This window comes from Solanum lycopersicum, chromosome 1, assembly GCF_036512215.1.
Source record: "Solanum lycopersicum chromosome 1, SLM_r2.1".
NCBI classification, from domain to species: domain Eukaryota; kingdom Viridiplantae; phylum Streptophyta; class Magnoliopsida; order Solanales; family Solanaceae; genus Solanum; species Solanum lycopersicum.
In genome coordinates, this window is record NC_090800.1 from 18,893,188 (window position 1) to 18,965,276 (window position 72,089).

Here is a 72,089-nt window from a genome sequence, read left to right on the forward strand (position 1 = left end):
TGTAGATTATTTTAAATAGTTATGGATTGTGATTTTCCTTTGACTTTAATAAGACTGGTCAACGGATCGGAACCGGTTCACCGGACCGGAATGAACCGGTACCGGACCGGACCGGAACCCGTTGATCGGTATGTTGACCGGTACCGGGATGAACCGGATCGGAATCACCGGGATGATTCATCGGTTCCGTCTCGTTCCACTATATACCGGGATGGAATCGGAGTGAATCGGAACGGACCGGGATGGAACGGGACGGGACTAACGGGATGATATTTTTTGGAATTACGAAAATATAATTTTTTATTTTATTTTTTAAGTATAAATTAATAGTTTTTAAATATACTATAATTTTTTACTTAAGTTTATTTTAAAGATATTTTATTAATTTTTTTGTTGTTGTTAAGTTTGCAAGTAAAGTCTAATAAAATTTTCAAAATTTAAATCGTTTGAAGTTTATACTTTATAAGTTATTACTTATATTCATTAATATTTATTTTATAGAGTTCATGGGGAATCATAGGAGTATTCGAATTAATATTTATAGGACCGGGACGGGAAAAACTAGTTTCATTCACATGCGTAAATTCATCTGTATTCATTCTAACAAGAAGAATTCTAGATTTAGAAGAACTAGCACCTTTATTAGTTTTTTTAACTAATTTTTTTATTGATTCTACTAGACCTTTTTTACTTCCACTTTTTTAGAAGATTCCATGATATAAAATTATAAATTACAAAATACGTAACTTAACAAGAACAATAATATAACAAGAACAACTTACAAGTTACAAATAATATATACAAAAAATAAATATAAGATTAGAGAGTGGAACGAAGTTACCAAACGTTTGTGTAAGAACAAACGATTATAATGAAAATTAAAATATTGATGTCGAAACTTGAAATTTGAAGAAGATTCCTTCTCCGAAATACACCAAATGACCAAATGATATAAAGAATTTAGAACTGAATTGAATATTGAAAATTTGAAATTTTAGAATTTATAATCCGTAATTGCTAAATCCTATAAGTTATAAATATGAATGGAAATATATATTCTCTCAAATACTCAAACTTATGTTTGTAAGTTGTAAGTTGTAACTTTGTATATAAAATTTTTAGAAATCAACTCTAATTTAAAAAACAAAAAAACTAGCTGTTTTAAATTTTTTCGTTTGAAATGGCCGTTCGTCCGAGTCTCCAGGAAAAGGGTAGGGGGCGGGGGGCGGGGGGCCGGGCTGCAGCTGCAAACAGCACTGCAGCTTTTGATAAAGTTGCAAGAGTGCAGAGTGTAGACTGCAGAGTGCAGGGGCGGGTATTTTGAAATATAAAATATAATTTATAAAAAATATAAATATAAATTATATAAAATATAAAAAAAATAATATATATTAAATAAACCGGACCGAAATCAGAATGAACCAGGATAAATCGGTACCGATACACCGGTACGAAATCACGATTCCATCCCGTTCCGTGTACCGGTTCAGACTATCCCGACCCGTCCCGTAGGTAATCAAAACTGAACGAACTGAAACGAACCGAAACAGTACCGGAACGATACCGGTACGTCACGTTCAGTTGACAGTCTTAGACTTTATCAATGACTTTCTGTAGATGCTAACCCCTTTAGAGCCGCCTCTATATGTTTGTAATATTTTTACTAAATTATCAATAATTTTTATTAAAATATATATATATATATAATAAAATTATATAATTAATTAATTATTTTAATGCTCCGTTCGTATATTTTTACTTGTTATTTATTTTTAAAAATAAATTTTTATTTTACTTGTCAATTTTAGACATATAAAAAAATGATTATTTTTTTTTATGTTTAATTGTTATTATTAAGTACTATTCTCCCAAAAAAATCAATACTTAATACTAATTAAACATAATTAAAAAAAAAAAATTAAACATAATTTAAGTATAGTATGGTGAAATACATATATTAATAATTATTTTTTAATAAATATATCAAATTAAATATTAACAAATAAAATTAAACGGATAAAATATTTTATACATAGATAATACCCCCTCCCCCCCCCCCCCCCCGAAAGGGATGATATATACAAACTTAAGTTCTTGTTTATCTGACAATTTGTAAAAGATGTCCAGAGAAAATAGATACACCTGTTGATACGCATAAAAAATGAAAAAATTGATAGATGAACGTGTTGTATTGGATGATTTTGCTTTTTTTCTAATGAAAGATTTTGAATTTAAGCTTTGAATATGAATTTTTTTTATAAGGAGTGGATTTCCCCGAATGTAGCGCTACGCAGTATGAATTCAAAATAATTAAATTGTAATATGAGTAATAAATACGAGATAATTTTTATTTTTTAAAATGAAAGATTATGTACGTTTGTTCTATTTATTTTTGTCCAATATTGAAATAAATGGCCTTAGAATTTCTTTGTCAAGCGATCTTAATTTATATTTTTGTCCAACATTATTTCTTCTACTTATAATCACGTAATTAAAAACAAAACCATGTAACCATTTCAATTTCAAGTACATCATAAATTATGATCAATAAAATATCACTAATCCATAATATAATTACCCAAATAAACATGTGCATGTAAAGAAAGAAAAGAATACAAACTTTGTGTTATTAGTGTACTAAAGTTTCTGCATAATTTTAATGATATCAACGATGGAACCAAATTATTATTTTTCCAAAGTTAATAAAAATAATGATATTTATTGTAGATTTTCCTCAAAATTACATCTCAAATGATCTTTCAACTATCAAACAATATTGTTAACCTTTTTAAGAAATTAATTTCCAAGCTTCAAATGTTGTGGAACTTGATAAGATTGTTTTACTTAGGGGTTAAGGGAGGTCGGTTAGTTGATTAACCACATAAACCCCTAAAACTAAGTCATTAACTCATTCATCTAAGACCCCATATGACTCTCCAAATATTTTCTCTCTAGAGGAGGATGAGCCTTTAGGGATTTGAATCAAGGTATGTGTACTTTACTTATCCATGGGTTCTTCCATCCATAGAGCCCCTTCGTTTCCCCCAATTACCCCAATTATGAAGTCAAAAATCCAATTCTAGTTGGACTTGTTCTTACATCGTGGGTAAGTTTTGGGTATGATTCCAATCTAGTGGATTTCCTAATTATGATTGTATTAGCATTGAATTTATGATATTATGATGAATTTATGTGTTTTCTATGGTAAACCCTAGTCTAAGTTGATGAACATGATTGATGCCATTAGAGGTGAAATTGAAGGTTCATAAGTGATCTTCTTAAATCAATGACATGTGTAGTAATTGATCAAAGTTAGGATCATATAATCATGAATTAAACTAGACTCTATTGTATATGATTAATCTTGGCATGTAAAGTTGAATTTGAATTTTTATGATTAACTGTGACTAGAATCACTTAGTAATAAATATGTTATCAAAAACTGTGACTAGAATCACCTAGTAATACATATGTTATCAAAATACCTTGAAATCTAGGTATAAAGAAGAGATTAAGAAAGAAACCTTGAGAGTAAGACTTGTGATCATAATAGCTAGAGCTTCAGGGTGATGTTAATGTGATTAATTATTTATGTTAAGGCTTTGAAAGTAATGTCTAAATGAGAAGATAAGTCTAATAAGTAGAATTGTGGTGAAAGTTATATACTCACCTAAGCTACCCCATAAATACTTGATAGATGAAAGTGATACAATCACTTGAACATGAATTGATTGTCAAGGACATCCTTCTATGAGACATGAGTGTCAAGCAAGGTTTAACAAGTAAACCTTGGGGTGTATGCTTGACTCCAAGTGAATAGACAATGAGATGGAGTGTCACACCAGATAGGGTCTGGGCTCCAAGTAGAAAAAAGATTCACACCTAGTTGATGCGAGGAATATCCAAGTTAAAGAGGGAGATGTTACATAGTAGTGTGAGTTTTTCCAAAGTTAGGAACTAAGACTTACTTAATAAAGTAACTCATAGTGTTCAAGAGTGCAAAAGACTTAGACATGCTTAAGATAATATCTCATAGGGTCCATGTGAATAAGGAACTTAGACATACTCAAGGGAGTATCTCATAGTGTTCAAGTATAAATGGATTTAGACATGCATAAGTAAGTATCTCATAGGATCCATGTAAATAGTGAACTTAGATGTGCTTAAGAGAGTACCTCATTGTGAGACCCCGAAGATGACCTAGTTTAACTAGAGCCTAACATGTTGATATTATGTTCTAATGTCCTAAATATGTCTAAAATATAGTATATAGGCAGTAGCTAAAGTATTAGAGGTGTTGGAAGTCAAACGTCAAGGGACGACTAAGACATTTGACGACTAAGTCACCTAAATATCTAAAATATGTTTCTATGTGTTTATGTGTGTTTCATGGCGTTTTAAGGCTCTTAATAGAGTTTATATATCAAGTATAGGCAGTGGTTAAAGTTTCGTGAATTTTGGAGGTCAAACGACCAAGAACGTCCAAGGTGTTCGAAAGATATGTCTTGAGTTGACCTTGTACGTCTAGGCGAGTTTCGTCAAGTTTTACATCTTCGTTTTGGATGAAATTCATGTGAGAGGTGTTAAACTTATAGAAAATAATATTTGGATTGGAATCATCCGGGAAATTATCCCCAAGGACCACCAAAGGGTCCTTGAGGAAGGACCTAAAACTGTTGGCATGGCAGTCCCAGGAAGACCCCAAACAACAGAGCCTTCGACGACTCGTAGGCCTGTTGACGCCCCGTCAAAGGTTTTAGTCGATGGTAATTAATCATGGGAGGGAAAGGATCTTGTCCAGCCGCTGTAGCCAACACGGAGGGTTGTGACACCCCGTCGTAGTTGTGACACCCCGTCAAGGGCAGGTGTCGCACGCACCTGTGTTCCTGCGCAGGCTGTTGTCTACTACCAATTCACCCCGCTTATAAAGTAAGTCATGGAAGGTTATTAAAGGTTTAATTTGGGTATTTTAATTAAGTATATAAAGGGTAATCACATGGAAGACTTCATTCTTCAAAATCATAAACCCAAAACATTCAGAAAATATCCCAAAACCTCCATTGAAGTCCAACTTGAAGAGGCAGCATGGCGAGGGGTTTATGTGACGAAATTCTTCATAAAAGTGAAGAATTATCATCCTTGAGTTATGATTTTGATCCTTGAAACTCGTTTCATCAAGGAGCCCAACTCTCAACATGTTTTTCAAAGTTTTCTAAAGTGAATTGTCCAATTTCATGATTCTACCATGGGTTCTTGCATAAATGATTTCTAAACATTGAATTATGATCTAATTGATATTGTATTGATGATTTGAACATAACTTACCTATCAACACCATGTAAATTGATGAACCCTAGTTTTGACTACTCATTGGGTTACTTGATGAATTGTTATGTAGTTTCTTATGTGCTTTCTAATGATATAAGAATTGTATTCAATTGTTATATAATTGATCCTAGATTGTTAAACCTAGATTGAATTGATAGAGATTTCATTGGATATTATGATTATTGCTTGAATTGTTGGTTATGGCCTTGGGTAAGGGCCTTGTGATATTGAATTTGACGATTTAACATTGAATTGAAGTGTGAATATGGGAATGAAGGTATGCTGCCTGGATTTCTTTAGTTTGATATTAATTATAGTTCGATTCTATTGTGATTGGTATGGTCCACTTATGGTGGCAGTGTTACATGTTTTACTTGCAATTGACTTGGCCTTGTCGGCGTTACTTTATGAAATATTATGAGCATAGACTTATTGAAAACTACTTGAAGTTATGTGGCCATTTGTGTAGTTTGATTATGTGAAGCATGACATTATCTATCTACACGTGAAGTTATATAGCCGTATATGTATTCTTCTAGTTATGTTGCCTTAAGTGATCATGTTAGACTTTGACTTGACATTATGAGTATAGTGTTAGGTTAAGTCTTGGTTATTCTTAATTGACTTATGAATCTATGTGGATTATATTAATAATGTTATGATGATATATATGATGACTTGAAGATGTTAGGTTGTTTTAGAGGTGATTCTAGAATAACTTGTATTATGTGTTAAAAGCGAAGTATGTGGTATCTTGTCTTGGTTGACTTGTACCTCTTGCTGATGTATATATAATTATGAATATGTGATATCTTGATTTAGGGTGTTAGAACTCTTAGTCTTGAATGTATGAATGACATGTGACTTTAAATTATGATATGAGAGTCTATTATGTGAAATCATTGACTTAAGGGTAAGGTTAAGATTTTTGAAGCGTAAGCCGTAATGGTATCCTTCAAAGTAAAGGAATGATGGATTTAAGGTTAGTTAGCTCGAACGGCATCATATTAATCCTTAGGAAAGTCATCATGAGCTTCTTGTCGCCATTGTGAGGTAAACCTAGTAGACCTTCCTTGGTAGGGTAAAAGTGATTGGGTTAATGAACTTGATGTGGAACCCTTTTATGTGAACCTAATGTATGAGTTACTCTATAAAACGAAGGCTAGCACCGAGTGAGTATGGTAAGGGAAAGTAGTTCTAGTTAAGTATGAGACTAGAATACAAAGTATGCCCTTCATATTCCTTAACCATGTGCCTACATGGGATGTGTCTAAGTTCTACCATTGGAAAGTAGAACAACCTCATTGGAGTAGGATAGAACTCCGGTTCCATGTCTTGCTATCATGGTCTATGTAGGTTATTGGTTGTTATCATCATATGGAATGCCTATTAGCATTTGAGAAGTTTATGGAGCTTCGGTGGTGGTATGGGTCGTTATCTAGACATTGCACAATAGACTTTGAAGGTGTTATGTGGAGTCCCTAGGTCTTATCCAAGACCATTACTTGAATGTCCGTTATGTGATGTATGAGCCTTAATGATCTAATGAACTAATGGATTATGTTAAGGAGTATGTAAATAAATGAGTACCTAATCAAAAGTGACTTAAGGATTCCTTAGCTAAAGTGTGAAGAGGGCATAAGGGATGATTTATTCATGTCTTATCTTTGGAAGTCTTGAGGACGACTCTAGTTCGGGAAGTTGGTTGATTTTGTGGACATGATCTAAGCCATAGGTAATCTTAAGGAATATTTAGGTAATCTTGAAGAGGTCACTATGGACGTTATCTTCTTGATTTACTTAAGTAGGTCTTTTGATAGCCTTTGGGAAGAGAATGTCATATCATCTATGTGTTGGTGTATTATGTCAGCATGATTCTATCTTAGGGAGTCTATAGGATCTCTTAAGTGTGTGTGTAAGGAATTGTATGGGCTGTCGCTTCACAACTCACACAAGTGAGACTTAGAATTCACCTTTGGTAGAAGAATCTTACCTTGATGTTTATGATTGCTTTGTAAGTATGTATGTGAAGGGTGGTTTAGACACATCTAGAGAGGGTATATGAGCGGTCTCTCTTTGTGTGACTTAAGTGAATCTTAGGATGACTTAAGTGAGGAAATCATATGCTAGAAGTATCTCATGTGTTTCTAAATTAATTTATGATGTTTTCTTGATTAAATATGTTTTGAAAAAAAATGAAAAGATGCATATTTCCAATAAAGTCCATTTTCATGATTTTTATGCATACAACCATACTTAGTACATGTAGTTGTACTAACTCCATACTTCTATATATATAGTTCTTGGTAGGTGAGGAGCTTTGAGAAGTGAAGACTTGGACTTAGAAGATCATTCAAGAGAAGTTGAAGTATGTCCTCACTTGACGCGAGGGCATATATGTGTCTTTTATGTTTTCATTCAAAGTATTATAATAGACTAAGTATTTCTATATTCGTATTTTGAAGTATGGGCCGTGTCCTTAGTATTCTTGTGTCTTAAGATAATGAGATTGAGACTTAGTATTTCCTATTACTTTTATATGAAAGAGATTTAGAAGACTATTTATGTTTTGTGAAAAGTTTTAAATCCACTACTTTTCACTATGTATATGAAATGAATGATATGAAAGAGGCTGGTCTAAGAACTCCGAGAGTTCAACGACGCCAGTTACAGTCCAAGATTGTACCCTAACTTCTAGGGTATGGTTTAGGGTTGTGACACTCACAGTGTTCAAAGGTTTAAAGAGAGATGAACTAAGATGCGCTTAGAGAGTACCTTATAGTGTTCTTAAGTTAAATAGAGGAACTAGGTTCCAAATCAAGAAGTATTAGTATGAGTACCTAAAAGTGGTACTTAGCATGAGTAGTATTATGGGGTGCTACTCATGCATTGCACAAGTATGACTTAGGGTTATTAAAGAAGATATTTGAGATAGGTTTGTGCCATAAATGCCTTCCTTGATATAGTTGAGTAAAGGTGAGAGATTCCATTAGCTATGAAAGTAATCCAATAGTGAGACCAATGTAGGGTAAATATGACTAGGATTACTTCAAGGTTATGCTTAGTGTGAAGGATAGTATGGATGCCTTTCATGCATTGCACAAGTGTGCTTTGAGGTTACTTAGAAGTATGATGCCCTTTTGGCAGAAAAGCTTAAAGACTTAAACCAAGTATATAGACTATGATTAAAATGACCAAAAAGAAATACTTGACTTTGGTAGTATAATGGAATGTTATTCGTGCATTACACATGTATGATTTTGAGGTTGCTTTAGAATATGGTATAGATGACTAGGAGTCGAATGATGTGTATATGAGGTTTATGTCGGATACTTTGCTTATTGTTCATGAAGTAAACCATATGATGTTGGTTTATGTCTTATATTGACTAACCCTTGTCTTATGCTCTTATAATTATGATAGATATCATGCTTGATACATTTTATACTAACGCATACTTTGCCTACATTCTAATCAAATATAGGGTTTCGGAGATTGAGTTTTTTTGGAGGCTAGGATTCTAAGAATCAAGAAGAGTTGAAGAATTTGTGAGTCCTCATAGCTTTGAGGACAAGCCTATCATTTCCTTTATGTCATTTCTTTATGTTTTAGACTTTGTATGGGTAATGATGCTTGTCCACTCGCTGCTAAGCCTAAATCTTACGAAATGGTTATTAATCTTAACTTGTCTTATTATCCATGGAAGTGAACAAGTAAGTTGTCAACTCAAGTTAGAATTTATTAGAATAACTCCTTAATCTTGATTCAACGTGGATGAGAAAAATTTTCAACCTTATGAATCCTTTTTGTGATAAAACCCTTTCACAATCATGTTTTGAGTAGCATGAGAGAAATTCTTTCATAACAACAATAACAACAACAACATCAATGTTTTACCCTCAAAGCAACCTTAAATCATGTATATCAATTTTATAAAGAAATATGCATGTCCTCATAAATTCATCTTTGATAGTGCATAAGCTTCATCATGTGATCATAGTTAAGAAATCATGGATCATTCATGGTTTCACGTGAATTCAACTTAGAATCATGTAATTATCTCAATTCATGGATATGCATAAGAATATATAAAACAATCAATTGGATCATAATTGAAAATAACTAATGATATTGTATAAAATATTAACTTCAATTGGATATTCTAACTAGTAAAATTTGAGAATTAGGAACCTTGTGGGGGAAAGGACTCCACATGTGAAGACTATCATACCTTTATGTCAAAATCCCACAATCAATGGTGAACTTTAAGACTTGATCTTTAAATCATAGACTCTTCTTCAACCTTCAGAGAAAAATTTTGGGGAAAGAACTTGGAGGGTTTTGGGGGAATTTGAAGAATGATTTAGAACAATTAGCTTTTAGGCTTAAAAGACTTATAGAGGGTCTATGATAAGGATAAAAACGACCTTGTTTAGGTATAATTCCATTAGAGAAAAATATTATAAAGCCCTTAAAAATTGGTCGGTGTGAGTCCAAGTTTGAATGTTGAATTCCGGGTCAGAATTCAGGGTAAGGTCCAGATCGGTCTTAGAGTTAGATCTCGAAGTCATATCCCAATTCTGAGGGTTGAATCTCTGATCGGTTGACGGAGTTGATTTTGGGTCAATTTTTTTCTTAGAAAATATTTTATACTCTCTAGCCAAAAAATAGGTAGTTTTGGAAAATATTTTGCATTCACCAACTAAACACAAGAAAATATTTTCCACTCACCAACCAAGCATAAGTTACAAACCAACTTATTTCCAAGAAAAGATTTTGTAGCAAAAATTTTCCACTCATCAATCAAATATGAAAAATATTTTCGATTGACGCCGGAAGCTCTACCATCGAACATATTCAATAACAATCTCAGTGAAGATTCTATGAATTTTAATTTTGAAACAACTTCTTTTGGCGAGGCAACTGTTATAGGAACTATTAACATTACTTTATAAGCCATCTAATATTTTATGTCTTTTCATATTTATCATCTGATCTTTTCATTAAAATGTGTTGTAGAAAAATGACTTAATATCGTTTGGCAAATCAAAATCAATAATTCGTTCTAATTGAACCCTTATATTGAACCATTGACTAGAAACATATATGTTCTTTAGAATGCAATTAACATCATTTATTTATAAGGGAAGAACTCTTCTGATTAAAAAAAAAATTATATAAAAAGAATGCATATTATAATTATTAGTACAAAAGCTCACATAACAAAGAAAAATCAATCCTTTGGGGAAGCACTCAAAAGAAAATAGCAGTTGCTCTATGGAGGAAGAAAAGGATTTAAGAGAAAGAAATAGTGAAATAAATTGAACAATATTTCTAGTAGACTGATGGGGGTGGTGGAAGTGAGTAGTATGGTGGACTTGGAGGTCATTTATACGAAGGGGTAGATTCTTCATAGTATGGTGGTGGGGGAGGAGATGTAAAGGAAGGGGTAGATTCTTTAAATATGGTGGAGGAGGGGGGGATTTATAGGAAGGAGTAGATTTTTTGTAGTATGGTGGAGGGGGAGGGGACTTGTAGTAAGAAGGAGATTTCTCATAATAAGTTGATGGTGGAGGATGAGACTTGTAGTAAACTAGTGACTTGTAATATTTTAAAGGTGATGGTGATTTATAGTATTTAGAAGGAGAATGTGATTTGTAATATTTTGATGGGGATGGGAAGTATTTAGAAGGAGAATGTGATTTGTAATATTTTGATGGGGATGGGAACTTGTATTAATAGTGTGTCGATGGAGCAGACGACTTGTAGTACTAATTTGCAGGTGATGGAGACTTGTAGTAGTGCTTTGTAGGTTTTGGTAATTTGTAGTAGTGCTTTAAAGGGAAAGGTGACTTGTAGTACTTCTTTGAAGGCACGGGTGCCTTGTAGTACTTTTTTGAAGGAGCTGGTGACTTGTTATACTTCTCTACCACCGGTGACTTGTAGTAGTGCTTCGAAGGACCAGATGACTTGTAATACTTTGTTACAATAGGTGACTTGTAATAGTGTTGTGAAGGAGCATGTGACTTGTAATACTTTGCTACAATAGGTGACTTGTAGTACTTTGAAGGAGCATGCGTCTTGTAATAGTAATGGGATGGAGGATGTTCAACATGTTTTTCTGGTTTCTTGTAGTATGGGGATAGTGATTTGTAGTCTTTCTTAGAGTTGTAAAATGGTGAATGAGAAGTATAGTCGTAAGAGTAATCAGCAACAACAGTGCTGACTACAAAGCAAATGCAAGTAGAGGCAATTGCCCCAAATTTCCAAAGCTTTCTCATTTTAATTTTTGGAAGAAAAAAAGGATAGAGCTAAGACTTGTGTTGCATAGTTGAGTTGGTAGCAAAGTAACATCCTTCTTGAGATTAATGTAACAACTTCATGGTTAGCCACTAAGATCATAGGAAAGTCAAAATAAAGATTATTTTAGTTTAATTAGTGGCTAACATTTTTTTGGGGTGGTTGAAAAAATAATTTGAAAGTGTGTTAGTTTAGAAAGAATATATAAGTCGACATGTATATTGAACTTGACATTCAAAAATATGAAGGCAAACTAGATTACAAGAACAACAATATACTCAGTATAATCTCACAAAGTAGGGTCCAAAGAGGGTAGAATATACATAAACTTTACCCCTACCTCAGAAATAGAGAGCTTGTTTCTTTATAGACACTCGACTCAAGGAGAAATCATCCAAAGCAGTCCAAAAGAAGTAACAAAAGTGGGAAAAAAAAAGATAGAAAGGGGATAGCAACTACAACCCTTCAAGAATGTGTTCAACATGCAAGTATTACAACTCATTTCCATCATATTTGTGGAGGGTATTATTGTAAACACATTTGAAAAGTTAAAAATTATGCAATGTATTTTATTTTTAATACATCAAACCAAACACTCCATAAGAAATAATCTCAGCATGACTAATATCAGCACTGCTAATGCAAGTATTACTAATACACCGTATTCAATACTTGTCTTGTACATCCTACCAAACAACTCTTAAAGGTAGCATGAGGATAAAAAAGAAGAAGAGGAGATGGACACACCTAACCAGAATGCAGAAAAACATAAGATTTCACCAAAAGCTTCACCCCAACCTTGAACATCCTGCCATTTGTTGCCTTTGGGCCAGCAAACTGAGAGGTCCATCGATAATTCTAAGTCATGAATGATCGGGGAAGAGCCGGAGAGTTTGAGATTGTCCAGAAGTGCACTGTGTCTCCAATTGTTGGGATGCAAACCAAGAGGTCCATCGATATTTCTAAGTCAGGAATGATCGGGGAAGAGCCGGAGAGTTTGGGATTGTCCAGAAGTGCATTGTGTCTCCAATTGTTGGGATGCAAACCAAGAGGTCCATCGATATTTCTAAGTCATGAATGATCGGGGAAGAGCCGGAGAGTTTGAGATTTTCCAGAAGTGCATTGTGTCTCCAATTGTTGGGATACTACAGAGCAGCCAGAACCAGTTGTCATTGAATTATCTTTGTGCTCATCTGGAGAGACATCAAAAACGTCAGGCTGGTCAACTACCACACATGAGGTAGCCTCATCTATTGCTTCATCAACTCGCGGATCATCAGCTTGAGGGATCTGTGTAGTTTGGGGCTGTCCTGAAGAGCATGACTCATCCCTATGCTGGAAGCTTTGTGCTGCAGAAGAGCTTGGTGTTTCCATTTGTTGATCAGGAACTATGCTGGTGGAGCACGAATCCTTCATCACTTGACGAAGATCAAGGCGTCTTCTCTTAACAGAAACATCTTCTTTTCTGTGGCCTTGGTCATCATTACATTCTCTAAACAGATCAGAATTCGGAGAATCAACATCACATTGGACCGCGATGGTTGATTGATCTATCTGTTGAATTTTCTTCTCATACACCAGAAGAAGCCCCCATTTTGTTGCAATGTCTGGTTCTAACGATGCCTCGAAGAAGCAATACTCATTTAGCAGCTTCTTCCCTTTCTCACATGCTACAAAAGGTATGTAGTTAAAACAAATGGAGTATTTACTACCATGAGAGCAAAAAGTTTGGCGAGCAACAATCAGACATTTTTTCTGGAGTACATCATGTTCTTGCCTGTTATATCTTTGCACTAACTTGGCAGTAACCTTAGTGCATCCGAACCTACGACTACTACCTCGTTGTGATTTATCATTTGAACATTTCTGGTTCTGACCAATCACCGATGGTACACGAAAGCATAAAACAAATCCTTTGATGAATTTACTTTCGTACCAACGTGGATCAAGTTGAGTGGAGAATCTTTTCGTTTGTTCTTTCCGATAATAAGTGAACCATTTCCATTTTATATCTCCAGGGAAGAAAAGGCTCAAGGGCGGCCTTTTCTCACACTACAAGAAAGAAACCGGTATAAGCTCCAACATAAACATAATTGGATAAGCAGAAAAATCACGAGAGAGAGCTGATACCTGAGATGCCACACTAATCATGCGGAGGACAAAAAGCAATAAATCAGTCAGTTCACCTTTGTTCTCGATATGGCGAGTGAATGACACTGAATAGAGATCTGAATATTTGGTAAGGAAATCAGGGATGCTTTTCAAGATTAGAGGATCACATGCATATAACTCCTTTATAAATGGCGGAAGTTCAGGCAATGCAAGCTTCTCACAAAATGTTATGTCTAAGTAATGAAAGAGTTGATTGGTACTCTCATCATTTCTAGTCAAATCCAAGTGAGCTAACGAAGATAAACCTCCAACATCTGGAAAATGTTCTGCACTACATAGCCTGTTTTTTTTTAGCTTTAACACCCTCAACGGCAACGATACACCTGATGAAGGCGGGAACAGAAAAGTTGCACCTTGTCTGTATCCAGACCAACGAGAAAACGATAAGAAGCTTAGCTCACGAAGATCTGTAACTGAAGTTGGTATCTGGGAAATTGAAGTACCAGATACTACTAGCTTCTTTAACAGTTTCAAGTCACCAATCTTTTCTGGCAAATAGATTAGTCTTTTGCAATTGTAGATAAGAAGGGCTCTTAGATTCTTCAGACAACAAAAGCTGTTTGGAATGCTTACTAGATCTTTACAATGACTTAATCTAAGTTGTTTGAGGGAACGAAGATTCCCGATTGATGCTGGAAGCTCTACTATCGGGACATATTCGATAACAATGTCCTGTAAACAGTGCATTCCGTCTGGTGGCGGAAATATAGTGACTTTTGGAAGACAAGAAAGTTTGAGAGTCTCAAGGGATTCCATCTGATCAAAATTTGGAAGCTTCTCAAGGTATTGACAGTTAGTCAGCTCTAACGTCAATAAACGGTGCATCCCCTTGGTTTCTGGCAATTCCCTCAATTTTGGAAGACAAGAAAGTTTGAGACTCTTAAGGGATCCCATCTCAACACAACTTGGAATTTTCTTGAGGCTCGGACAATCAATTAGCTCCATTGAAGTGAGTTTCATGAGAACTCCAAAAGATGGGCTGACTTCTCTCAAACTGTTACATCCCTCTAGCTTTACTCTCTCTAAATTTGGCATTATATCGAAGCTTGGAACTTCTTCCAACTTCTCACAGTAGCTGAGGTACAAAGCCTTAAGTTTGTCCAATCCCTATTTAGAATGGTAAAATGTTAGCGAAGATGATAAAACACCTCTACCACTCATAGAGAACGATACACAATAACAACATATCTTGTGTGGTCCTACATATGGGGCCTGGGGAAGGTAAGATGTACAGAGACCTAACTGCTATATCTATGGGGTAGGGAGGTTGTTTTCTGATATACCCTCAGCTCAAAAGAAATGTTATCTAAGCAGGGTTGCAAGAAAATATGACAGCGAAAAAGCAACCACACGACTACTAAATACTAATAAATGATAGGGTCATGTCATAAAGAACAATATACGAATGATAAATTAAACTTAGAAGTGTGGTATCCTATTTAAATGATGAAAAGTTGTTCCTCTCTCATAAGTAGATTGATTAAGAGTGAAAAACTCAAAGGAAAGCTATAGTAAGAATCGTACCTTTGAAATTGACCAGAGCTTCTGGAGTGTAGTACTTTCAAGTATATCGAGACGAAGAAGCTTTGAAGGTTCAAAACTCTGTGGCAATGAATTTAAAGGGCAACCTTCCCAATCAAGCCACCTTATGCTGCTAGGAAGATGAGTGATCGGATCAATAGAGCAGAAATTTGTTGCTCTTACTTCAAGCACCCTTAATCTTTTCATTTTCCTGAATGTTTCATTTATGTTGTAACATGATATATCCCGTTTTCGTACGTAATCCCTTGGGATCGATAGGCCCTCCACAGCTTCTGCCTCCTAAAAAAAGGAAACAAAAGAATAACCTTTAAAGAACACTATATCCTGAAATCATATCCATAGCCGAAAATTCTATTAAAACTTGCAAGTAGATTGACATGAGTTCCATACAGTTCATATGCATGAGGTAATGACATATCTTACCAAATTTCCAGTAAACAAATCCTCGATGTCCTCGGGAAGCCATATTCTGCTCCTTCTTGTGTCGCCTTGTCTCACGATGTGCCAGGCCATTTCTTGTATCAAATCATGCATTTCGATTGTGTCATATGGTGAGACAAATAAGAGAGACTTTTCAATCAAGACTCTTATTGTAGATCCAATATCACAACTCTCAAGCATTTCCCCTACAGAACTCCTCAATTTTCCTCTATAAAAGCATCCGATATCAAGAAATAGTCTCTGATCAGAAGGACTCAGCCCATCAAAACTTATCTTAAGCTTAGCAAGAACATCATCTGGCATATCCTTAAGTCTGTCCACTGTGCATTTCCACACAATCTTGTCTAGCCCGCAGAGAGACGAACCTAGAATTTTCAGAGCTAAAGGGAGAAAACCGGCAGTCTGTACAACTTGATTTAATAGCTCCTCAAAATCTTTATCTGGAATTCTTTGCTTAAAGGCGTGTAGGCTGAATAGCTCTATCGCTTCATCGCGAGTCATCAAGTTGACTGAATACACTTCATCCACCACATGATTATGTAACAAATGTTTATCTGTTGTAGTAATCAAAATTCTACTGCCGATACCAAACCAATCACGCCCTCCAACTAACATTTCTAATTGGTCCTTTTGAATTACATCATCAAGAATGATCAAAACTTTCATCGAGCGTAGTCTTTCCTTTATGATTCTCATGCCTTCATACACACTTGCTATAGTTATACTTACTTTGAGGATTTTCGAGAGGAGAACACCTTGCAGATATTGCAGTCCATGTGTCTTTTGCATTTCTACAACATTATCCAGAAAACAAACTCCTTCAAATTGGCCCCAATATTTGCCAAACACAGCTCTTGCAATTGTTGTCTTACCAATGCCTCCCATCCCCCAAATTCCAATAAAACGAACATCGAGTGTTTCCATCCTTAGTAATGAACTTACTTCCTGCACTCGAGATTCCATCCCCACCAAATCATTTTCTATGGTTGAAATAACTTGACATAATTTACTCAGTATGCCTTCAACTACATGCTGAATGCAATTAGATTCATACCTGTACATGAAATTGCAAAAACAACTTGAAATGAGACTTCACAAACAATGCGCATTATCATGACAAAATATATCCTTTGAGAAAGGACAATATTGTTAAGAAATTAGACTTGACGTCTAACTTAACCCCAAAACCTAGTTCATGAGGTGAAAATTGATCAACACATAAGAGGACACATAAGCTCATATCGAAAACTAATGTCGGACTTCAACACCCCTCGCACATCGAGGATTAGACATTAGAGGAGAGGGGTGGATCTTAGTCAAATGTTAAAATTATGGAACTTAGGCCTAACTCAACTACAAAACTAGCTAATGAATTAAGGATCGCCCAAAATCATATAAGGAGAGAAAAACTTATATTCCAACACACAACAAAACATATTTTTATTTTGAGCCCTACCCTTTATTTCTCCCCTTTAGATTGCATAAGGATAGTATAACTACTTTTAGTATTAACATATGATTTTAATAATAGTTGTGTTGTTCAAACATATCTTGTAGGCTATTTATTTAGTTAATGATGAACTAAGCCTTTAAATTTCCTTTCCAATAACTTATTTTTATATGGTTGATTGAGAACATATCTCCAAACTACAGAAATATTTTTCTATTTCATCAAATACCTAATAACAATGATGAATCCCCCTCAATACTGAAAATCATAGTCTGCCCTAACTATTGGCAAGAGAAAAGCCAGGATTTTGAGTTAATGAATTTTGTACTACAATTCTTTTTATTTACTGCGTACTAAAATAGATTATTTGTATATATATACTACATAAATACAGAGTTTGAGCCAACGCTACTGAATGACTATTGGAGTTAAGGTATAACTGACTGACATGAATAAGAAAAAGATTAAGCAAATATCTCAGATAATCACTCAACTAACAGTTATTATCTCAACTAAATCAAATATTTTTCAACAACAAAAGTAACTTTTTGAGATAATAACTATTACCCGTCATAGCCATTTGGCAAATCATATCCAGCTATTTTGCCTGCTTGACGAAATGCATCCCTCCAGCATAACACCTTCTCAACATCATCTTTCAAATTTTCCTCATGTATAGCAAAGGATTTAGCAAAAGTTTCACTTTGTTTAGTTACATGTGATGGATCTACATCATAGAATATAGGTATCACAGTTTGTCCTAATTCTTTTTTACATTCCATGATCTTCACAAGTTCATCTAAACACCAAGTGGATGATGCATAATTCTTAGAGAATACAACAATAGCAAATCTTGATTCTTCAATAGCTTTAACAAGTTCAGGTGAAATGGTTTTTCCTCTTTCCAATCTTTCATCATCTTTGAATGTATGAATTCCTTTTTGTTTTAGAGCATAGTTGAGATGACCAACAAAAGTTTTACGCGTATCTTTACCTCTAAAACTCAAGAAAACATCATTCTTCCAATTTTGTGGGCAAATAGAAGACATTGTATGAAGAAAATAATTGTGTTCAAGTTGTATTGAAGACACTAAATTTATTAATCTTCCTTAAGTCTTTGTTGACTTTAAGTAATAAATAAACAAGTTGAATGTTTATGTAGACCTATATGTATTTTTTAGTTGTTTTATCACTTCTTGGTAAATTCTACCAAAATACCTTGAAACTTCAATGTTCACATTGTCCATGACAATATTCATTTACCATATCCAAAAAAAGAAATATTTAGTGACAACAGAATTTCATTTAGTCACAATAATTATTATCATAAAATATTTAGCTTTATGTGATTATATTAAGAATTGTTAAAATACTTTAACGATATTGTTTATAACAAATTTTAAATATATGAAAAATAAATAACTATACAAATAAAATATGAAGAAACATAATTTTATTGATTAAGATAGCGGATACAATTATGTTGATCCCTTGATTCTACTCTCCTAAGATTGACAAAATTCGAGGGCCGTTAGTGGCGTATTTCTCGAACTAGGATGATTTAGATTTGATCTATATATGAATATTCCATTAATTTGTGGAGTATTCGAGATCTTGATCTCTTTATGAAATTTTCGAGATGCCTTTTAAGAGAATTTAGTACTTTTATATTGGCATAAATTAGGGTTTAGGGTTGAGTAGCCTCCAAGAATCCATATTTGAGTTGAACACAATTTGTAGAGTCCCAATTCGAATTGAACGCATCTTGTAGAGTCCCACAAAATTTTAATGTCTACAAATGCCCCCTGCTTCAGGGCTTGACAGAGGGTAGACTTATGAAACTCAATGACGAGGCTTGAAGTACTCATTCTTCCACCTTTGCAGCTTCAGATTTTCAGATTTAAGAGAGAAGAGATGAAGGGCAGATTTGGTCCCACTGGACGTGCCAATTTTGTTTGCAACAAATTTTAAACATATGAAAAATAAATAATCATACAAATAAAATATGAAGAAACATAATTTTATTGATTAAGATAGCGGATACAATTTTGTTGTTCCCTTGATTCTACTTTCCTAAGATTGACATAATCCGAGGGCCGTTACGCCACTAAATAGGATGATTTAGATTTGATCTCTATATGAATATTCCATCAATTTGTGAAGTATTCGAGATCTTGAAATTTTCGAGATGCTTTTTAAGAGAATTTAGTACCCTTCCTTTATATAGGCATAAATTAGAATTTAGGGTTGAGTAACCTCCAAGAATCCTTATTTGAGTTGAACACAATTTATAAAATCTCAACTCAAATTAAACGCATCTTGTAGACTCCCATAAAATTTTAATGTCTAAAGACATTATATAGACGCTTGATTATAAATACTTGTGCTGCTAAATTATTTATTTATTATAGTGATTTGAGTATCATTTTACATGGTCTTTGACTAGATACCCATGATTAAGAGAGAGAATCATCTTGAAATTTATAATGTAAACCAAATAATATTTAATATCATTCCATTTAAGTATATATATTAATAAAATAATACTCTCACATCCTCTATATCAAGGCACACTTTTTTAAAAATATACATTTCTATAATTTAAATTGAAAACAACTTAACTTTCAAATTATTCTTATATCTTAACTGAAATAATTTATAGCGATACAAATGATTATAACGTATTTTAGATCATAAATCTTTAAAAAAAATTAAAAAATTTGCAATCAAATCAAATGATTTAACATAAATTAAAATAGAGAAAGTACCACAAAGTTATATTATTTTTAATCATAAAAGGAATCATTTTTTTATGAAAAAAGGTGTGCAACATGGAATAAAAGAAAGTAATATAAAACAATGGGAAAGTGCAGATTTTTCTTCTAATTTAGATCTGAAACTAAAAGTTTAAGGGCATTCTCTCACTCATGTATCTTTGCTGAAGTGACCCTAATTATCAACCCCGTCATAGTAACTACTAAGTTATAGACGGTACACTAATTATTTTAGTTTAAAAAGTTATTTATTTTTTATTAATGTAATTTCGTAGGTTAGCTATAATTACCTGATTTGTATGTAAATATAAATATTAGAATACTATTTACATTATTTCTGAAGAGTAGCGTTAGAAAAAGAGCGTTTTCCTTCCTCAACCATTATGGATTAAGAAGATGTGAACGCGCATTATTCTTTATAAATCTATTAAAAAAAAAAAGTTGTGTACCAAGGTGGAAAAGTGATGTTACAATTGGGGATTTGAATAAAACGCGGAAGACACCAAATTAAAGCCTGCAGAGATTCGCGAAAATGATGAATAGTATTTTGGGAGCCACTCAACTTATTTTGTACCGTTTACCAAATTTATTGCTACATTGAGTCTTTTTAACTAGTAGTACATATATTATCTTTTAAAAAATATGAAATAGTAACATACAAGCAATCTTTGCAGAATCTTATAGATATATATATATAAATTGTAGAAGCCTATATTTGCATCAGAAGAGCATAATCACTTCTCTTCTATTTTAATCTCACCATTAATTATTATTTCTCAAAGAACAAATGAAGTCCAAAATAGACAATTAAATGTGATTAAGAGAATTGGATTCACAAACACCCAATTAGGATTTTAATGCTTTACCAATTCAAGAGAAATATCAGGATGAATAGTACGTATTTTGATGAAGCCAAATAAAAGTTAGTAAGAAAAATAATTATGTATCTGATTCTGGCATTAAGACTTTCACGAATCGATCAGACGTATGACTTCTCATCTGTTCCCATAAACGTAGTAAATAGCAAAAAATCATCTGTAAAATATAGGTTTTAAAACATGACAAAGCGGATGAGATAATTTTCCAGCAATCTGGGTTGATATAAGCAAGAGAATAACACATATTTGTTCCAGATTGGCAAAGTTCCCACTAAATCTTTAAAATCCATATCGACAGTAGTAGATAGGTTATGATCAAAGGAACAGCAAACATGAAAAATAACGAACCCAAGAGAGATATCGAGCACATTAACGATCTCAACAAATAAAATGCCTCCAATCCGAGATATTCTAATGGCAAAAACACCTTATCTACTGTTTTCACAAACCCAAAGTAAAAGAGATAACAGTGCCACAGGGGGGGTATGCTCCCTAACAGTAAAATACAGCAAATCTCACGGACCTGACTTGCGCAATTCTTCTGCTCCATGTGCAAAGTGGCACTTTTCTCCAAAAGTGCATGTACTCTTGGTGAAGTTCTCACAAATTTTTGTTTTGTAGTTACTTGTTACGGAGGAGCTGCTGTTCTTCATCGGGGGTGCTGCAGATGTTGTAACGCTCTGAATAAGCTCGCGAACCATTCGACTGGCTTGTTCAATCTGATCAATTGTACCTTCAAGTTCTATGTTCCTCAAGTTAGGATCTGACTCATTATCCCTAATGGAAAATTTGGCTCCAGTCACACGACAGATATGCTTTGAGTTGACGCCACCTTTTCCAATAATACGTCCAGCAAGAGATGCATCTACACTAATCTTAGCAGTCGCTGAGGACCCAAAGCTGGCAGCTGCTCCAAGGCCAGTAGGATTGGTCTCTGGTCGACTACCATACCTTCCATGCATCTGAAACATACCATGGGACTCCTCATGCAATGGAGCTGCTGGCCTGCCAAGCTCCCAATCTCCATGCGCAAAACGACACTGGTCACCAAATTTGCAGCCTTCAGCAGTGTTGAATTTGGTGCATAGACGAGTCTTAACAACTGGGGAAGATGATCCATCAGGGAAAGATGGCGGAGCTATTGAATTCCTAGGAGCTGCTGGAAGGGCTGGGTTGCTACCAAGCATCTGAGTCACAGCTTTAAGGCCTCCAGGCACATAGTGCAAGAAGTGGCATCCTTCACCAAATGGACATCCCGAAAAACTGCAGAAGAATTAAATCAACACATTAAAAAACTATAAATGTGGAAAAATAAACAAAGTTACATCATGAACCATTACGATCGAACTCATCAGCAAGAAGATCAGTAACAACAAAAGCGTAATCAATAACAGCTCTGTTTCTTAAATTCCTGATTAAGGCGTCAAATAAAAACATTCCAAACAAACCCATTTTTTGTTGTCATGAAATAACATGGACATCCACTAAAATGACCAAAATCCAAGCTCTGCAACATTATAAACGAGAAAGAACAGCACATACGAAGATCAGCCAAATCTCGATAGGTCACCTACTACAAGGGTAAATGCACATTACTACTCAAATTATGAGTCTTAGAATGCTTTTACAAGTCATATTTGAGATTGCCAACCCTTACTTATCAATTGGAAAACAAAGTTGATAGGAATCAACAGAAAAATATCACATGAACCAAACGTGATCAAACGGCTTTTTTTATTAGACAAGCACCAAATATGCACACATACTTCTTGAAATCCACTCATTGTGTATTCACGATTGCAAGCTTTTGACAAGAAACACAAAACAATAAAATTAAGTGAACAAATATCTTACTTATAGTAATTTTCCTAGCTAAGTCTCTGAAAGGTGATTTCTCAAGACATCGTTGAGCATCAAACATAAGTTCATTTCTTATGACATCATTTAAGGATCGGCAATATTTAGCAATTTAGCCTATTTGGACAGAACAAATCTACTAATGCTTTGATTCCAATTAGTAGAACTGTAAAGAGGGATCTTGAACTAAGAAATAGACCCTAGAAACCGAAAACGGCAAATATTTACAGCACAACGGATTTAAAAGGGACGATTCTCAGATGAAAATGCTTGAAAAGCTGGGTTATATCTAATATAACTCACCACAACACAAACAAAAAGGAAAGGGAAAAAAAGGAATTTCCTGTTGGGAACTTTTACTCAAATGGAATGGATATGGGCTTTTCTTTTCATAAAACTAACTTTACAGTGGAACAACCATCAACGTCCACAGGCAGCAAGAAATCAGAAAAATAACCATCTTGGTATCAAGTAAGTGGCTCTAAGTTAGTCCCATGCAGATGGAAAGAGAACACCTTGCAACAACAGGCGTTGAAGTTTTGCCTTTGATCGCATCTACTTGAAAAGTCATCTGTTCACACTAAAGCAAAAAAAAAGAGACTCGAGATCCAACATCCAAAATTTATTCCTCAAGACAAGTTTCAAAAAAAATTTATTCCTCGAGACAAATCTCTAACCATGAACCAAAAGCAGGAGCGATTCACTGACACCTTTATAGCAAAATGTCAATCATCACATCTATGGTAATTTTCCACCAATGAGCAATAACAGGGTCACATTTTTTCATATAGTATCTATGAATGTATCCCTCATTCAAGTCTCTGTAAATGCACCATCATCCGAAGTTTCTAGTGATGCATTCTCATTCCAAATCTCTAGTAAATGTAGTACTGCATGACATAACTAAACAGAATTCATCACCCATTATGATAGTCTCAGAGTGCAGCAAGACAGATTAATCTCCATAGCATCAATGTAATACAACAGCATTACAAATGAACACTGTTTCTGTATCCATAAGCTGGAACACTATCCCAAAAAACTTAACAATCAATCTTGCACTTCTCTTCACAAATCTACGTCTCCATATCCAAGATCAACACAGATTATACTGATTATTCGTCCAACTTTAAGTAAAGACTTCCAACTTGAAAAGGGAGATCTATAAGTTTTAACAACTTTGATACAATCAAATTAGGAGTGGTTTGGTCCAAAGACGGTATGCAGGGATAGCTATGCAAGGATCAATTAGGCATGAACTAGTTATGTTAAGATTAGTAATGCAAAAAGTAAGTTATGCAGGGATTACAATGCAAGGATTAGTTCTTAATGAATGTTTGGTTTGTTGGATTTAAAGTTAGTATATTGTATAATTTAATGTATGTTTTTTCATTTTTTATATATAGAAAGAGTTTGTTTAATTTTAAGTGTGAAGTGACAAAGGGTATTCATATCATTTTGTAAATTCAATCCATTTATTACTGTTACACATTTTTATTTCACATTCTATCTTGCATAAAATAATACAAAGATTTCCTTATAACTTACACAGGTATCATTTAGAAACAGCAAAAAGGATCAAACATAACAACTATGCTGGATTTTATAGAAAACAACAACTATGTTGGATTTTATACAAGGTAACCAAACAATGTTATGTGGTATGCTAGTTTCAAGATCTAAGGATTCCTCATCCATCAGTCTCAACAACGCAATTCTCTCATACATATCACCAAACACTTCCTTTTATAATGAATAACAACAAAACCACAGTTCTTACTAGTTCCAACGTTCAGAAGAAAATAAATTGAGCGTAACAGGCACATCATATTGATTCCACTCAATTTTTGTTTTAAATAGCTGAATCATAAGGAAATTAAAATGAATTTAACGGTCAAAACCACAGTTGAAGGAGAAATTCCTCAAATAAGATCACAAAATTTGCAATTACTTTAATTTTTTTGCGCAGCACTAAGGACGTGCTAAGAACTTTCAAAAAGTTGCTAGAAGGACCTAGGTTTCTTACAAGGAGCCCAAGGAATCTACTAATTGTTTTGCTTCGAAGATTCTTTAAACTAAAAGTAAAAGATTGCAATAAATCTGTCTTTGACTTTCTGAATGTTGTCAATTTTGTCTTTGGTCTGGTCTGGTCCGGTTTTTAGCTTTTTCAATATTTACGCCCAGCCCTTACGTTAATCTGGTTCACAACTTTGATGGGAAAGAGGCTGTTTTTCCTAGACACTGCTTCAAAAACAATCAGAGTGACCCTGATAATGGTAATCTATTCTGCTTTTGCCTCACAAAAGACCACTGTATCATCTGCATAGAGCAACTGGCAGACTTCCATCTTTTCTCATATCCTGTTACAGACTTTAAAGCCCTTAATCCAGGCTATTGCTAATGGCATACTATTAAGGCCCACCATGGCTATGATGAAAAGGAAAGGCGATAAGAGATCACCCTGGCTAAGTCGCCTTTTCTTAAGAAACAAGGCCAAAGGTTCTCCATTGACAAGTATGGAGAACCTAACAGCTTTGATACAAAATCCAATCCATCTTAGCCACATATCATCAAACCCCATCTAAGAATACCAAGCAAGAAGTCTCAATTTACATGGTCATATACCTTCTAAGTATCCATTTACAGTTTTGCACATGATGCTTGGGTCATCCCTTTCAATCTAGTGTCCACACACTCACTAGCAATGAGTTCTACATCCATTATCTGTCTCCCCTCGATGAATGTCACTTTATGTTTGATCATCAGTCTCTCAGTCAGCATTTGGCTATGATTTAATACACCCCACTAACCAAATTGATTGGTCTGTAATCTCTGAGCTCCATTGCACCAGTCTTCTTAGGAATGAGGGCCACATAACTGTCATTAAAGCCTTTCCAATGACTTGGTGGGAATGAAAGAGGTGGATAATGTTCATCTGTCATTACACCCTCCCTCAGAAACTCCCAGTAGGATTGATAAACACATAGGAAAGCCATCAAGCCCAGGAGCCTTATCACATGCACACAATCTGACAGAAGTTAGGACTCTCTTCCTCAAATTCCTTTTGCATTGTCTTGTTCCTCCCAACGAATAACTGGGGCATCCTGCACAATAAAATCAGGCATCCAGCTTTTTGATTCCTTATACAATTTGAGATAGAAGTCTTGAATGTGTGATTTGATATCTTCAGGGCTAAGTTGTGTGGACTCTTCATTTTTGATGCCGCACCCGTGCCGGATTCTCCAAAAATACACTAATTTTGGAGCATCCGACACGCACCCCTTGACATTTATGAAGAGTCCAAGCAACATATCTTCCAGATCAGTGATAGTGTTGCATTCTACATGTAAGACATCAATGCCATAAATTCTCTCATGTATTGTAGCCATTCTGTGAAAGTATTCAGTGTTCTTATCCACACTTCAACCACTCTCCATGTTATCTCTTCATTCTTTAACTGTTTCTTGAAGTTCAATGGCCAAGTCTTTCTGCAGCATTTCATCCATGGTTAAGCTCCTCAGATCTTGTATGACTCTAATACAGACAATGTATTTAGAATCTCCTTCTGATTTCAATTGCCCTTGTTATCCTTGTTTCGCACCTTCAGCTCCTCCTTAAGCATTTTCAATTTGAAGCAAGTACGAATGCATCCTCACATCATTGCGAATAGGAAAATCTCATCACTGAAAGGGAGGCTTCCTACCTTATGAATAGGTGTCTGATACGAAGCCCATTTCTAAGAAGCAGCCAAATGTCTTATTACCCAAGCAACCAACTAGAAGGAAATCTTTCTACCTTTTGAAAGATACACTCATCAATTCCTTTACAGTGTCTAAAGAGGATCACTTCACAAGTATCATGATATTCGAAAAATAAGGAAGTAAAGGAAAACCTGGCAATGATTCTCTACCAATTTCCACTAAATGATAGAAATGTTACCTAGACTGATTTCAATACAAAGAAATTGTATGCAAGCTTCTCTTCAGCGAATGATATACATTTTTAACACCGTCTTTCGATACCACTACCCCGGCAAACCACAAAAAGGGGATCTAGAGTCAACTTAAACATTTATGTTAGATTACAGTGTATCATGCCGCTTCTTTCCATTTGATTTTTGGTCTAAACAACCAAATGGAAAGGAAACTAAGGTGGTGAAGTAGTCATACAAACTTTAGTTGAAAGGAAATTTTCCAACCAACAGTAATATCTGCAATTCTAAGAATCAACAAAAAAGATATTTCATAGATATTAATCATGGCATGTTTAATGAACAAAAAGGAGAAAGAAGACAGAAATGTCAGACAATCCGATAATTTATTTTCAGATCACTGCCATTTTTTTGGGAAACTGAGTTCAGATCACTACAATTGACTCTGTGCAATTGTCAAATTATCTCCAAGATCATCAAGTTTCAGTTAAAACAGACTCGGAGAAAACACACTCCACAGCAAGATTCAATATTGCACCAACTGATTTTATATTCCCATCAGTCCAACGCAAGATTCAAAATTGCACCTATCAATGTTTCTATTCCCAAAAGTTCAACAAAAACAGATATAAATCTTATTGCCATGAAGCAACCAAACATCTCATATACAATCAGCCAACTACAAGAAACTGATGTTCTTTCTATCTTTTGAAAGATACCAAACCATGCACTTTACCTATACGGACAATTTCATGTTTGAATGTCCTGCCCCTTCAAAAATTACCCACGAGTATAACATAAACTAACTTAGAAGAATTTGGTAGCATTTTCCTTTTCAAAATAATATGCATCAGGTGATTACGGGCAATTTTTTGCACACAGCATTATTCACCAAAACAGCCACAGCAGAAATATATCAAAACATGGTACCTGGTTCATGTCAAGCATGTACTCTTCAACAGACCCAAAATAAGGCACCAGTAAATTCTTCTCACAAATTTGGTGCCTGTAGACAGAGAAAAAGCCAAAGCTTATTACTTCTGTCTCAATGTAGTCACTGATAAACTAGGGGCACTTCAGCAGCTTTTAGACCACCCTCTAAAACAAAGTAAATCCAACTATTATATACACTTCCATCTATGCTTTAACAAGCTCCATAGCCAAAGCAAAATCTTAAATTGTTCATCAAAGTTCTCTTGACAAGTTACCAGCTAATCTAACCAGAATCCTACTTAATCTTTCCACCCTAAACACCTTGTCAGATTTCTTGCATCTTCAAACAAAAACTTTAAGCTCATAAAACTGCTGCAAACTTGCAATCATGGCATATATGCAATGTGACTAAACTGCGGCAAACTTGCAAACATGCATACATGCAAATATGACGCAACAGCTGCAAACTTGCAATCATGGCATATATTCAACATAACTCAAATATGGATAACTTCATAAAAGCCCACTCTTTCGATAGAGAAGAGTGCACTAAAAACTTTACCAAAGAGACTATAACCTTTTTAATATAGAAGGTTAATAACCAGCATGATTATATCAATGGCGCTCTTCTAAAAATTAAAATAGAAAACTTCAGCCCATGCTACCATAAAAAGTACATATGATTCCCTTTTGCAGCTTCTTTAAGACTTCTTTTTTATTAATAAAAAGCCCATGTGGCCGCACTTCTTTTTTAAAAAATCATATGCGATTCAATGTGAAAATAGCCTCCAACCAAAAATGCACCTGTGAGGTTTTGATCAATAAAATCTTTGATAACTATTTTGAACTCACACTACCGCTACATTCTTAACCATATAAAATATGTCTAACCTCACAGTCGTCTTGCACAATTAACTTTGATGCCTCTTAACAGAAACCATAGAACACTCAAAAACCATTGAGCAACATCTTAATCCTAATCTTCAAACTTCCACATAAATTCTTCTAGTAAGTAGACTCATCAAGGAGAACTTAACTATATGGGCGTAATTCTTGACCTAGATGTTAATATGCATACAATAATCTTGCTGCTTCTTTTTTTTTTTTTTGAAACTGGAACGTAATGGTCGAGGTGGTGAAAACTACTCCCTTCGCCATAAAGGGTAATCTTGTAATCTTCCCATGCAAACGTTAAGAGTTAGGGTAGGGTGGAGGAAGCAGTATACTGTTCTATTTTTATGTTGTTATATTTGGATGATTGAATAATCCGTACTATTTTATGTTTTGTCACTGACATTATTATGTATATGTTGGCCACCTTCAACAACAAACAAACTAAGGAATATTTTGTTCCTTCAATCTCATAAATAACTGATGAATTAAAAAATACATCCTCTTGTCAGTTGATGCATACACCAAAAACTTAATAATGCCTAAAATATCACCAGCAATGATACAATTATCAAAAAAAAAAACACCAGCAGTTTTACATCATGAGGTACCTAAAAGAATCAACTTAACCAACGAATTTATTCCTATCCAACCAACGGGTAGAGATCACATTACTTTGGATGGTACATGTTGATATCAAAAAGAAAAACAGGTAACAGTAAAACCAAATTCATGTTTTTCCCTTTGAAGTTATAACCCCATCCATTTCATAGAACTCTTTGAAGAAGTAGTTCCCTTAACTAGTTAGCCAGAAACTCCAAAGAAACAAGATAATCAGACCAATTGAGACCTAGTATGCCAAGAGCAAAAGGTTTAGAATGAACACATCAATGCAAAGAAGTTGGGAGGCAGCTAGTGAGGTCGCCTGAGAAGGTTCAAGATTTTGTCATCTTGAACATGCTTGAGACACTTTTGACCAAACATGGAAGCTACATCAGACATTGTGACATTCTACAGGATAAAGTAAACACTATACCTCTTAAAACTTCGGTGAACCTGGGAAAATTTATAACACGCTATTCCTCAATTTTTAAAAAAAGTGAAAAGGAAAAACACGGCACATGCAACAAGGTTCATGGGGCTTGAAGTGAAAAGGGGGAAGTAAAGCAAACGCTTCTTTATCATGAAGCACATGATTAACCAAAAAAAAAGTACCACATAAACATGAATTAAGTTCTAGAATACCTAAATTCAGTTAAAATAATTGACCAACATCTTATATACAATGACGTAGATATTAATCAACTCCTCAAAATATCCAAAGAAAAGATTGTTTCTCATAGGAATCACTTTGCGCCTCATTGATTAAACTTTGAAGTGGACACTTAAGGAAAGAACACTACTTCGCCCATGAATTGTAGGTCCCTCTAAATATAAATGTGCTAAAACATGTCTGTTCACAAGATAAGTGATTCTTAAGATGCGGTAAAAGTGGCTCGTAATTTACTTAAATGATCACAAAACACAAGTTTTGTGTCCAACATGAAAGAATCTCGAAAGTAGTGAAGAATGAACCAAAGTATCGGATTCTCATAATTCATATTTAGTGGCATGTACATCTGTCCACCTTGTTTATCTTTACTGTGCTTCAAGCCTTCAACCAAGGTGCATTGAAGGCTTTCAGATACTAGACTGAGATCCAAAGACCCAAAAATAAAGCATGTCAAGAAACAGAAATAACTTGAGGCATGTCAAACACAGAAGCAGTGAATTACTTGTGTAACTTTAATGAATACAACGACGATAGTCATTGCGGCTCACCAATTCTCATCAATTCATCAATATTCCACTTCGTCTAAATAATTTCACCGGAGTTACTCAGAAAAATTATATAGCAACATTAACGCTGCATTTACTTGTCAATATGATCGAGTGTATCACAATCATTATACTGGTTTATGAAAAGGCGGACGAGATAGAAGTTTTTTCCCGCTAATCAGTTTTAGCATTGCATAACCTGCACATGTTTTTAATTCAACATTTCTCAAAATCATCCCATTTCATTTCAACAGCTGTTTTCAACTTAACAACTATTATTCCTGTAACACAACTTTAGATGACCAAAACATTAGTCCAAATGGATTTTGAATAATTGGAATAACTATAAAAATATTCTTGATTAGATTTGAGAAACTAGAAATAAATAATAAACTACACTTCAAGTACTTATATTTTAGAGGAGTTAAGATTAGAACCTGAAAAACTTAGTGCACGGCTTCGATTTGCTTCCTATACCAGTTGGAATTGACTCCAGTTCTGTTGCATAACATTAATCAATTGTTTTACAGATAAATTTGTGTCATAACCTTCTATTTGAAAGATATTTACAAGTCATTTGTCACTAGTTTATATTATCGTGAAGTTCTACTTTTTATAATCATTATAAAACCATGGAGTTAATAAACAATGATGAAAACAAATTCAACCAACTCCTTAGGTTTCTCTAATAAACCTTAAAAGTATTGTATAACAAGATTTTATCTTACTCCAGAAACAAGAACTTCCACTTGTTATCAAGTTTTCAACCTCAAACTCGCGGGGAAATAATGAAATGAACTCTTCAAACTGTGAACACAGAACATATTTCACGGCAATTTACCAACACAAACTTGACGACAAGAGAATTCGAAGTCAAATACAGTGCCATCTAACAAACCATGTCTCTTATAAGCAACTTCTACAATGTAGTGGTACTCCATCAAGAATTACTGAAGAGACAGAACCAAATACTAATTCCTAACTTCTGGGAAGGGTAAAATAGAATAAGGCAAGAAGGAATTAAGTTCTCCTTCTTGCTTACATATAAACAAAATTTTGATAACATTTTTACTACATTCAATTCAAATTTGACTTTGCAAGTTCACCTAAATACCATACTTCATAAGAAACTCACTCAGATTTAGAACTTCCAAAATCTAAGTCCATTTAAAATTCAAACTTAACACTTTGGTGTGGCGTATTAACAAGTTACAACCACTACTAAGATATTGTCATCCACCAAATCTGACAACAAAAATGTAAGCCGAAATGAGCCCTATTAATACACATGACAACAATGAAAACGCAAAGTGAAAACCACCAAATACCATAACCAAGTGAAAACACACTAGAAAGCAATAAAAACAACAAAAGAGTGATCTGTATTACCATCAAATTCAAAAAAAAAAAAAAAAGAGAAGAAGAATTAGCTTAACCTAGATTTGACAGTAGATATAGATGAAAAATACCAAAACGAATAAGAAGCAACCAAAACAAAGACTAGAAAATGAGTACTAAATGTAGAGAACAGTATAGCAAAAACAGTCACCTTGCTTAGATTTCTTGAATCCACCATTGCCATTCATAGGTCCTTGTGGCCTTCCACGTTTTCGACCACCATCGAACTCCATTGAAGCAACAGAAGAACTCGAATTTGCAGAAATCGAAACCCTAAAATCTCAGAGAAGACGAAGGGCAAAACGAAAGAGATGTGAGTGTGTGCGCGTATCTGGAAAAAGAAGAAGTAATTTAGTTGATTTTTTCTTTTATTGTTGAAATATAATATAAATACCAAAAAAAAACAGAAGAAGATCACGTGCACCTATTATCTAAAAATTGAGTTTGAATTTAAGAATTATTTAACATTGTTTGGTCCTTCAATTATAATAAAAAATTTAATTGTGTATTATTAAATGTATTTAATTTTGATTAATTTTAATATATAATGTTAGGCCTTATGAAAATGATAAAAAAAATTAGAGTTTGTTTGTTTAAGTACTTTTAAGTTAAAATAGTTTTATAATATTTGTTAAGCTTAATCAGAAAATGACAAATTTCTAACAAAAATAGAACACGTTAAAATTTTGAAAAATCCATATTTGTTCTAGTATTCTTCATCATCTTTGTGTGTGTTTTTGTTCGAGTGTGCAATTTCAATTCAAAGGTTCAAGAGAAAAATTCTTCATATGTGTTATAACTTTAGGTAAAGATTTTTCATGAGTCAAAGACAATTCCAACATTGATTTCTCAACATTTTATCAAATCAAGTAATTTATTATTTATTTTTTGAGAAAGATCAAGTAACTTGAGAAGATTAATTGAAAGATGTCAAATAAGTCTTGGTTTTATTTTTGGTGACAGATTGATCAAAAGTTGGTCAAATTTTTTTTAAAATGTAATTAAGTAAATTTGGAACCAAATTAACATTTTAAAATTTTTATTAATCTTTTATAAAATACAAAAAGAATACTTCATTTTAACTTCTATAATTCAATCCAAATCATTTATAAAAAAATTCTTTTCATCTTCTCCCAGCGTTCTCCCTCTTTTGTTCTTCTTCTTTTCCTTTTTCAATCCGAAAGTTCGACTAGACTATCTTCATTATCTTCCTCTTCCTCTCCGACTATCTTCATTATTTTCCTCCACATCTCCAGTCGTGACTTTCTCTTCTTTCTGAACTGAAATCATGATCGATTTAAAATGGGCAAGTTATTTTTGAACTTTTTTCTTGAATTAATGAACAATAAAACGTTCTGTTGATGTAAAATTGAATAATGATGTATATAATGGTGCCTATTATTTATTGTTTTTGAAAGACAATCAACCAACCAAAAAAACCTAATTTTGAAGAATGTATATGTATTGTTAACATTTAGTGACAAGTCGTTTTCGTTGCTTTTGTTGTTGTTTTTATGGTCATTTTGTTGATAAGATTTTAGAAATATAGTGTTGTTCAGTTATCCAACATATATTTCATTTGCTGAAAGATGTATCATATGTTGCCACATTTTAGTGATATGTTGGTGCATAATCCAGCATCATCATATGTTGTAACATCTCATTTATGCGTTAGGACAACAAAATGATTATATGTAGCAGCATAAGATTCATCTGTGGCAACAAAAAACTCATTTGTGGCAAAATTAGGTACATTTGTGTGTGGCAGTATAAATTTCATGTGTGTCAGCTATAGATACATATGTTTCAACATAATGTTAATTTATGGCAACAAACTACCCATATGTGGCAACATACTGTTAATATTAATTTATAATGAATTGTAAACTCTCAATCTTATTTTATTTATCGTGTAGATGAAATGATACAAGAAGAAGAAGTTTCATCCATGACAACAACTCAAACTTTTTTTGATCTTCCTTTCTCTTCTAACATCAAATGTTTTTTTGTCTATGAGAAGAATGTGAGCAGCAACATGATTATTTTATTAGTTGTAATAAAAAGACTCAGTGATATTTTTAAGGAAATATCTCATAATATCGATGTTCAAAGATTCAATAAGAATTCACAACCTTTAAAATGTTGGAGGATGAAAATAATATTTCTCAAACACTTTCAATAATTACTGAGAAGAAAGAGAAGGAGCACAAGACAAATGAGGAGAAGAAGAAGGAAAAGGAGAAGAAGGAGAAGAAGGAAAAAGAGGAGAAGGATAAGGAGAAGCAGAAGGATAGGGAGAAGGAGAAAAAGAAGAAGAAAGAGAAAGAGGAGAAGGAGAAGCAGAAAGAAAAAGAAGAGAAAGAGAAAAAGAAAAAGAAGAAAGTCGAAGTCGTCATTTGTGATGTGAAGCAACAATATCCATTTGAATGTTTTAATATTGACATCGTGGGTCGAACTCAACTAATGTCATCCTTTTTGCAAAGATAAATGAGGGTCTTTACAAGAATCATGCAAAAAAGTAAGGTCATTAAACTACTATTACTATTTCTTCTTGTTGTCCACTTAATAATTATTTATAATGATTACACAATTGTAGAAAAGACAAGAACGATCACTTAGCCAATTGCTTGAAACTTGGTTTTGTAGTTGCATTTCCAAAGAATAAGGACTCGTTCTACGTAATGTCTCAACCCAATAAGTGTTGGACTAGTGAGATAAATCCATGCCCATTTTTATATTTTGACTAATACATTAATATATACAAATAAATTGATACAAAAATACACTTGTTTGATGCATCTGTACAGTATGTAGATGTCATTTTTTACTATTTGTGTACGAAGTCGAAGCAACAGAGTCATTCTAAATATTGATAAACCACTACTAGTTGTTTTTTCAAAACATACATTGATAATGCTAGTGTTGTTCCTGAATATGAGGATAAAATTGTTGGCACTATAAAAGGGATTGATATAACTTGTGGACTGTCTTGGCACTTGATAGATGATGTTTATGTCCCTGTAAATAGTAATGAGGACTTCCATTCAGTCTTGACAGTCGTTGCATTGAAGAAATGGTGCATAAAAGTATATGATTTGATGTCTTCATTTAGGTCTAACAGAAAATTGTCCTCCAATATTCAAAAGTTGTCTACAATATTGCTAAAGTACCTTGAGTTAAGCGGATTTTTGAGCAAAAATATCGAACCAACTGGTCAGTTCTTGAATGTTACCAAGGAAAGAACAAATCTCACTCATTCAAAGTCAGACATGTTACTGGTATTGCCCAACAAGAAAGCAGTAATATGTGAGTATCACATTATTTTTTTGTCTTTGAAATGTGATGTTATTGTATTTTCCAATTGATGATATACCATCCAGATATTGTGGACTTTTTGTTGTTGCATACACTGAGTTTTTGAGTGATGGACTAGAAGTACCATCTTGTGGACTTAGTGCTGAAACCCTTCGCATGAGATATGCTTCACTCTTATGGAATTATGAGATTTTAAAGGCTCGGAATGACTATGTTAGTAACAATGAAGACCCACAGAGGCCTAGACCTAAAAAGGCAAAGATCGATGAAAATGTTGTGGTTACCACCATTGATTAGATAAGTGGTTATATATATCTTTATGAATTACCTTTTTGTTGATAAGTTGTATCAAACAATTAATGAAGTATTAATTTTTGCTGATAATATTGATTCAAATGAGTGTCAATTATGATGGAAATGATCAAATGTGGTGTATGTTGCAATATATATAACTTCTGTTGTAAAAAACATCACATAATTATCCCCAGTGTATCAATAGAAAGGATACATGTGGCAACATATTACACAAAAAGGATATATGTGGTAAGATATGTCATAGAATGGAAATATGTTGCAACATTATACTATATAACATATGTCTCACAGAAAGGTGGTATGTGCCTCAACAGAACATATATATGTGGCAACATATGTCACAATTTGAATTGCCAAAATTTTTTTAAAAAATTAAAAAAGCTTTAATACAACCGTCCCTTCATTTTCCCTCTTTCCTCTCTTCTATAAAAGTTGTTTCATATTTCAATTTATTTATTTTTTACATAGAATAGAGATATGTCACAGAAAGGAGATATGTGACAACATTATACTAAATAACATGTCACATAGAAAGGTGATATGTGCCCCCAACAGAACGTATATTTGTGAAAACATATGTCACAATTTGAATTGTCAATTTTTTTTTAAAAAAAATTAAAACAGTTTTAGTACAATCGTCCCTTCATTTCACTTTCATTTCTTTCTCTCTTCTCTTCTATAAAAGCGTTTCATATACTAAATTTATATTTTTTTACTAATTTCAATTTTCTTTTCTTTTGTTTCCTTTTTTCTCCTCCTCTTGTTCCATCATTCCTTCCTTTACAAATCATTGCTCTTGCGATATTTTCTAAAACATCAGTGATAATCTTTTGGAATCCTCTTCTACAGCAAGACGTCGTTGTCCTCATCATTCCTAGTTTATCGTTGATATTCTCTCAAGTAATATTTAATTAAGGTTTGAAATGCATGCTTACTTTTTGCTCTATTTTTAGTGGTTTTATCACTTTTTTGATTGTGTAGTTATTCTTTTTTGAAATATTTTCTGATTTCAAAAAATCATTATTTGTTGATTCATGTGGGGCATTGAATCGTATTTGTTATTTGTGTTGTGTATTTCAAGAAGCTTCATTTGTAGCATTCAAATATTTTATTTCTGTGGTTGCACATACAAGGGGTACAAATATAATGATTCCTGTCAAAAGAAAACTTGATACATCTGACTCAACAAAGATACAGAAGAAGACTAGATCTAAAATTCCTCGGAAGAGAAATGAAAATACCACTCTTTTAGAAGAACTTGCATCTGAAGCAATTTGTTCTTCTCAAATAGAACTAGATTTTTCTCAAAAAGAATATAAAGAAGAGAAAAGAAAAAAATGTGTTTGTTGATGAACAAGAACAAGAAACACAAAAAGAAGTTAAGGAAGAACAAGGAAAAAATATAGAAGTAATTGAGGAAGAAGAGGAACAAAAAGAGAAGGAATAAGAAGAATAAATATAGAAGTAGTTGAGGAAGAAGAGGAAAAACAAAAAGAAGTTGAGGAAGAAGAATGAAAAATAGAGAAGTAGTTGAGCAAGAAAAAGAAGAAACAAATGAACTTGATGAAGAAAAACAATAACTTCATGAAGTTTGCAATGATATTGGTGATGATGGGATTAAAATTATCAATGTAGATGATTTTCCTATGTATCTGCAGCCTAATGCTAATGGTGATAACATTATTAGGTCAGTCCTGGAAAAACCTTTTAATAACTTCAGGGCTATCCTCAAGAGAAATCATTTGGAAGAGTTTTTCAAAACTAGTTGTTTCAGTTATTTTCTTGATTTACCCAATGATACAACTCCACATTTTCAAGTGACCATTGTTTATGAACTTTTGAAAAGAAGTTTCATTTTTCAAAATCCCGAAAAGAATGATGAGATTGTAATAACTTACTGTGGCATGTCAGTCATCTTTGGCAAAAGAAAGTTTTCCATAGTTACAGGGTTAAAATGCCATCCTCCTCTTGAGCCCGTCCCTAAGTACATTGTCAAAAAAGAACCATAAAAAAAAAGAAAGGAGTAAAAGAAGAAGAAGAAACAGGACAACAGTCACTGTCAATTGAGGAGCAGGACTTGATGTCCCTTGTTGGCAAAAGATTCAAAACTTTTGACTTAATAAAGTTGTTGGAACACGAGGATACACCAAGGAAGCACAAGGAGTCATTGTGCTTACTTTAGTTTACACATAATATACTTTTGGCGAAAGATCTCAACAATAACATACTGTTTAAATGAGTAAATTTTTGTCATGATATTGAGGCTTTCAACAACTATCCTTGGGGTCATGAGAACTTTATAACTCTCAAATACTTGTTGAAACCTTAAGGTGAAAAGACTAGTAACTTGTTTGGCTTTCCATGGGCTTTCATGGTAAAGCTAAATTTTCTTAATACTTTTATATTATATTGAATAATTCAACATTTGATTTGTGACATATTTTCCTTTTTGATAGGCTTGGACATTTGAAACCATTCCTTATTTGACTCATCAAGTAATTGCTGAAGAACAGATCTCATCTCCAAGGATATTGAGATGGTTGAGATCAAAAATAAAAACTACCAAAGATGGGCATATTTCAAATCGTTTAACCCTCCTCGTGATGTACTAAGTTATTATTAGTATATTACACACTTATGTTGCAAAAATGACTCTTATGTTGCTACAGATGCCCATATGTGTTAGCTATCACATATCTGTAGCAATATATGACACATATGTGACAACATATCACTCATTTGTAGCGACATATGGCACAAATATTGCTACAGATGCTCATATGTGTCAACCTATCACACATCTGTAGCAACATATGATGCATATGTGACAATATATCACCCATCTGTAGTGACATATGACACATCTGTGGGACTATATCACTCATTTGTAGCAACAAATGACAAATCTGTAGCAATATATGACCCAAATATTCTTATGGATGACTCATTTTTATAATTTTAGGTTGTGCATCCATGGATTACCCCAACAGAACATGAATTGCAAATGTCATATCCAATTACTCTAGGGTTGATTGAAACCATTTTTTATCCTGTTGTGGATAGAGTTAAAATGGAGTTGGTTGGAGCAACAACCATCAAAAGAGACAGAGTTGTTAATGAATTAGTTTTTTTTTGATGGGGATGATGGTGTTGGTTATGGTGCTAGTGTTGATGTTGGTGCTGGTATTGGACAAGACCAAGGGGCTACCTCTTGTAGAAGATGTGACTTTCTCTGTGAGAAGTGAAAGAAATAAGATGAAGATTCTATCATATATATTCAAACATTGAGTCAAACTGTCAATGAATTTAAAAACAAGAGAAGGTCAAGGTCATTCTATCAAAGAATGTTCGGCATCCATATACTCCACAGGACAAGAGGAGGAAAGAAATCATTTGTCAAAGCAATACAAAATCTGAAAAAGAAGATGTTTGGAGAATTGCCAAGTGACGTAATAGAGGAAATGAAGGAGTACAAAAAGTTGAATATTTATAAGTGTGTGACTGTAGCGGAAAGAACCAAAATGTTGAGTCTGACGAGTGCAAAGGATGTTTGATTAAAATATGACATGTATACTTTTATAGTACAAGATTTCAGGAACATGACAAGTATGAAAGTTTGGCGGGAAGACTGTGTAATCCTTCAGTTTGTAATGCGCGTTTATTTTATCTTTTCAATGACTACTGTTCTTTACTCTTTAATATTATTTTTTTCAATATATTGATGAAATCCTTAACCTCATGCGTCAGAGGCATGAGACATACTCAGATTACTATAATCCCACAGATAGATACCTGGACGTCAATTTCAATACCAACTTCCTAAAAAGATATAAAGAAATAAGGGAGAGACAATAACTGTTGGTGGTTGAAACATTAAACATTTAGTAAATGAGTTTGAATGGGATGAAGATATCATTGACTATGCCAGGGACATTAGGACATATATTGGAGGCATGGATTGGATTGGTACAAAAAGGATTTTGACAATCATGAACATGAACAATACCCATTTTGTGACTCTCGAGATTCTCTTGCACGAGGGTCATATGAATGCTTATGGCTCCCAGCAGATGGGTATGGAACATGTTAAGTTTTGATATACAATCTGTCTTTGAGTAGATGCCTAAATTGTTGAAGTAAAGTGGAATAATGAATCATTTGCTAGAAAAGTTTTTCAATGAACCATTGAAATTTAAAGGTCGATTGGATCTCATGGTAAAAAATAAAAACTGGAGCGGCGTGCGGGTCATATTCCCTTGCATTTATTGAAAATTTGGTTAAGGGACAAAAATTCAACCTCCCAAAACATTGTTGTGTGACAATCTAGTTAAACGAATGCAATGGGTTTGGGCTTATGGGATAATGTCTCGTAGCTTAAAACCTTGAAATGTGTTTGAAATTAAAGACAATGTTTTATTTTATATTATGTTGACAACAAGTACATAATAAGTGATGTGGATAGTTCTCATATGTGGAAACATATGCCTCAAATGGTCAAACATTGTCAAACATTGCTGCATACGGGTTATCTGTAGTAATATTTAAGGCATTTGTAGCAACATATGGATCATATATAGCAATATATGCCTCAAATGGTCAAACATTGATACATATGGGTTATCTGTAGCAACATTTGAGGCATCTGTAAAAATATATAGATCATATGTAGCAACATATGCCTCAAATGGTCAAACAGTCCTACATAAGAGTTATCTGTAGCAACATTTGAGGCATTTGTAGCTACATATGGATCATATATAGCAACATATACCTCAAATGGTCAAACATTCCTACGTAACGGTCATTAGTAGAGACATTTGAGGCATCTGTAGCAAAAAAAAAGTAAAAAAAACACGAGTGAATGCGCTAGATGTCTATTGTTTTTACAAATTACTGAATTGGCTTAGAGTGAGAACCCAGTCCATAGCTTTACTTACCAGTTATCTATCAATTGCCTTCTCTCCCATTACCTTAAAGTTCAATCAGAAGCATAGAAGAAAGACTGTACCTATCTATCCAATAAGCAGATAGAGTAGAAGAGAAGGCCCGAAACAAGGTTGACTGAGACTGCCAACTGCAAGAGAAGAGAGAAGAGAGAAAGCAAGCCGAAAAATTCTAAATTCATTACCGGACAGAATGCCTTTTTCTGATTCATGTAATGAGAGTGAGCTTGCTTCTTCAATGCCGTAGTCTTGGTCTAGGAATGTGCTAGTAAACTGTAGCGAAATCACTGGAAATAAGAGAGATGTGAGTGTCAATCATTCTGTCAGCATGCTCAAAGAGTGCTTTCCAGAAGATGGAGAATGAGAGAATGCACTTACAACCTCTCTCTCATATCCACCTGCCAAGGCATGACATAGATTGTAAACAGTCAGCTCTCTTACAGCCAATTACTGTGATTGATTGGGGAGAGAGTGCTAGTCTAACTGCCTGTACGGGTATGCTAATAGATAGAGGATCTTCCAGTCCTAGAATAAGAAAGTAGCATGGATAATATGTAGCAACATATGCCTCAAATAGTCAAACATTCCTACATAAGTTTCATCCGACATTTAAGACATCTGTAGCAACATATGCCTCAAATGGTAAAACATTCCCATAGAAGAGCCATCTGTAGCGACATTTGTAGCAACATATGCCTCAAAAGGTCAAACATCCCTCCATAAGGGTCATCTGTAGCGATATTTGAGGCATCTGTAGAAATATATGGATCATATATAGCAACATATGACTCAAATGGTCAAACATTCCTACATAAGGGTCATTTATAACAACATTTGAGTCATCTGTATCAACATATGGATCATATGTAGCAATATATACCTCCAATGGTCAAACATTCCTACATAAGAGTCATTTTAGCGACATATAAGGTCTGTAGCAACATATGGATCAGATTTAGCAACATATGCCTTAAATGGTCAAACATTCCTATATAAGGGTCATCTGTAGCGACATTTGAGGCATCTGCAGCAACATATGGATCATATGTAGCAACATATGCCTCAATTGGTCAAACATTCCTACTAAGGGTCATATGTAGCGACATTGGAGACATTTATTACATATGGATGATATGTAGCAACATATGCCTCAATTAGTAAAACATTCCTACATAAGGGTCATTTATAGCGACATTTGAGGCATCTGTAGCAACACATGGATCATATGTAGCGACATATTCCTCAAATAGTCAAACATTCCTACATAAGGGTCATCTGTAACGACATTTGAGGCATATATAGCAACATATGGTCAAACATTGATTCAAGAATGCAAAACTATGTTTATTTATTTCCACAACTATCGTAATTTTAATGGTTGTACACCAACTAAATAAGAATTTCTATCCTCTACTGTATTTTTCTTTGTAATGCTTGATAATTCAAGAAAAAAATAAACAACACCAAGATTAGCTTCCACATGCTATAATATTTCGTCTTCTTCTTCTCCTTATCCCCATTCGATACGTATTTTAATATGACTTTCATCATAAATTTTCAACTCCTTAATTTTGATCATAAATTTTCAACTCCTTAATTTTGTTCGCCAATCTTAGAATAACGAAAGTGTGATCGTATATCAACATCTTCACGATCCCTCCATCTAAAGAAATTGCTTGCATTCTCCTAAGACATACCACAAAGAAAGAAATTTATTTATTTTTAAAAACAAAATAAAGAGATGTGAAGTTTTTCAAAAGACTAAGATGTAAAAATGAACATACATGATAGCGTGGACAAGATCAAAACCTTCGACGTTGATTGTCCTTCGACCATGAAGTTTGTATTGAAAGTAAGTCTCCATGTTTGCAATAGATTTTCACACCCAACATGGTATCATTTTCATCATTACAAATTCGATTTAGTGTTGCATTTGACATCATATCAAAAGTAACAAAAACAAACAAAACTCATTCATTAGATCTATATTGTAAAGAACCACATTCTTACCCATCTAGATATGGAAAGTCCCAAAAATTGATTTAACCAAAGGTCAATCAAATTAGTTATGTGCTAAAAAAAAAGAAAAGACTGACAGATGAAAGATTAATAAAAATGAAATAATATCATTACATCCCGAGAGATCCAAGATCCATGTGAAGCGAGAGGTCGTATCGAAGAGAAAGAGAGAGAAGAAGCGCCAAGACCGAAGCGGCAAGGATGAAGAAATTCATATATATATATATATATATATATATATATATATATATATATATATATATATATATATATATATATATATATATATTTCCAAATTCTTAAAAAGATACCTTAACTTTGCAATCATCCTATTACCCCACTAAATAATTCTAAATAAATATAATTACATCAGTTTTTGTCCATCTGACATAGCGTGTGGTGTGCACTCTCTCAAAGAGAGTTAGCAGCCTAAAATAACTAATATAATTTTATTTTCATAATTATTTTATTATAAAATAAATTTTCTTATTATTTTAGCTTTTTTTCCTTTTTATTTTTTGTCTTTCTTTCTTCTTTCTTTTCAAAAATTCATTGTCATCTGTATTAATTGAAGCTTCTTACTTTCACTATCACCATTTTTACCACAACTTCACTTTTTTTTTTATTCTTAGTTTTACTTTCTTTAATTTTAAAATTTTATCTAAATATTTCTTCTTACTTTCAATATCACCATTTTTACCACAACTTCACCTTTTTTTTATTCTTAGTTTTACTTTCTTTAATTTTAAAATTTTATCTAAATATTTTCTTACATTTCGAACAATTCGATAAACTCATTAGATCTCAAGATGATTAGGAAGTATCATATAGTTTTTTAATTCAATTTCAATTAAGTTTTTTAATTTTTGAGAAATTACTTGATTCTTTTAAATTATCATTTCTAATTTTGAATTTATATGAAAATGAGTAGTTGATGATACCTTCAAAATCTTAAATTTTCTTTAAAAAATAATTAATTTTGTTATGAAAAAATCAATGAAGTCTCAATAATAGTATGAATTTTATAAAGAATTTGACCGGAGAACAAGAAGAAAAAGAAAAGAAAAAAAATGGAAGTGAGTTTCAATTTGACATGGGGGTGAGAGGTGAAGAAAAAAAAGAAAATGAAGGGATCACTTTAAAGTGAGAGGTGGAAAATAAAATGAAATTTAAGATATATAAAAATTAAAATTCAAAGAGAGAGAGAGAGAGAGAGAGAGAGAGAGAGAGAGAGTGAGAGAGAGAGAGAGAGAGAGAGAGTGAGAGAGAGAGAGAGAGAGAGAGATGAAGGAAAAAATTTTAATGAAAAAAGTTATATTTTTAATTAAATCAACACGTGTCATGTAATGATTGATTTGTGAACTCACTTGCTTCTTAAAATTTGAGACACATATATATATCCCTTTTAGAAATGAAATAATTGGTCAATTGGACCAGTTTTAGTATTTGATTTACAGAATGGGCTTTCCTATGATTGGGCGAGTTTTATAAAGTACTTCAACGTTTTATAAGCTGTTGTCACATATGTTAGATCTGTTGCAATTTTGCCAACAGAACCTGCATATGTTGAAACAGATAAACATCAAGGATGGAGTAATCGACGAATTGATCGATTTAGGAATGGAAAAATGAAAAGTTGGACCAAATTTTATTACTTTATACCATAGTTAAGCAATAAAAATAAATTATAACACTTGAAACAACGATTTACATGGGTGTTATATAACTATCATATGAATTTAATTGGTCATTGTATGATGAACAAGTGGGGTGATAGTCTTCCTAAATAGAATTGATAGAATCAAATGAAGGTTGTTGTATTGGACAATAATTTTTTTACTTAGACATGTTATATGACTATATAATATTGAATTGGGTTACCATTTAATTTAATTAACCCCCAAAAGACATTTTATAATATTTATATGTTTCCACATATGTTAGGTCCGTTGAAATTTTGCCAACAGAATCTGCATATGTTGGCACATATGAAATATCAAGGAGGGACTAATCGACGAAACATCAAGCTGGACCAAATTTTATTCATTTAGGAAGTACCCCATAAAATTAACTACTTCATCTAATTCATAATCACAAAGACATAAGTCACAACGATATCGACTGTAAGAGAATCAACAAGTAGTGCAACAAATTGTTCTTTCTCCAATCTTTTAAGGTTCGTGTGGGAACATTCTATGTAAACTATGTCGGTAATAGTCTCGACATCTTCAGAGACATGGTATACTCATGTTACCAATGAAACTTGTGCCTTCTCTCATGGACTCACCGCCTTTGAAGATTAAAATTATGGCATGCACATATCCTGCACAAAGGTGACCACCACCTGCTGCTCGCTTAAGCATTCTCAATCCATTTGGATCGCTAAAGTTGAAAAATCATACTACAGAAGAAATAAGACATTTAAAATGCAAAATACATTGATAAATACGTGAATACATATGAAAAATATTAAAATTATCACGCCTTTTCTATAAAAGAATTCTAAATTCCCCGATTCTCTATACATTTCCATGAAAGAAGTGTATCTCTGATAAATTGAAGACGACCATATAAACACTGAATGCTGCACAAATTTACCTTCTGATATAAGAAGGTTCATTAGAGACTTCATTTAGGAGCCTGGAACTTAAAAATACAAATCAAATGGTCAGAAAATCGAATTAAAAAATGAAAAACGAAAATTGTTTAATACATACATACCTTAATTTAACCCTCATTAAATCTTTGAGGGAGTAAAAAGCAACCCTTTGAACGATAACAATTACTAGTTCCCTTGGAAGGGATTCAATGCAGTTTTTTTCCTTAGTGTCATTTTTGAAGATTTCTTATTCTTACTTTCTATATTTGATATAATTATATGAAAAACCTAAGTTTCGTTCTTCTTATATATATAATAATATAATTTTAATGTAATAAATATGAAGAGACACTTCTGAAGAATGTCAAAAGTTGTAAGTACTTAATGTTGCCACAAATTTAATTCGACATATGTTGCCACATAATTCAAAAATAAGTAAAAAAAAGACAAAAATGTCACATTTTCACCATGTGTCATATGTTGCCACATAATTTGAAAAAAGTATAAAAGACAAAAAGAAAACATTTACACCATATATCATATGTTGCCACAAATTTAATTAATTAATTACAACTACACAATTCACAATGAATATCATCTTCATCGTCGCTTTCCATGGGCCAACCATTCTTGTGGGCGATTTGATGGGTTTGATGAATAGTGCAACAAATGGGTCTTTCCCCCAATAAATTAGGTTCTGACACCCACATTTGATTTAAAATGTATCACAAATTGTGTTGACATTTTTTGATTGTTTTGGGCTCAGTTTTTTTCATATTGGCGATGAACATCAAGCCTTCTCTCATGAATTCACCGCCTTCAAAGATTGTAATTATGGAAAGCACGTAGGATGCACCAATGTGGCTAGCGCCTGCTGCTTGTTTAACCATTCCCAATGCAGTTGGATCATTACGATTGAAAAAATCATACTACAGAATAAATAATACATTTAAAATACAAAATACATTGATGAAAACGTGAATACATACGAAAAATATTAAAATTACCATGCCTTTTCTGTATAAGGCTTATAGTTCTCTAATGCTATGCAATTTTCCATGAAAGAGATGACTTTTGTTGATTCATCGTCCATCTAGTTTCGGAGGAAAGCTGACCAATGTTACCTTCTGATATACAAAACGTTCATTACAGACTTCATAGAGAAAACTGGAACTAAGAAACGAAATAAAATGGTTAGGAAATAAAATTAAAGAGCGAAAATTGATTAATACATGCATACCTTAATTTAACCCTCATTAAATCTTGTAGGGAGGAAGAAGCAACCCTTTCAACAATAAGAATTACTAGTTCAGTCGAAAGGGATTCAATGTAGTTTTTTCTAGTTGAAACCATTTTTGAGAAAATTAAATGAAGAAGAAGAGAACACAATTTTTGACTTCTCCTCCCTTCTGTTGTGTTCTTGTAAAATGCCAAGAAATTTGAAAAGTTGCAAGAGAAGAGATGACTTTCAAAACAGGGTAAAAAATTGAATAGTCGTAACTTTTTTATTTATTAAACATGTTTCAATGACAGTAATTATTTTTTAAAATATATTGGGACAGACGCGTAATTATTTTCTAAAAATGTATTTGACATATGTTGCAACATATGCATTATCTTTTGTAATATCTAACACATAATTGACATACGTTGGTACAGATACGTGATGTTGTAATATCTAATACATAAATCATAATTGACATATATTACTACATATGCAATGTTCTGTTACAAAAATGTAACACATAATTGTCATATGTTGACTCATATAAATTTGTTTAAAATTAGTCACACTTTTTATTTAGTGATAACAATCAAATTCAAAAATTATTGTAAAACATAAAAAAGGGCAACATTTTTCAACGTGAATTTGCAAGTTCTTTACATATGTTTCCACATATGATAATTTAATTGATCCATCGTTTGATGCAGAAAATTAACTAGATAATCTAGTTCTATATTGCACCTATAGAGATCACAATGAATATATCTTCATTGTAGTGTCTTCTCCAGGGAAAATCATTCGTGCGATCGACTCACTCAAATTGATAATAGTGCAACAAATATGTCTTTTCCCCAACAAACAAGGTCGATACATACTTAGCACACAAAGTATTTCGCAAATGAATTCGACATCTTCTCACTATTACTATGTTTTTTTCATGTTGGCAATGAACATTAAGCCTTCTTTCATGGTTTTACCGCCATTGAAGATTGACATTATGACAAACACATACTGAGCTCCACTATGACCACCGTTTGCTGCTTGATTAATCATTTCCAATGCAGTTGGATCGCTAAGGTTGAAGAAATCATACTACAGAAGAAATAACACATTTAAAATGTAAATTTAAAAAAAGAAGTGAATACAATCAAAAATATTAAAAATTACCATGTCTTTTCTGTATAAGGCTTCTGGATTCCATGATGCTCTGCATATTTCCAGGAAAGAAACGACTCGTTGAACAATCGACCATCTACGATAAGGAAACTTGAGAAAATTTACCTTTTGATATACAGAATGTTCATTAGGTACTTCATATAGGAACCTGTAGCTGAAAAATGAAATAAAATGATTAGGAAATGAAATTAAAGAGGAGAAAATAGATTAATATATACATTCCAAAATTTAACCCTCATTAGATCTTGTAGGGAGTAGTAAGCAATCCTATGAATGACATTAATTAATAGTTCCCTCAGAAGGGATTCAATGAAGTTTTTTTCAGTCATATTGATTTTTGAAGATTCCTTATTCGTATTGAATATTTAGTGAAATTCGAAAAGTTGAAATAAAAAGAGAACAGAAGAGACACATAAAAGTTTTTCAAATGCATGTACTTATTTTTTTTATTTTGAAAAATCAATAAAATTTGAAGAGTCGCGTCATTAAAGTTTTTTTTCTTAAAAGTTTTTTCAATGACAGTAATGATATCATCACATTATATGAAAATATTTTTAGAAATATGTTGGTACAAATTTTTTTTGTGGTACTTGTAAGACATAATTGACATATGTTGGGACAGATGCAATTTTATGTTTTAGTATCCAACACATAAGTGACATATGTTGCTACAAATGCAATATTCTATGTTAAGTAGCAACATATAATTGACATATGTTGCCAGAAATGAAATATTTTATCGTAACTAGCAACACATAATTAAATAAAGAGAAAAGACATAAAGTCACCATTGAAGTTGTTTTGGGTTTTCATAAAGACACCTTAACTTTGTGACTGTATAATTACCCCACTAAACAATTTTGAAAAATATTTGGCATACCAGTTTTCGATCAGCCCCAATTTAACAAGCAAGTGAGTTCACACCCAAATCATTACATTACACGTGTTAATTAAAATTATTTTTTTTCATTTAAAATTTTTCCTTTTATCTTTTTTTTTATTTTCTCTCTCTCTCTCTCTCTCTCTCTCTCTCTCTCTCTTACTTTTGAATTTTTAATTTTGATATACCTTAAATTAAATTTCCTCTTCCACCTCCCACTTTCATCCTTTCTTTTTTTTTTTCTTCACCTGCGAACCCCCCATGTCATAATTGAAACTCACTTTCATTTTTTTTCTTTTTGTTCGTTTTCTCCGGTCAAATTCTTTATAAAATTCATACGATTATTTAAACTTTATTGAATTATTGATAACAAAAATAATTATTTTTTAAGAATATTTAAAATTTTAAAGGTATCATCAACTACTCACATATATATTTAAAATTAGAAATGATAATTTTAAAAGATTCAATTAATTTCTCAAAAATATAAAGAACTTAATTGAAATCGAATAAAAAAACTATATGATACTTCTTAATCATCTTCAGATCTAATGAGTTTATTAAATTGTTCGAAATGTAAGAAAATATTTAGATAAAATTTTAAAAGCTAAAGAGAGTGAAATTAATATTAATTAAAAAAAAGGTGAAGTTGTGGTAAAAATGACATTGAAAGTAGGAACTTTCAATTGATGGAGATGAAAATCAATTTTGAAAAGAAAGAAGAAAGAAAGAGAAAAAGGAAAAGGAAAAAAAAAGTTAAAATAATAAGAAAAATAAGAAAATATATTTTATAACAAAATACTTGTATAAATAAAATTATATTAGTTATTTTAGGGTGCTCACTCTCTTTGAGAGAGTGCATACCACTCTCTTGTTAGATGGACGAAAAATAATATAATTATATCTATTCAAAATTGTTTAGTGGGGTAATAGGACGATTGTAAAATTAAGGTATCTTTTTAAAAATTCGGGACAACTTCAGTGGTGACTTTATGTCTTTTCTTTTAAATAAATCACACATTATAGATACATAAAATGACATAAGTTAATTCTAAATAAGATAAGAAGATAGGGATCATTCTCAAATAAGAAAGACATTCATTAAAATTCAACAACACTTCTTATGGAGCATTTCGATTTGGGCATGTAGATTTTTTGTGGCCAAAGTCCCTACATATGGAATACTAATTTTTTCTTGTTGGAAATGATTCACTAACTCCACGACGTCTCTTATATCTCCTTCTTTCAGGTTTACTTGGATCAACATACGAAGAAGGTATTTCTCTCAGTATGATATCTAAAGGGACAATCCAAGAATCTTCAGGTGGCACCAGGTGAATTTCCTGACAATATGCCATTGTATATTTTTGTACTGAATAATATGGAAAGGAGTACTCGTAAATCTGATTTCCAAAATTGGCACCATGTTGGGATGGAAGCGCTGCGATGGCATGTGGCAAGGTATTTTGTCCAAGTAAAAAATTCTACAAGTACAAGTTCTTCTTTGTAGATCCACAGTAGCAACATCACCATGACCAGTGACACTGAACTTGTAGTTAGCGATTTGATGAGCCAACAACTTGTTACCATGTTGACATACTTCGATATGTCTTTTTCAATAGAGGTAACAGATCTATTTGTAGAGTGAACCAGCTCTATACGCCTCTGGTGAAATAACAATGCAAATCTCCTCTTTATTTCATCAAATATAGTGACAATGGAAATTCTCTTTCAACATCAAACATAACATTCACCGACTCCGCGATGTTTGACGGTACAATGTTATATCTACACAATAAAAAATAAAAATTATACAAAACACATTAAATCAAATGCCTATTTTTCACGGGCAAAATGCCCTACTCTATGTTTCGAATCCATTACATTCAAGAGCTTCAACCGCCTTTGGTATTAAATATCTTATTTGATTGGAATAGTCATTGAACTCACATCTATCGTACGCCTTTGCTGCTTTATAAAAATGGGACTCTTCTTTCTAATTGTGAAAGTTATTTCAAATATTTTCCCCAAGGTGTCTCATGCAATAACCATAATGAGATGTAGGTTAGATTCTCGTAACCGTCTTTAGAATACTTGGATGCCTATCAGAGATAATGCACAACTCATTAGTATCATCTACAAAGCTTCTCATATTTTGAAAAAAATGTTCATATGAGATATCACATTCCTTGTCCACGACACAAAAAGCCACTGAAAATATATGATTCTCAGCATCTTCTGTCATCGCCGATAGCAAAACTCCTCCATATTTTCTCCTTAGAATTGTGCCATCAACGATAATTACTTTTCTCATTTATTGAAAATCAATTATCTAAGCAACATATGATACAAAAAAAATTCTTGAATCTACTATTTTCATCGAGCGACAATGCCGTCTTGCTTCCTAGATTCGCAACTTCAAGTATATAACGGTACGCATGAAGCACTGCGTATCCGTGCTCATGTGTTCCCCTAACATTAGACTTAGCATGCTCCATGACCTTATAAATCTTCCAATAGCTAACCTTACAACCCAATTCTGTGCGGAGTCGATTTGACATGTCGCTTGTGGATGAGACTTTACCATTAGGAAACCTATTTTCAAAGTAGTTACCTATGACTTTTGCCGTGGCATGGGGATTATGGCTTGTAAGATGCTCTAAACCACACGCATGATACTTTTCATAGTTTCTAATGGCAAACCTGTCACTACTTGTAAATATCACATCCCTCAGCCACCAATTGCAATTCGGATATGAACATTTAAAGGAAAACACATTACGAGAATTGATCACTTTTTTTCAGTCTATAATCTTTTTTCAAGCAAGCAATTTTCAATGAATTTGCTAGTTCTTGCTTGTTGTTGAATGTCATTTCTTGTAAAAATCTGTTTCACGATCTTGAACATTATTCACACATGAAGATGGACAAGCACATGGATTGTTGTTGTCAACCATAGGTGTAGGAGGAAAGTTGCTCTCAACGTCTAACACTTCAGCTTCACCTTCACCTACACCTACACCTTCACCTATTCCAATTTCATCATCGGAATTATTCATGTACACATGATCAAATTCATCATTTAACATATCTTGTTGGCCGTCATCTACATTAGGATCCTCCTCGTTAGGATTTTCTTCCACTTAGACTCCTAATATGGGCGGTTTCTCTGCTCCTCCCAAATAAACAAGCAAACTAGATTGATCAGTTATTCTAAAAGGTAAAACCTTCTCATTATGAAAAATGCGAAATTTAAATCATGACAAGATCATACGGTTTACAATTGTATCCGGACTTTTGCACGACTAAATTGAAGAAATCATCATACAAAATGTTTCTTTCGACATACATCCCTACTAAACCGGCTCCTCAGTTATTCTATGGTTTTTTTGTTGCGAAATGTAAGTCACATGTTGCTACATATGACTGTTCTATTGTTACAAATAAATCACACGTGGCAACATATTTATGTTATATCATTTTTTCCATTTTTGGAGTGAAATGAGGTGGTGCTTAAATGGTTTGCATACACTTGATCCCAAGAGGGGGATGTTGTGCTTGATTAGTAAGGTTGGTAAGTTAAGGTTCTCTTGGATGAGATAAGTTACTCCTAGATGGGTTTACCCCAAGTGAGGGATGATAAGTCGAGTACTAAGGTTGTTGATATCACTATATTTTACTTATATTCTTACTCAAGCTTGAGATCAACGAGTTCCTAGTAGCTTGTTCATGTTTTGGAGTCTTGCACACAAGTATAAGTTGCATGTTCTCTATATGATATGCATGTCCTAGATGACACTATGTTTTGCATATTTTGAAAGATTCTTATTACATTAAAAAAAAAGATTATTGATAAATTACATGTTTCTCATGTTGTTATGTATCCTAAAATATTGAAAGCACATATTACATCATGAGGTGGTTGAATGAACATTTTTGATTTCACTTTTGATGTAAGGGTATTTTGGCCACACATTGAGATGTCGGCCTTTCTTAAAAAGTGCCCTTTAATAATATGTGATTTCTTGTTGTTTGGAAGTGTAAATATAGGATGACTCTTGAGAAGTGGTGGTGTATCTAGCTAATATTATTGATATGTGCCTATGAGTTATAATACTTTCCCCAAATGATGCATGTTCATGGAAACTAGTATTATGTAAGAAATTGAAATTTTGTGAAATTGATTCCTAATATTGTGATGTGTTTGGTATGATCTACCATTTTGACTTCGTGAGAAAGGAAGTATGTTTATTCTTTTGGTTAGAAGTTGAGAATTTCTCCTTAAATGAATTGACCTTTGTGAAATGCTTGCATAAGAGCTTTGTGATTCCATGTGTGTATGTTGCGACTAGGAAAAGGTAGTCCCTCCTTGAACATAACTAAACATGATATTGTCATATATGTCATTGATGGGATTATGTCTAAATGATAAGATTGTAGTTGATTTACATTACTCATGATTTATGTGCATTTAGTATGAATTACTTAATTGCCTCATGATTAAAATGTGGATGATGCCTATGTGTGCATTTTAAAGCCATTGCATGTTGGACCTTATGTTGAAATGATGAGCTTGTCTAAAGTTTGAGAAGGTAGTTCCTCCAAATGACAAAAAGTATGATGAAGCATGTGTGCACTATGGGATGTGGAGATAGTTTATACTTGCTTGTGTTGCATTTAGTACATAATGATATGAAATTGATGTTCCTTTTAAATTTGGTGCATTGAATATGATGTTGTATTAATGTGGTGTAGTTGTGAGCCGCTAGTCTTGAGTCTCTAAACCTTAAGTGTTTTAAGTGTCATCCGAGGACGAATGCTTTCAAGTGGGGGATACTGTAACGACCCTAAAAATGAAATAGGATGAACTAGATCTTTACATGAGTTTTACGAGTTAATAACTTGTTAAAATAATTAAGTACAACCTTTGAAGTAAGTTTCAAAGAGTTTGGAAGTCAAACATCAAAGGACGAACAAGACATCTGGAAACAAGTCTTTTGGGTGCTAGTGTGTTCTAGTATGTTTTCCTTGTTTAAGTGTGTCTTTTGGGGTCTAAAATAAGTGGACGTGATCCTAGTGTATTAATCAAAGGGTCAAAACGTCCAGGTACAACTCTTCAAGGACCAATCAAAGGGTCCTTGAGGAGGACCGAGCTTTTGTAAAGAGGCTGCCAATGCAGCATGTATGCAACACCCTTTTGGGAGGTATTCACGCATTGCACGCCCAACAATTAAAGGCCAAAATCTACCTTTGTGTATAGGGATTATCACGAACCTTTCTACCTCAAATTAATCTTTAGAAACAAGATTGGAAAGTTCCTCTGCGAAGCACATCTATGTCCCAGATTTGGTTGCGTCACTTAAAAGTCAGGTTGGACTTTCTAAAAGTCCAATTAAGTGTAGGGGAGTTTTGGGTATTTGAGGGACGATTATTTTACCTATTTTTTGGTTATTTTAAGTTGGTTAAACCCCCTAAACCTAGAATTAGAATTCATTCTTCAAAAACTAAACCCTTCTCTCCCAAATTAATTGTCTCAAAATATCATTGGAGGCCAAGCTCAAGATCAATCTAGGAGATGGGTTTTCAACTGATTCTTCTCCAATTTTTATGGGTCTTCAATCATTAAGGTATGGTAAATCTTGATTCTTGAATAACCTTTCATTCAAGGAGTTCTATCAAAGATTTTTCAAAGAGTTTCAATTATCAAATTTTCCAATTTCCAATTTATGCATGGGTTCCTTGTCAAATGATATTCTTAGTCATTCTAATGATGAATAAATTATAAATTAGTGTTTTTATGATGATTTCCTAAGGAAATTCTTAGAGAACCTATGATCCTCTTAATTCTCTAAATTGGCTTATAATGTGGTTCTTTGTGAATACAATTTTATGTTAATGAATTGTACTTGGAATGGATTGTTTTGTTATATTTGATTACTACACATATCCACTGATTATGAATTGTGGAGGATTAATCTATACTGATCATGGCTTGGAGAATTGGTGAGTGACCTAACTTCTCGTCTATAGTATTGAAATTGATGTTGTATAGTTTGGTCCACTTATGGTGGTGGTATTCACTTTTTGTCTATCTATACATTTTGTGATAGAAGCCTTGAGGGCAATAGATGTAAAGTGTTGTTATTATGATGATGAACATGAGTATGAAGGTGTGCCATGAAGGTTATGTATGTAATTCTCAATGTTAGTATCACGATTAAGGTGTACTGATAATGTGAAGTATAATGGGTATGAGAATGTTTGGGATAACATGTGGTCTACATGATTGATTATGTTAAATACTATTGTGAAATGACCGCTACCTATATCATCCCTATATGAATATGTGATTTGTTCATGTTAGGAGCTATGTATTCAAGCTCTTGTCTCATATATGACTGGCAACGGTACCGGAACTGGTAAGTTCCGGAATCGGGATGTAATTGGTACTGTGAAAACCGGTACCGTTCCAAAACCACGCCGAACCGGACCAGTAAACCCGTAAATCATTTCGTGTTCCGTCCCGGTCCGAAATGGAACCGATAGTCTACCGGACTGGTAACCGGGACAAAACCATTATTAAGAAAAAATTAAATTATTTAAAACTTAAAGATTTAATTTTTTAATTGAATATATTTTTCATTATAATAATTGAAAAATTAAAAATTTAAATTTTAAACTTTAAAAGTTAAAATATTTTTAAATTTTCAAACTTTAAAGTTATAAAATTTAAATTTCAAACTCTTTAAGTTTGAAAATTTTTAATTCAAACTTTAAATTTTAAATTTAAAATTTTCACACTTTTAAAGTTTGAAATTTAAATTTTATAAACTTTAATGTTTGTAAATTTTAAATACAAACTTTAAAGTTATAAAATTTAAATTTCAAACTTTTAAAGTTTAAAATTTTTAAATTCAATTTTTTAAAGTTTGAAAATTTTAAATTCAAATTTTAAAGTTATAAAATTTAAATTTCAAACTCTTAATGTTTGAAAGTTATAGAATAAAAATTGACAATATTAAAAATTAAATTTAATACAACAATATTAAAAAAAAATTAAAGCGAATAGCCTATATTTTTATTAATATTTATTTCATATTATAATTATATTTACAAAAATATTAGTAGAGTATTAAAAGATTTAATCTACATAGCCACCTTCTAGGAAGGGTTCTGTTTGAATTAAATATCGAATTATCATACTTTTACAAATAGTTGGTGCCACCATATAAATCCCTTCTTAAATCATTCAACATTTCTTTAGTAACATGTTCTGGAATTGGTTGTATATAAAGATCTTCCATTGCTTCAATCCCGTCGTCATTATAATCCTGCATTACTTCATCAACGTCATCTTAAAATTTTGTCGGTAGTGGTTCACGACCCAAATTTTTTCTCTCGGTATTAATCCAATCTCAAAATAATACCGATATCTCCAAGCTGTCAGCTGCTAGTGAATGCTTATGTTCTCTAAGTTGAATTCTTGCTGCACTAAAGACGCCTTCCGAAGCTACTGACGACGTTTACATTGCTAATATATCTCGATCCATGGGTTGTAGTTTTGGAAATCCTTTGCCACGATTTCTCCACCAAGCTAGAATATCTTCAGTAGGTTCTGTATTTTGATTAACATAGGCATCAAAATTATTTCTATTATCGTGAGAAAGTTCAAGATAATCATGTAAATAAGCATCAATATTATCTTCATCAAATCTACTCCTAGAGCTTTGAGGTTCATTTTCACTTGATAAATTTATATTAGCATTATATAATTTATACAATTTTCTAGCTTCAATTTTTATGCTATCTTTAACTTGTTGACAACTAGGAATTTCTTCTAATACATCATTAATATCTAAGTTATAATACATTTTCAACCATTTTTGATGCACCTAGATCTTTAAACTGAGGGTTTAACAAACATGCAGTTAAATAAATTTAAGGAATAAGAATATAATATTTTTTAAATTTTAGAATCATTTTTTTAGTGGTTTGTTGAAATCTTGGTTTATTTTTAAATTTATATAATTTAGAAGAAATCGTACAAATTGATGGACTATGAAGTACATATATTCTTTTTGTAGTTAAGTAAGAAACTTTTAGGAAATCTATAAGTTCATTTATATCACGCCAATCACTATCATCTAGTCTATATGTCATATCAGAATTATGAGCATTCCAAACCATTTGTAAGGGTATTCTATACTCATAAGCGATTACAAACATTTCATATAAAGTATTCCATCTAGTAGCCACTGTTTTTGAAATTTTTCTAGGTGGAAAATTATTTGAAAATTAACGATTTTAAAAATCTTTACGCCTAGACTTAACTTGACATTTAAATATAAAATGACATGCATTTTCAACTTTCGTATATCCATTATCATACATATGTACACCATCTCTAACCATCAAATTATATATATGTGAAGTACACCTAATATGATAATTATCACCATAGAAAGGACAAAGTGTAGGTTTTAAATATTCAACAATAACATTATTACTTGAAGCATTTTCTAAGGTTATACTACTTATTTTATCACATATTCTATAACTTTGTAAAATATCTAAAATAGTATGAGCAATATAACTACCAGTTTTTTGCATTTGACAACATTTATAACGTAAAATTCTTTTTGGATATACCAATTTTCATCAAACCAATGTGCAGTAGCAGTCAAATAATCATTACCGTTTACACTACGACCCATATCAAAAGTAATAGCTATTTTACAAGTATTATAATAAAATAAACAACGAAGATATTGAAAATATTGTGCATGATAATCAAATACAACCCTTTTTATTGTATTTCTAGCAAAACCTTTAAAATTTGGACTACAATTTGAATACAATGTATAAAACCGGGATTTTCAGCAAAATTAAATGGCAAACCCATAACACATATCATTTTAGATAGTTCTTCAAGATCTTTTTCTCTACTATATGAAAGTGGTAAACTAAAGCCAGAAACATTAGACGGATTTAATTGTGTTTGTACCATGTTAGATCCGCCTACTCCCATATTTTCAGGAAGGGGGGTACCATTTTTTTTAGCTTCCGCTACCGCTTTAGCATGCAAAAATTTATTTTTACAATAAGACATTGAATGACTACTCAAATGTCCCGTCCCCCCAGATTTACCAACAATTTTATAATTTAATCTATGTTTACATTTATTACAAAAATCTTGTGTTTTATCTTTGTTTTGTGTCATAAATTGCCAAATAACAAATTTTTTAGTCCGTTCTACCTTAGTCCTAGGATGTACGGGGGGAACAGGGGCAGGACAATGAAAAAGAGAGGGACTGGGAGTATTACTAGCCGTAAGCGGCTCAGTTTCATCATCATCATTATCAAAAGTAGGCATATCAGCATATTTATCAACATCATTATCATTATCATTATCATTAGGCAAATCCTCATCAAAATTACCAAAGCGACGTTGTAAAAGTTAATGATAAGGATCTAATCCTGAATTACTATCAATATTAAAAGCCATATCATCAACATGTGTATAATCATCTGTATTTATCCTTAATATAGTAGATTTTTTAGTTTTTGATTTAGAAGAACTACCGGTTTTTGCATTATCGGAGAATGTAAAGTTACACATATTTTTTACACGCTCTAATGCACTTTTTTTACTCTTTCCTTTTTGAATAATATTTTTACTGAAATTCATGTTAAAATATTAAACGTTAGATTATATATAGTACGAAAAATATAATGCAAATAATAAATTACAAAATGAATAAATAATTATTTAAATATAAATGAAATGTAAAATAAAAGTTGGAATGAATGTACCAAACGTCTACTTAAAAAAGTAGACGTTTATGACTGCCGAAGCCAAACTGTAAAGTTGAAAGTTGAATTTTGAAGCTCCAAATCCAATTTTCAAAGACCAAATAAGGCAACACCAGAATTTAAGATATTATATATTAGAGAATTAGATAATAGAGAATTGAGAGAATAGAAGATGAATAGATGATTTGTGATTTGAAAGAATGAAATTTTGGGTCAAATAGCCGTTGGGGGGGCTGTAATTGCCGCCGAGAATAAACATGCTGTGCCGGGTAACAGGAATCCTCAGAGGTCAGCTGAACAGGCTGACAGTCGGCAGAAAATGCTGAGCAAAGCTGCTGGCTTGAAGAGTGCGGCTAATCCATAACATCAACTACAGAAGAATGAGGTTCGAGTTGATGAATAGGAGAAGGCCGGGAACTAGCCATTACCCAACGTCTATAAACAGATATATTTAAAAAAATAAAAAAATAAAAAAAATAAAAAATTGACTGGACTGGACCGGTAATTTCCAGAATCGATAGGGACCGGTAAATCCCAGTTTTCGTCCCATTACCTATCCCAGAACCAGATCGAACTGATTTATACCGGGACTAATCGGTACCAAACCGGTACCAAACTAGACCGGGATGGACCGCACCGATAATCAAGATTTATCGGTTCTGCTGCCAGACTTAGTCTCATATAATGAAATATGAGTGTGTAGTCTTGAATCTTAAAATGCTCTATATCTGAGTTGTTTATGACTTGTGGATATTGTAAATCTGTTGTGATCCTTGAAGGGAAGTTTCCCTCAATACTACGGTTGTTCTTATTCTGTCATTATGAGGACCAATATGTAAACACAAACTTTATGAATAGCTATGAGTATGATATATTAAGGGCGTTGATTGAAAGGATATTCTCATATGCACCTTTATATCTTTTTATGAATGAAAAGTAAATGACTATTGAAGTATGAAAATTTGTTGTCTAAAGGTGTTTATGTGAAAGGCTTTCCCACATATGTATACACACACATGAATGTACGAATGAATAAGTTTATGATAATCTAGTGAAAGTGAGTCTCTTGAAAGGTTTCCACAATTGTACTCTAATCTAGACTATGTTATGAATATGTTATAATTATGTCAAAGGACATTCTCACATAATGTAGGTTCTGTGATGAAAGGTCATTCTTATCTTAGCAACCTTTTATCTATATGATATATTAGGGAATTAAGTCCCTAAAGACTACTTTATGATCTAATCTTAAGAAAGTCTTAAAGATGTTTATAAAGGGAGTTTGAACTTAGCATCGAGTGAACATGAAAAATGAGAGTGGGGGTCTCACACTAGCAAGTCCTAGTTCCCAACATAGTTTTTGTCTCATGAGATGGAAACCTCCATGTCTAGAAAGTCAAGGTTTCTAGTAGCAATCTCTTTGTTCCATAACTATGTGCCGCCATAGATCTTAGCTTATTGGATCCAGTAGATAGCTATCATGTATGAAGGTACTACCTTGGAAAGTAGTACCCTCTCTTTTCGGTCGGGGAGTAGAACATCGGATTCCATGTAGATCACATGGTCTATGTCGTTTATGACTATGTCTCCCGAAAGTAAGAAACGAGCTAAGATAAAAACATGAACTCTAGTGACGATTTCTTTAGGAGTTAGTGTAGGTAGCACTATGGACCCTACTTATGCAATGCACAAGTGGACTCTAAGGGAGGTTAGGATTAGGCTATTTTATGAAATAAGGACTATTATTTATGTATGTTGATATAAATACATGTTAAGGTTGACATTACTTATTTAAGGCATGAATTATGATTATGCATGTGAATTATACTTATGACTTCTTAATGGTTTTGCTTAGTATATATGGAGGTATGAGGCTCATTGTGTACATTGCACAAGTAAACTTGTGAAGGGGTTGTGAGGGTGGTTTACCTATGATATTGTAACACCCTATAGCCAAAATAGACCAAAAATCAGTTATTTTTCAGAAAAATCTGTAGGTGCAACCAAAGGTGGCATCAACGGTCCGTAGGATAGATGACGATCCGTCCTGCACAACCGTCGATGGGATCAGAAACTCCCAAAAATTTATCTAGGAAAATTTGGCTAAGTCTTGATCGATGGACGGACTGACGGTCCGTATTCCCTGACCGTTGATCGAGACCCCCATTCAACCACTCTCTGACAATAGCTACAGATGACCAGCACGGTCCATAGGTCTGATAGTAGGGGGATAATTTGTAGACAGTTAAGGGGAAATGAAGTTGTGTCAACTTCAAATGGTCATAACTCTTACAAAAAATGAATTAGGTGTCCCTTGACCTACCCACAGATAGATAATTGAATTAGCTTTCCATAGACTCCGACCTTGCTAAAATCAGACATCTGAGTTAAATGTTATGCCCATTTTAGTAAAGGCCTATTGAATAGGCCACATCAACAGACCCAACGACGGGGCGTCAGTCAGACGACGGACCGTCAGTCCTAGCCGTTGTTTGGTTTGATAACAACTTTCCCAGGGGTTCTTTTGACCTTTCCAACTCCGTTTAAACCCTAGGTTATGTCATTTTGACCCTAAATCATCAGATTTTAGTCACTTTAAGCCTAGAAACATAATTAAAACATATCCAAGTCAAATCATTAAATCAAAACCTAGAAAATCAGAAGCAAGAGAGGAGAAAAAGCTCAAGAACCCTAGTTCAAGAACACCACAAGTTCCAGTAGTTTCAGCCTCGAAACCTAAGAATTTTTCTGTGGATTTCATGACTACGTATGTGGGATTTCACTAGTGGGTTCCTTTCACCCATTGGGTCCCTAGTTTTTAATTAGATTCTTGATTTTATTATTCTGATTAAACCGAGGGTTTCTAGACCTTTGATAGAACTTCATGAATTTATTCAATATATGTTCCGAAATCAAATTATCATGCTATTATTTATATTATTCATGAATTTTAGAACCCTAGCTTTGTATTTCTTTAGTTCTTAAAATACACATGCTAGGTGAGATATTTCAGACACTTCAGATATACATGCCTCAGTTACAAATGCATTATTACCAGATCAATTGTTTCATTCTCAATTTGCATGTTCAGTTTTGAGCTATCCAGTATTCATAGAAACTCAGACATAATCAGTAAATTTACATATTTCATTGGGAGTAATATAATACCGAGTTGGACTAGGGTTTAGCGTACCTAATAGTCCCAAAACTACTAGCCAAAAAGGTAGTAAGTCTTCTATGTGGGCAATTGATATACCGTGGTTTCACGGTATTTTTAATGCTTTTTCCTTAAGTTTAGTGTGTGTCCAAAAGCCTTTTTGTATTAATTTTTATGTAAGTTTCTCTTTATTTACAGGAAATCTGTCTAAAGATGAACGCGGATGTTTTTGAGCAAAAAATACAAAAAAGTACCACCTACGAAGCTTGTGATGATACGTCGTTCCTATGACGGTCCGTAGGTGGCATCATAGTGAAGCTGCTGAAGGAAGATGGGGAAGTTTGACCAAGCGTGGGGTTACGAAGTGCGTGATGGACCGTCGTACCCATGACGGTCCAACCTGCTGGTTCGTCGTGATGATATGAGAAGTAGTCCCAGTACCCAAATTCCAAGAGTTTAAGTGTTATGGAATAGAGACCCTCGACAGATCGTCGTGCCTGTGACGATCCGTCATACCTGCCGTCAAGGGTAATGAAGAGAGCAGCAGAAGAATTTGCAAAGAATGGGATGACAGAGTCCATGAAGGCTCGTCGTGACCAGACGACCCGCCGTGAGGTCCGTCGACCCAGCCGCGTATTAACAAATTCTCAGCAAATAGAGTTCTTCTTTGATTAGTTTTTTTGTTTTTATATTAATAGTTCAAAAAACCTCATTTTTGGGGTTAGACTCTTGGTTATTAGACACTTTTATGTTAGATTCTTTGTTGAGAGATTATTTTTATTATTAGACTTTGGATTGTTACACTATTCTCTGGAGTTGATTGTTGGTGATTTTGTCGATTGATCAAGTAAATGTCAGGATTTTGTACTTTCTCATTGAAGTAAGTGCATGAATTCTTATATTATATATATGAACATTGTGATTATGACTATGGGTAACTAAACTCCATAACTAGGGTTGTGGGAACCATGGGTGAATAATAAGATAAAATTCAACTAAAATAACAATTCTAGAATAGTGTCTTACATGTATTGATAGTTCTTTCGCTTAGAAGTCTTTTAAATGGATTACCAACGTTAGAAGTCGCCTTAATTCTACTTGCCGGACCAAGGAGGTAGATAATAGGAAAAGAATTATCAACATAAATTTAGTGTATACTATCTAATAGCCTAATATTGATTGGGACGAGGTAATAACTTAGTCAAATATTGAATACAATGCTTAATATGAGGCAAAGGTACGGGTTAGAAAATTTCACTCCGCACCTTGGTCCGACTACGTGTATTGTTATAGTTAGAATTATCAAATTAGGAACCTGTGGGGAACACGTAAACCATAGTTACTTTTATTCATTGATTAAACTCCAACATTTGAATCTATTAGTTGTCTCATTTTATTTAGCTAGTTATTTTGATTCATTTAGAAATAAAATCCCCCTTTTTATTGTCTATATTTTCTAAGGAAATAATTGACTAAATAATAGTAATAATAGATTGAAGTTAAGTCTGAACTATTTTTCTCGTGGGAATGATCCTAACCTCATTAGTTGTTTTTGTTACTTGATACGACCGCTTTACTTCTTATTTGAGAAGTAAGTTTGAGCGTATCAATTTTTTGCGCCGCTACCGGGGAAAGTAGCTTTTGGATTAACTTAAACTTATTACTATAGTTTAGCCGATATTTTATTAATTTTACTTTTTTTCTTGTTTTTTAATTCTTGCAACACTATCTTCCTTGTATGCCAAATAAACGGAGTGGAAGAGAACCCTTATTTCCCTACGATCATGAATTAGAGCGTATACTACGCCACATGAATAAAAACTTGGGTATTAATGATGATGATCCAAACCAGAACATCCCAGCTCCGGTTGATGTTCATGGTAAGTTGTTACCCAATGCTCCGGGTGAAAACCAATAGAGGGGACAAAATCCTACTCCACGGCCCCAAGAATACTACAGAGTCTATTAAAATATAGCAGACTCCGATGGGCCGGCCACTTGTCTTGCCCCCTCTACCACCAGGCCACACCTCTGTGGTAACTAGTAGCCTGATGGAAATGCTCATTGCCAGAGGTTTGTTTTCAGGGCTACCTTCTGAGGATCCACATGCCCATATAGCTAAGGTAAGGGCAGTGTGTAAAAGCTGTGTAGGGAGGCATGACTTGGACTTGGATGTAATAGGGCTAAGAGTGTTTCCTCTCTCACTGACGGGAGAGGCTGCTATTTTGTTCACTGAGCTCCCTTATAACTCAATTTTCACTTGGAACCAACTAAGGGACGTTTTCTTAGCACGCTACTACCCGGTCTCCAAGAAACTAAACCACTAAGACAGAGTGAACAACTTTGTGGCACTACCAGAAGAGTCAGTTAGTAGTTCTTGGGATAGATTCACCTCGTTTTGGAGAAACATCCCCAATCATCGTATAATGATGAGTCACTGAAGGAATACTTCTATTGGGGACATGATGATAATAATAAAGCGGTGTTGGATACTATAGCAGGTGGTTATTATGGGGAGTGTCCTTATGCTGAGATTGTCGAAAAGTTAGAGAAAATCTCCTGGAATACTAAAGCTTCGAGTACTAGGAAGTTAGATACTGGGAGAAATACCTTCGCAGTATAATCCACTCATAACCCAACCACATATCATATTCATGAAGAGATGGCTCAGATGAGAACTGAGCTTGGGTCGGTATTAGAACATGTCACTAGGGGTGCAAAAAAGATAAATGCAGTCAACTACTTGTGTGAACCACCACCACCAAATGATGAATGCTATTATGAGGAGGATTCCTATGTGGTAAATGAGCAGACGGGGGGTTTTAGACCGAGTGCCAAGGCTCTAATCAGGATAATTGGCGCCATGGTCAAGGGAACCAAGGTCAGATCTATGGTAACTATAACAGTGTGGGTCATTATGTTTGAGAAGGAAATTACAACCGCGACAACAGCTTCAACAAGGGTAACTATGGTAATAGATATGATAGGAGTGTGCCCTGAAAATCGTGAAATTACTCCTAGGGATGGTGGAGGTAGTATGGCACGAGTTGAGGATATGTTGCCTAAAATGATGAGGAGGTTCGATGCTAGTGATGAGCACACTAAAGAGTTGAGGAATGATTTAGCGTGTATTGGGCAGAAAGTCGATACACATGCAATATCAATTAAGCAACTTGAGTTACAATTAGCCCAATTATCTGCGACTGTGAACACACGGCAACCGGGCACTCTTCCTAGCAACACTGTCAAAAATCTAAAAAATGATAGACATTGTATGGCAATCACTACTCGCGGTGGTAAGCAAACTATTGACCCACCTATGCCGTCTTATGAGAAAAAGGTGACAAAAGATACTGATAAAGTGGTATAGGTTAATGGTAAAGTAGAAGATAACATTGGAAAAGATGCTGAAGTGCCTAAAAAGGTAATTCCCATGCCTAGACCCCTCCCTCCCAATTTCCTCAAAGATTAGTGAAAAAGACCTAGGATGGTGAATATTAGCGTTTTATAACAATGTTGAAGCAACTTTCTATCAATGTCCCTTTGGTAGAAGCTTTAGAACAAATGCCTGGTTATGCCAAGTTTTTGAAAGATCTTGTTACAAAGAAAAGATCGGTCACTTTTGAGGATGATGATAGAATGCATCATTGTAGTGCTATTGCTACAAGATCTCTGGTACAAAAGAAAGAAGATCCGGGTGTGTTCACTATTCTTTGTACAATCAGGTTATTACATTTTGTGAAAGCATTATGTGATTTGGGGCAAGCATAAATCTCACGCCCTCTCAATTTACAAGAATTTGGGTTTTGGTGATCCAAAGGCCACTGCTATGCGGCTACTGATGGCCGATTGAACAGTAAAAAGACCTATAGGGATACTCCACAATGTGCTAGTAAAAGTGGAGTCGTTCATATTTCCGGCAGATTTTGTTATTATTGATTGTGAAGTCGATTTTGAAGTGCCCATTATTCTTGGGAGGCCATTCCTTGCTATGGGAAGAGCCTAAGTAGATATGGAAAAGGGTCAGATGAAATTTCGGTTGAGCAATGAGGAAGTGACCTTCAACATTTGTAGGTCCACGAGGCAAAGTAGTGAGCTCCAATTGATATCTGCTATATCCTACAATGTTGGTGAGTCATCTGAGACACAAACAGAAGAACGTCTAGGTGTAGAAACATTAGCGGTAGTGATAATGAATTTTGATAACGATTGCATTGAGGAGTATAAGTCATTAGTCGTGGCTATTGATCGAGGTGATGTTCAGTTTAAACCGAAGAAATATGAGTTAGACATGAAGAATTGCGAGTCTCCACACGCGAATCCATCTATAGAGAAGTCTCTAAAGTTAGAACTAAAAGCTCTCTCACCTCATCTCAGGTTTGAATTCTTAGGAAATGGTGACACTTTGCCGGTAATGATTGCATCAGACCTGAATGAACAACAAGTTGAGAGTTTGGTGAAAGTGCTAAAAAGGTTCAAAAAAGCTTTTGGGTGGAATATTGTGTTGTTAGGATCCCTCATGGTATTTGTTCTCATAAAATCCAACTCATGCCCGATCATAAGCCAATTATTGAGCACCAGAGACTCTTAAATCAACCTATGCAAGTTGTAAAGAAGGAAATCATGAAGTGGTTGGATGCCGGAGTAATCTATCCGATCGCGATAGTAGTTGGGTATGCTATGCTAATGTGTACCTAAGAAAGGGGGAATGACTGTGGTCCCCAATTACTATGCTAGTAAAGTCCTAAATGAAGCTCAGAAGAACTACACAGTGGCTGAGCAAGAACTCCTTGAAGTAGTCTTTGCTTTAGAAAAATTTCACTCCTATTTGCTAGGTACTAGAGTTATAGTGCATACTGACCATTCAACATTGAGATATTTGATGGCAAAGAAGGATACAAAACCGAGGTTGATTAATTGGGTATTAGTGCTACAAGAATTTGACTTTGAAGTAAGGGATAGAAAAGGGACCGAAAATCAAGTTGCCGATCACTTGTCTCGACTAGAAGATGAATCTATGAGAGAGTTAGGGGATAAGACTGATATTGATGATACTTTCCCCGATGAGCATGTATTGGCTGCCTTACAAGATTTGATTCCATGGTTCGCAGATTTTGTAAACTATCTGGCTAGTGATATTATTCCATCGTACTTGTCCTTTCATCAAAGAAAAAAGTTCATGTACGATGTGAAGATGTTCTTTTGGGATGAACCATACTTATACAGGAGTTGTGCCAACGGGCTTATTCGGCGTTGTCTGCCAGAATGTGAGATGTTGAGTGTTTTAGAGGCATGCCATTCCTCACCCGTTGGTGGACATCATAGTGGTATCCGAACCTCTCATATGATATTACAATGTGGGTACTATTGGAAAACTCTTCATCAAGAGCCTCATGAGTCTGCTAAATCATGTGATAGATGCCAAAGAGATGGCAACATTTAAAGAAAGCAAAAGCTCCCTCTAAACCCCATTCTTGTGATTGAGTTATTTGATGTTTGGGGTATTGACTTTATGGGTCCTTTTGTGAGTTCTCATGGAATGAAGTATATTTTAGTAGTGGTTGATTATGTATCTAAATGGGTGGAAGCTATCGCCCTCGCAAACAATGAAGGGAAGGGTGTCACTGCGTTCTTAAAAAGGAATATATTCTCTCGTTTTGGCACCCCAAGGGCAATTATTAGTAATAGGGGCTCCCACTTCTGCAACAGATTGTTCAACGGGTTATTGGAGAAATATGGGGTTCGCCATAATGTGGCCACCCCTTACCATCCTCGAACTAGTGGGCAAGTTGAAGTGTCAATTAGGGAAATCAAACATATATTGTCAAAAAACAGTGAACGCTAGTAGAATGGATTGGTCAAGGAGGCTTGATGATTCTCTTTGAGCCTATCGGACAGCGTATAAGACTCCCATAGGTATGTCCCCATACCAACTTTTCTATGAGAAAGCTTGTCATCTTCCGGTTGAATTAGAGCATAAATCCATGTGGGCTATGAAGAAGTTGAAAATGGATTGGAACGAAGCTGCAGAACAACAGTTAACTGGGTTGAATGAACTCGATGAATTTCGCCTGAAAGCTTATGAAAGCTCAGCCCTTTACAAAGAAAAGATGAAGAATTACCATGACCTAAAAATTGAAAAATGAGAGTTTATGGTTGGGGATTTGGTGCTTTTTTTCATTCTAGGTTGCGCTTGTTTCCGGGCAAGCTCAAGTCAAAATGGACTGGTCCTTACTTGGTTACCCAACTATTCCCTTATGGAGAAGTTGAGTTGGAAACTAAAGAGGGTGTGCAGTTCAAGGTGAAACACATAAAAATCTATTCGGGCATGCTGAAACAGCGAATGAAGTGATCGAGGCATACCATCTTGATGAAGTCTGAGTAAATAAGTGTCCTCAGTCGTGCTGCGACGTTAAATAAGGCGCTTGTTGGGAGGCAACCCAATACTTACAATTTTTCTTTCTAGTAATGGTAACATTTTCTACTAATGGGTTTTATATTTGCAGGCACATCACCAGGAAATTCTGCAGAAAATCACTCTGCAGCAATCATTGACGGACCCATCGACGACTCATCACGAACGCGATGGACCGTCGCATGAATCCGTCATGCCAGGTACGTCTTTTAGTTATTCTCAAAACTAGGACACACGCGACGGAACCAATGACGGACCATCACAATTGTGATGGACTGTCGTCGGGGACTCGTCGCATCATTAATGAGCGTACCCGACTGGAAACTTCTAAAAATTTTCAACCTATAAAACCCCCATCCCTTCAATTGAACGGTTTCTTTCCCTCTTTCTCCCATTCACTCCCTTTTAAACCCCCCACTTCCAACCTCTCTTTCAACCGATCATTTTCCCAAATTCCCCAATTCCTAAAATCCACTCTTTAGTAGTCAGAGTCTGCTGTAGTGGTTCTATTCTTGATCACCAAGTACCTTCCTCGCTTGTTTTTCTCAAATTCTCAGGTATGTGTCCTTGATTTCTACCCATTTACATTGCATTTTTGTTTATCAATTAGTATTAGCCTATTTCTTATTGATGGGTTCATTCTTTAATACAAATTCTGTCTGACCTAGGTTGAGAATCATCAAAATTGCCTTGTTAAACCTCTAGAAATAGGTGTTTTAGCATTGCTAGTTTACTAGGTATTTGGGTTAGACACATGTAGGTTAAACACTAAAAATTCCATTTCGGTCATAAAGGATGATTGTGGCATCCCCAGTTCTATCACTAAATGACAGAACGAGACCCTGATGACGGACCGTTGTACCCACGACGGACCATCACAGGGTCCGTCCCAACACCCCCATTACCTCGGTGTCCAATTTTCTCCAAGTGTCCACCAACGGACACATGCGACGGACCGTCATTCACACGATGGTTCATCCTGCACAACCGTTCTGGTTGTCAGAGACCCTATTCCTAAGGGTCTCTCACTTTTTCTAAGTGTGCTCTTACGAATATATACGACGGACCATCATACCCTCAACGGTCCATCCTGCACAACCGTTCTGGTTGTCAGAGACCCTATTCTTGAGGGTCTCCAACTTTTTCCAAGTGTCCTCTGACGGACATCTACGGCGGACCGTCATACCCTTGATGGTCCGTCCTGTACAACCATCATAACGGTCATAGACCCCTCTCCTAAGGGTTTCCACGATGGACATCGACGATAGACCGTCATTGTCACGACAACCCGTCCTACTTATCCGTCATACTTGTCAGAGACTTTCCTTCAGGGGTCTCCACATCAACATAATTGAAGTAAGACATGACGGGCACCATGACGGTCCATCGTACTCACAACGAACCGTCACCTGGTTCATCGTGTTTCACTGTTACTACAGTAAAGTCATGACAGCTTAACTCTTATATTTATTTTGTTTCATTTTTGCTCGCTCCTTCTCATACTAATATTGATTCTTTACAGAAACTATCTTTTATTGCACCAAAACAAGATCGAATTTACATTCATGGGCGATCAAAGTCTATCGCCCCGTCTACCCGCCTGGTCATTGGCTCTGATGATAAGCGTGAGCCTAAGTACGTGCCCCCAGGCACTGCCACTCCATCCCGAGCTGCCCGTGCTTCCAGAGCTACGCCCAAAAAGGTGGCGTCCGGCGTAGTCACTGCCTCCCAGTCTGATGAGGAGCACACTGACCGGCACACCTTCTGGGTCAGCTACTCATGAAGAAGGAGCGTCTGGATCCTTAGGAGTTGCTTGGTCGGAGGAATCCTTTGGGTCTGCTGAAGTCCCTGCACCCGCCACAACCAAAAAGTCTTCCTCATCTTATGAGGCTGACAGTATGAATCCACACCCGGCTCACCGACTCGTGCTCTCACCCTGGTTGTCGACCAACCCAACCGGTGGTGTGTCGACGGGAAGTATCAAGTTTATTCAGACGTAAAGTTTTTGAATGATAAAGGAGTCATGACACGAACCCTTACATTCGAGAGGGGGTCCTTACGGGAAGTCTCCCTACTATGTCAGTGATCCACAATCTCTTCGCAAGATACCAACTGCTGTGGACAGCGCGTTCTTTGGGCCCTTATAGTGAAGAGTTGGTCCGAGAGTTCTATGCCTCCTACGTGGATACTCTCAGATCACAGATTGATAGGCGGGCTGCCCCTGCAAAAGAGGCCCCACCTGAGCATGTCCCAGTACGTGGCATTCAAGTTGATATCTCTCTGCCTGCCATTCGACGGTATCTATATGGCGAGGATGTTGATGCCAACCGGACCCCTCTCACCGCCGAGTTCGACTACCAGTGGTAAATTGTCAAAGATGGCCAATTCTTGTGTGAGCCATTGCTGAGAGAGACCACCAAGAGGTGGATAGCCCTGCACTTGTCTGTTGATGGAGAGGGTGCCGACAGGGTAACCGAGCCGAAGGGAGCCATCAAGAAGGATAACCTGACCTTCATGGCGAAGTTCTTATGGTTGATTGTCTGCCACTACCTCCCCCCCACAGCCGCTGATAATATAGTCACATGGTATCGTGCAGTTCTGATGGCGGTGATGATAGCCGGGTTTGAGGTGGACTTTGCTTGGCTTCTACAGGAGGTCATTCACGAGAGGGATTTTAACATCACAACTTCTTACCCTTTTCCGTGCATGATATTTTCTTAATGCAGGTCCGCAGGTGTGCCCATCTGGCACATTGATCAGCTCAAGACTCCGCTGGGCACTGTTGATATCGGCCTCATCAGGGATGAGACCAATGAGTCGGCTCTATGAAAAGGGGCCCGTTCAAATTTGCCTCCACTTGGTGACAATTTGGCTGATACGGTAGCACAGGCTCGCACGGCTATGCATGCTGTTTCGGAAACCACTAACACTACCCCGGTCGAGTCTATCCCGGGTAGTAGCACTGCCCCAAGCTCCTCTCACTCAACCCTTTTCCCCGCTCTGGTCCCGCTTGCTAGGGTCCAGAAACTAGAGGCAGAGATGTCTACACTTCTGCATCACATCCAGCCTTGGATGCAGAGGTCTATTGCTGAGGCAGAAGAGCGCTTGGAAAGGAGAATGGTCAATCACACAGAGCGGAAGATCGCTAAGGTTCATCATCGCTTGGACGCTTTTGAGTTGCGGGTGCTAGCCCGGCCAGCCCATCAGGTGGATGTGTCGACCCTTCAGGCTGCGGTCGAGAGTCTTCGAGCAAACATTGATATGATCCTAGAGGCTAGGGTGCTTGAGTCTGAGGCCCCTTCTGCAGAGCCTGCTGAGGACATAGTGATGGCAGCCTTATTTGCCACTTCTGAAACTCCACCACCTCCTCCTCGAGACCATGCTAAGAGGTGTAGGGGTCGAGAAGAGGATGAGGCTCGATCACGGAAGAAGGAGCGCCGTGATATGGAGGCTGCGAGGAGAGCCTCGCTTGCTGATGAGGAGGCGCGTCGGATGAGGGCTGTAGAGTCAGCTACTAATAGTGCTGTTGCTGATGAGGAAACTACTGAGTGTGTTCAGATTACAGAGGCAGTGGGTTTTTCGGGAACCTGACCCACCAGCTTGGTGATCGTCGGCGCTTTGCGCCACAGGTTTGTTTCACCAACCACTCTCGTATTTCAATATTTTATGCATCGGGGACAATTGCATGTCTTTTTGTTAGGGGTGGGATAAATGGGAAGTGAGTGCTAGGGTGAAGTCTAAGTAGCCCAAATCACTATCCTCTTTTGGGGTTTTCTTGCTTGTGTTCTCTTTCCCCAAGAGACTGATTATTTTTACTGTTGAACCGACGTGTCTATATCTTGTGTACATTGTTTAATTCTGATGCATGATGGCTAAAATGATATCATGATGAAATAAAAATGATGCATGACTAGGCATAGTGATTGATAAATGTGTGGCTCTAAGCATGACATAGAGATACACCACTGCATGACCCTAAGTCTAAAATTTGAACTAGGTGTCTGATAATCTGGTAGAGTAATGAGATGTCAAGTGAGTGTGAGGAAGATTTAAATAGTCCACTATTTGTACTAAGCTAGAACTTGCCTGGTTAGTCCTGCTAAAAGTAAGCTGTAATAGACAATTAGGAAAAAATTATAGGCCCTTCTTCAATATAGCCCATTTTTAGCCTAAATAAAAAAACCAAATGAAATTAAGCCTTCTCTGTTCCAAATTATTTAAGCTTAAACTACACCTTTCTTTTTCACCCAAACTGATCTTTTCTGGGAATAATGTGTTGGCCCTGGTCCCTCCTTGGACATGTGCACCTTAGCTTATGCTAAAAGCATAAGTTGAGGGTGGCTAATGCAGTAAACAACCTTTTTATGGCCCTGACCCAACTTTGGGTATTGTGTACTTTGACTCATGGCAAAGCCATGAGTTGAGGGTGACTATTATAAGGAATGCTCTAGAAAGTGGGGTTGAAAGAACAAAGAGAGAGAAAGAACAAAGGTAAAGTGACTCAAGAACCAGTTGAAAG

The 72,089-nt window shown here is 34.6% G+C and overlaps 3 protein-coding genes, 1 long non-coding RNA gene and 1 pseudogene across 4 annotated transcripts; 1 reads left to right on the plus strand and 4 right to left on the minus strand.

Annotated features, from left to right (window-relative positions):
- Positions 1-2,909: 2,909 nt before the first annotated feature.
- Positions 2,910-7,914, plus strand: LOC138340812 (uncharacterized). The gene is made up of 2 exons (XR_011213663.1): positions 2,910-3,106; positions 7,629-7,914. It is a non-coding gene; the product is annotated as an uncharacterized lncRNA (long non-coding RNA).
- A 2,748-nt stretch (positions 7,915-10,662) lies between these two features.
- LOC101254826 (extensin-2-like) lies at positions 10,663-11,683 on the minus strand (annotated as a pseudogene).
- Positions 11,684-12,117: 434 nt separating this feature from the next.
- Positions 12,118-18,393, minus strand: LOC101254517 (disease resistance protein Roq1-like). Its single transcript, XM_004228761.5, has 5 exons — positions 17,801-18,393; positions 15,766-16,837; positions 15,325-15,621; positions 13,759-14,907; positions 12,118-13,680 (listed from the first exon to the last, which is right to left on the minus strand). Exons 1-5 carry the CDS (start codon positions 18,280-18,282, stop codon positions 12,700-12,702), a joined length of 3,981 nt encoding a protein of 1,326 aa, XP_004228809.1. The 5' UTR covers positions 18,283-18,393; the 3' UTR covers positions 12,118-12,699.
- Positions 18,394-21,130: 2,737 nt separating this feature from the next.
- LOC101262841 (zinc finger CCCH domain-containing protein 14) lies at positions 21,131-32,105 on the minus strand. Its single transcript, XM_004228304.5, has 3 exons — positions 31,865-32,105; positions 30,753-30,813; positions 21,131-22,148 (listed from the first exon to the last, which is right to left on the minus strand). The coding sequence occupies exons 1-3, from the start codon at positions 31,944-31,946 to the stop codon at positions 21,401-21,403; spliced, it is 891 nt and encodes a 296-aa protein (XP_004228352.1). The 5' UTR covers positions 31,947-32,105; the 3' UTR covers positions 21,131-21,400.
- Positions 32,106-43,773: 11,668 nt separating this feature from the next.
- LOC138341636 (putative F-box protein At1g67623) lies at positions 43,774-49,543 on the minus strand. The gene is made up of 4 exons (XM_069293129.1): positions 49,455-49,543; positions 47,297-47,459; positions 47,107-47,221; positions 43,774-43,862 (listed from the first exon to the last, which is right to left on the minus strand). Exons 1-4 carry the CDS (start codon positions 49,541-49,543, stop codon positions 43,774-43,776), a joined length of 456 nt encoding a protein of 151 aa, XP_069149230.1.
- Positions 49,544-72,089: the final 22,546 nt, after the last annotated feature.

What these genes read in the sequence shown, in the direction of transcription:
- LOC138341636 (XM_069293129.1), bottom strand. Translation starts at nt 49,543, where the DNA reads ATGGCATATTGTCAGGAAATTCACCTGGTGCCACCTGAAGATTCTTGG. An exon ending in CTGAGAGAAATACCTTCTTC is followed by an intron (nt 47,460 to 49,454) that starts GTATGTTGATCC and finishes TTCATTTTTCAG; the next exon opens with CTACAGGTTCCTATATGAAG. An exon ending in CCTTATACAGAAAAGACATG is followed by an intron (nt 47,222 to 47,296) that starts GTAATTTTTAAT and finishes TTTCTTCTGTAG; the next exon opens with TATGATTTCTTCAACCTTAG.
- LOC101262841 (XM_004228304.5), bottom strand. Translation starts at nt 31,946, where the DNA reads ATGGAGTTCGATGGTGGTCGAAAACGTGGAAGGCCACAAGGACCTATG. An exon ending in ATTCAAGAAATCTAAGCAAG is followed by an intron (nt 30,814 to 31,864) that starts GTGACTGTTTTT and finishes GTTATGCAACAG; the next exon opens with AACTGGAGTCAATTCCAACT. An exon ending in CCGTGCACTAAGTTTTTCAG is followed by an intron (nt 22,149 to 30,752) that starts GTTCTAATCTTA and finishes ATTCTTCTGCAG; the next exon opens with TTTTTCGGGATGTCCATTTG.
- LOC101254517 (XM_004228761.5), bottom strand. Translation starts at nt 18,282, where the DNA reads ATGTCTTCTATTTGCCCACAAAATTGGAAGAATGATGTTTTCTTGAGT. An exon ending in ATTTGTTTACTGGAAATTTG is followed by an intron (nt 15,622 to 15,765) that starts GTAAGATATGTC and finishes TCCTTTTTTTAG; the next exon opens with GAGGCAGAAGCTGTGGAGGG. An exon ending in AGCTCTGGTCAATTTCAAAG is followed by an intron (nt 14,908 to 15,324) that starts GTACGATTCTTA and finishes CATTCTAAATAG; the next exon opens with GGATTGGACAAACTTAAGGC.